Source organism: Vicia villosa, linkage group LG3 (genome assembly GCF_029867415.1).
Source record: "Vicia villosa cultivar HV-30 ecotype Madison, WI linkage group LG3, Vvil1.0, whole genome shotgun sequence".
NCBI lineage: Eukaryota > Viridiplantae > Streptophyta > Magnoliopsida > Fabales > Fabaceae > Vicia > Vicia villosa.
The window spans coordinates 88,098,119-88,170,207 of NC_081182.1; the positions used below are offsets into that span (position 1 = coordinate 88,098,119).

General features: G+C 35.3%; 2 protein-coding genes across 2 annotated transcripts; one reads left to right on the top strand and one right to left on the bottom strand.

The window, feature by feature from the left end:
• Positions 1-25,617: 25,617 nt before the first annotated feature.
• LOC131658485 (uncharacterized mitochondrial protein AtMg00820-like) lies at positions 25,618-26,346 on the bottom strand. The gene is made up of 2 exons (XM_058927773.1): positions 26,059-26,346; positions 25,618-25,677 (listed from the first exon to the last, which is right to left on the bottom strand). The coding sequence occupies exons 1-2, from the start codon at positions 26,344-26,346 to the stop codon at positions 25,618-25,620; spliced, it is 348 nt and encodes a 115-aa protein (XP_058783756.1).
• A 15,740-nt stretch (positions 26,347-42,086) lies between these two features.
• On the top strand, positions 42,087-43,405 carry LOC131656292 (uncharacterized protein At5g39865-like). Its single transcript, XM_058926034.1, has one exon. The coding sequence runs from the start codon at positions 42,426-42,428 to the stop codon at positions 43,128-43,130; it is 705 nt and encodes a 234-aa protein (XP_058782017.1). The 5' UTR covers positions 42,087-42,425; the 3' UTR covers positions 43,131-43,405.
• Positions 43,406-72,089: the final 28,684 nt, after the last annotated feature.

Here is a 72,089-nt window from a genome sequence, read left to right on the forward strand (position 1 = left end):
AAGAATCCACCAATCGCCCTTGTTGAGCAGTGGAATTACCAAACTCTATTGGTGAAGGGAAGGATTAAAGGATTGCGAATGTGTATTTATTGGATATTCCTCGCAAAAGCGTCTACAACTGCATCTTAGGGAGATATTTCCTTGTAGTATTAGATGTGGTGGCTTCTATGTTCCTCCTGAAGATGAAGTATCACAACGACTCCGAGGAAACATGCATCATTCCTGATGATCTATGTATACCTCGTATGATACAAGAAACAAAACTAAAGAACTCTCGTCTGATACCGCAGACATCTCCGACAAGAAAATAAAGAAGACTCATTTGTCATCCATCACCGCTATCAATAGAAAATGAAGTCTTACAAGATAATACAACATGAGATTCAATCCATAGAAATGCACCTTTGGAGTTAGATTCGACAAATTCTCGGGCTTCGATCTGATGGAGAGAGGCATAAAGGCAACCCCGGACAAATGCAAAATGGTCATCAAGATGGAAGCATCAACCATGAAAAAAGAGGTAATGAAGTTGAACGACTTCTTCACAGCCTTGAACAAATTCATTTCTAGGATAGCTCAACATGAACTTCCATTTTACAATTTTCTAAAGAAATAAGCACGTTTTGACTGGAACTCATCATACAAACAAGCGTCTGTGTCGCTAAAAACGACCATATCAACCCCACTGGTTCTATTTATACCTATCGCAAGGGATATTATGTTCCTCTACTTGGGTGTCTCCACTGAAGCAGTTAGTGTCATCCTCATCCTTAGAAACGGGCCCTGAGTAGAGCATGATATACTATGTATATAAAGCATTGGTTGGGAAAAAAGACGTTATCCAAATATAAAGAAGTCGTCATTGGCATTTTTGAATGCCTATAGAAACCTATGATGTTACTTCTAACGCACCCCATCATCATTCGGAGATATCTACCTCTTAGACAAGTCCTTCACATGTCAGATTCGACAGTATGGCTAAATAAATGGTCTATCTAGATGTCTGAATGTGATTTCTCCTTCAATCCTAGAAAAGCGCTAAATGCCAAAGTGTTATCGGACATCATAACAGAGATTACCCGAATAACATTAGAATCAGCTGGTACATGGATCGTGTTCATAGACGGGTCATCCAACAATAAAGGAAGCGGTGTCACCCTCATATTAGAAAATAAAACCGGTCTAGTAATCGAGATATTCTTGCGCATCAAGTTCTCTAATACCATCAACTGTGACAAGTACAAAGCCTTCATTGTTAGTCTCACACTAACAGTGGAGATGGGGAGAAACATGTCAAGTTTGTGGATGTATGTGCATGCAGGTATAAAGTTGACAATCCCATAAAAGATCCTCTCTGATGTGTTGATGATGACAATGCCAACAATTGTCATGAAGTCAGTGGAAATAGCTTTTAACTCTCTGATGATGGTGACCTAACTAGAGAAATATCTCAAGCCTCATCAAGAAAAGAGACTCAATATTAAAGTGGTTATATGCTCGAGGTATCTGGAAAAGAATCTTAGAAGCCTCACAGTAATGAAAGAGAGGAAGTGTGAAAACTCGTCAAGTCGTTTGTGTCTGAGTGACCAGAGTTGTGTAAAAGTAAGGAAGTAGTTCCTAAGTTCTTAGAGTCGTCAAAATGTGCTAACCCATATGGGCAGGTCCGCCAAGCCCATAAAATCATAGGGCTTAGACCTTAAAATTAGAGCCCATATTTTTTAGGGCTTTCTTAGCCCAACCTTAAAAAACCAGCTATTCATTAGGACTAGCCAGTAAGGGCCATGGGTAACCCGTTAGGCCTGGATAACTATAAATTTTAAAAAATTATCTTAATTATGTTGTCTCACTCTAAAACAACACACAAATTTTTATCACCTCACTAAATTTTATCTCTTTTAAATATTATATATTAATATAATCAAATTAGTACTTCATGTTTTCTGTTTTATTTAACAATTTTCTCATATTCAATTAGTTTCTCTTACGTTAAATATTTGAGTATTATTTTATACAATTTCAATATGTATTTCAAAAACATATTAAAAAAAATTAATATAGTACTTAAAAATATACTATATTAAAATAGTATAATTTTTTTTTATTGTATTAATAATAAATATTATGGGGTATTTATTATAATTTTTTTATAAAAAATAGTAATAAAAAATCTCGTTTAGGGTTGGGTAGCTCGAAGCCCGTACAAGACCTGACACAGGTAGTAATATTTGAGCTCATATTACAATAGGGCTTTTTTAGTCCGACCCTAAAAATCTCGGGACCGTTAAGGGCGGGAAGCCCGTTTTGGAAACTCTAGTTATGAGGCAAATCACATGGGCGCAACACACACACACACACTTAAAACTTGTTTTCTAACCTTTTTACACCTTAAAAATGTTTTTCGATCCTGAACTAGTTGATTAGGATACTGCCAGTCTGCTATTTTAAGCACTTGTGAACTAACCAATCGATTGAGACCTTAAGTCAATCGATTGTAAGACTTTTTTGAACTACCCAATCGATTAGAAGATTTTTTCAACCATCAAATCGATTTGGTACTTATTCCAACCAATTGGAAGAGGACCAAACGATTAGGATAAAGTCTTAATGATTCGAAATAATTCCTTATCCAAACATTAAAAAATGGGCCAAGATATTTGATTATTTAGGTCACTCAATTAATTGGAACCTCATATCAATCAATTGGGACATTAAAATTACCCATGTATAGTTTCCTTTTATTTTTATTTTTTCATCTTCTATATAAAGAAGGGTCGCCTCCTCTTCATTTCACATCACTTTCCAGAGTTTTACATTTTCTTTGAAATTTATCTCTCTATTTTGCCTCTCTCTCTCTCTCTCTCTCTCTCTCTCTAAATATGTCATTGTTATTTAAGTTGCCTTAGTGCTTTTGAATGAAATTTTACTTGTGAGAAAATTTTTGTAAGTGGTCATGTTGGTAATTTAATTTCTGAGAGTGTGATACTCTTTAGAGACTGAGTTTGATTTGTGAGATAAACCAATCACAAAATCTCTGGTTTAAGAGAGGATTCAACCATCTCCTTGATTTTGTTTTAAACTCCTGGCTTTAGGGCTCAGGGACCTTATTGAGGGGGTGTTTTCGAGTCTGATTTAGGGCTTCAGGATTGTTCCGTTTGCTCGGTGTTTCTGCTTTCTTTCCGTTTGCTAGGTGTTTTCTGCTTTCTTTTTGTTCTTTCTGTGTCTGGGTTGTGTAGCGATTTCGATGGAGTGGGTAAGGAGCAAGGGTTGGAAGGGTTTTAGGCATGTCGCTCCTCGCTGGGACGTCTTTCCTTTTGGGGGGCGGAGGGTAGTCGGGGAGGAGGCTTCAAGGTGCTGTTCGATTTACTTCTCGGAATTCCCGGATAGGGTGAACGCAAGAGATATCTTCGGTTTGTTCGGCTGCATTGGGGAGGTTTTCGAAGTGGTGATTCCGCCGAAAAGGAACAAGGTCGGAAAAAGGTTTGGTTTTGCTAGGTTCAAAGGGGTGGAAGATGTCAGGCTCCTGGCTGTCAAGTTGGATAATGTGGAGATAGACGGGGCGAAGATTCATGCCAACCCTCCGAGGTTCGGGAGGAATTCCAGAAGCGATGGAGCTAGAGTAGAAGTTAATCGGAATCCGGCTGGGGTCTGTTTGGACGGCATAGTTCGTAATCCACAGAAGAGAGACGCGGTAATTGGTTCCAGGACTTTTGCAGAGGTTTTAAGTGATAAGGTTGTTTCGAAAGGGGTAGTGGAGTCGGAAAGTCCCATTGAGTTTGCATCTTCTCTGGAGGATTTGGCTAGATTTGCTAAGGCTTACGTCGGGAAGGTCGTGAATCCTGGTATGTCTTATAATATTCAAACCTGTTTCGAAACTGAGGGTTATTTTTCCATTAAAGTCACCCCGTTGGGCGCCAACTTGTGCCTTTTGGAAGATGTGGAGGAGGGAGAGATTGATAATTTGATTAGAGAAGGGGAGAGCTGGTGGAAACAGTGGTTTTCCGAGATTAGGAAGTGGGGGAAGGATGTTGTCGACGAAGAACGGGTTACGTAGTTAAGAGTGTTTGGTATTCCTTGCCATGTCTGGGGCTTCCGTTTCTTTGAATTTCTGGCCAACAGGGTGGGGACTTACATTTGCTCTGACGATAACACGTTAAAAGCCGTGAATTTGGATGTAGCGAGGTTTATGCTCAGAACTCATTGTGCGAAAGTTTTGAACGAGGAGCTGAACATTCTTATTGATGGCATTCCTTTCGTGATCAAAATCATGGAAGATCTACAAGGGTCTCTCAGAATTAACTTACACAATCCTGGATTGGTCCCAGCCGTCGTGGATTCTTCCGGTTCTGACTCAGAGGAGGAGTGGAATTGTTTTGGAAGTGAAGAATGCGACGGGGGCCTGTCTGCGAAATCTTTCTCAGGGTCGGTGGCGGTTGAGGAATTGGATGATGTCGGCAAGGCTCTGTTTGCCCAACCTGTAGGCGATGTTTTTGTGGATTTGCAGAAAGTTACCGTGGAGCCTGGGTCACTCTGTGATGCTCCTTCCTCTGCTGCAGCGGAAGATATAAAGCCTGTCTCTGGCAGTTTCGATGAGGCAGTGGGGATTGCTCTTAAATCTAAGATAGGCAGTACCGTGCAGCATGTCGGCTCTCGTGCGGAGGCTTGTAACTCTGTTTCGACAGGATCTAAGGTAAGTTGTTCCTTAGATACTCTTTTTAAACAGGATAACATTGGAATAGGGCAAGGGGAGGTGAGTTGCAAATCAAAGGAGGACACCACAATGGTGAAAACTAAATGTAGGCGTCTGATTGATCTCGTCGGACCAATTGCTGTGAAAAAGAAGAGAGTTAAAAAGAGAAGCCTGGGTTTTATTCTGGTTGGTGAACCAGTGTTAGAGGGGAATGGAAATGAGGATTTAGAGACAAAAGAGGGCAGAAGCAGTGACTCTTTTAAGAATGCCGAAGAGGAGTTTTCAGCAGGGGCTGTGTTGTGTAGTGATCCTATATCAGATGGAGATATGGTAAATTGCAACTATAGGTTCTGGGAGAATGTTGACTCTAATATTGGCTCTAAAACTTGGCTGGCAATTTCCAACCTTGGGGTGGTTAGTAAGGATAATGCTATAGATTATCAAAAGAAGTTTGAAGAGATGGAGAAGATCGACAAAGCTAGAATGGTAAGTAAGAAGGTGGTTAAGAATGTGTTGTTATGATTGTAGGCACTTTAAATATTAGAGGAGGGGGTAGCTTGCTGAAGCGCAAAAGAATAAGTAGTATAATAAAAAGTGGCAAGGCTGAAATTTTTTTAATTCAAGAATCAAAGCTGGAAGTGGTGGACAGTAGGTTGGTGAGTTCTTTGTGGCAGAAGGAGGATATTAGCTGGTCCTTTTCCGGATCCAGTGGCAGCAAGGGCGGTATTATCACTTTGTGGAAGGGTGGAATTTTTGATGAAATTTTGAGTTTCAAAGGTGACGGTTTTTTGGGAGTAAAGTTGAGAGGTAGGGGTACAGAATTTTATGTCGTCAACGTCTATTCTCCTTGCAATTTTGAACAGAAAAGGAGTATGTGGAATGAGATTTTGAAAATGAGATCAAAATTTTCGGATGCGGACTGGATCCTTGCCGGGGATTTTAATGCTGTAGCTAAATTAAATGAGAGGAAAGGAGTTTCTATGTGCAATAGGGGTTCGGAAATTGCCGGTTTCAACGACTTTTTGGTTGCTTTGAATCTTGTCGACGTACCTTGCAAAGGCAAAAATTACTCTTGGTACAGCGGGAATGGTAAGGCTTGTAGTAGGCTCGATCGCTTCCTGGTGTCTGAAGATTTGGTGTCGGAATGGGGGATTGTGGGTCAGTTTATCGCTAATAGGGATGTGTCGGATCATTGCCCTGTGTGGATTGTGGTGGATAAGGAAAATTGGGGTCCGAAGCCATTCGTTTTCAACAACGGCTGGTTCGATAATAAGCAGTTTTTACCTTTCGTGGAGGCGGTGTGGACTTCATTGGAAGTTAGTGGGAGAGGTGATTACATTCTGAAGGAAAAACTGAGGATGCTGAGGGAGAAGATAAGGAAGTGGAATGTGGAGGTTTACGGTAAAATAGATTTGGAAATAAAGGAGGGGGTTGACTTGATTAATAAAGAAGACGGTTTCTTGGAGAATTGCAGTGCCGACCAATCCGAGGAAGCGGTTAGGAGGAGGAGTGAGGCGACTTGTCGTTTTTGGACAAATTCTAGGATTAAAGAGAATCTTCTTTTCCAAAAATCTAGGTTGAAGTGGGATAATGAAGGGGACAACAACAGTAGATATTTTCATAGTGTGATGAAGGAGAGAAGGAGACGGAATTACATCGGTTCGCTAGCTTCGGAAGGGGGTGTGCTTAAAGAGGTGGGGGAGGTTAAAGAGGAGGTTCGGAGGCATTTCTCTTCCAAATTCGAAGAACGCGAGTTTGATAGACCTATCTTGGATGGAATATCCTTTGCTAGCTTGGAGGGGCCTAAATCCGAGGGATTGGAGGCGCTTTTTACGGAGGAAGAGGTTAAAGAAGCGGTGTGGAGTTGTGAAGGTTCTAAAAGTCCCGGGCCGGATGGTTTCAACTTTTTCTTTATAAGGAAATGTTGGTATTTCTTGAAGCATGATTTCATGAGATTTTTCAACGACTTCCATAGATACTCTTCTTTGTCGAAATCTATTACCTCTTCCTTTTTGACTCTTATTCCGAAGAAAGATAATCCGTTGGGCCTCGACGATTATAGACCGATTTGTTTGGTTGGTTGCCTTTATAAATGCTTGGCTAAACTCTTATCATCTAGGCTTAAATTGGTGCTTCAAGACTTAGTTTCGGAGTGCCAATCGGCCTTCGTTCCGGGTAGGCAAATGCTTGATGGCGTTGTGGTGGCAAATGAATTGGTGGATTATGCGGTTAAGGAGAAGAAAGATTGTATTCTTTTCAAAGTAGATTTTGAGAAAGCCTACGACAAAGTAAGTTGGGATTTTTTGAGATACATGATGAGGAGATATGGTTTTGGAAATTTGTGGATGAAGTGGATGGAGGCGATGGTGTTCAATAGCCATATGTCCGTTTTAGTGAATGGAAGTCCCACAAAGGAGTTTGTGGTCACCCGTGGGCTAAGACAAGGTGACCCGTTGTCACCTTTTTTGTTTGTCTTGGTAGCGGAAGGCTTGGCGGGGCTGGTTAGAAGAGCTTCTTTGGTTGGGAATTTTAGAGGGATGAACATCAATGGTTTGTGTAGAGTGGATCTTCTTCAATACGCGGACGACACTATTTTAGTGGGAGATGGAAGTTGGCAACATATATGGGCTTTGAAGGTGGTTTTAAGAGGTTTTGAAATTGCTTCCGGATTAGGTGTTAATTATCATAAAAGTAGCTTGATCGGTATAAATTCAAATCCTCATTTTTTGGGGGCCGCGGCCAACTTCCTTGCTTGCAAAGTTGAGAATTGCAACTTCACCTTTCTTGGCATTCCGATTGGTGGCAACCCAAGACGCATTTCTTTTTGGAAGCCGGTGGTTTCTAAATTAGAGAGGAGGCTTATGTGTTGGAGTGGTAGATTTCTTAGTTTGGGTGGTAGAATAACTTTGTTAAAGTCGGTTTTGTCTAGCTTACACATTCTCTTCATGTCTTTTTATAGGGCTCCGGTGCAAGTGTGCAAAGCTATTACTAGAATCCAAAGTAGTTTTTTGTGGAAGGGGGTAGAGGAGAGGAAGAAAATTCATTGGGCTAGTTGGGGTTTGGTTTGCCTCCCCAAGGAGAAAGGAGGCCTTGGTTTGAAATTAGTGGAAGAGTTCAACGTTTCCTTGTTGTCTAAATGGAAATGGAGGTTCTTCAAAGGTGGAGAAGCGCAATGGATTAATACGTTAAGAGCTAGATATGGGCACAATAATATTTTGCTTGGTTTTTCTGGTTCTTCTTGCAGGTTAGCATCTTATTGGTGGAAAGACATCATGGGATTGGAAAAGAGGCACATCAAGGGAGAATTTATCGATAGGTGCAACTTTAAGCTTGGGAAGGGAAGTTCCATTTTGTTTTGGCACTTTAATTGGTTGGGGGATTTTAATTTAAAGACGGTTTTTCCGGATTTGTTTTCTCTCTCGGATACCAAAAATGAGGTGGTGGAGAGTATGGGTGTGTGGGAAGGGGGGTCTTGGAGGTGGGGTAATTTTGGCTTCGGAGATGGTGTTTGCCCATTGCTTTTGCCTCGCTTAGAAGCGCTTAGGGAGCGGCTGGTTTATATAGTCCCGGACCGCGTGGTGGCGGACGAAGTGAGGTGGAGTCCTTCCGAAGATGGGATTTTTTCGGTAAGTTCTTGTTATGCCTATTTTTCGGAAAATCTCCTTTCTTCTATTTTTGTCCCGGATAGAGAAAAGGCTTTGGGGATGGTTTGGAAAGTTTTAATCCCTTTTAGATTTAAAGCTTTTGCTTGGAGAATGTTAATAGATAGACTTCCCACTAAAGCTAATCTTTTTGTTAGAGGTGTTATCTCTTCTCCTTCGGATCTTCTTTGTGTTTATTGTAAAGATAGAGAGGAAAGTTTGGTACACCTCCTTTTTTCTTGCGATATTGCTAAATTAGTTTGGAGCTCCATTCTTGGGTGGTTGGAGGTGGATTTAATCTTGCCATCTTTAGTGTGGGAGAATTTTCTATCGGCCTTTGCTTGTTTTAGAAGGAAGAAAGTGAGGAAAGGTATGGAAGGTTTGGTTTGGATAGCGGTTTGTTGGGGGTTGTGGAGTATGCGGAATAATATAATTTTTGGAACCGATGGTTGGAGTGTTTCGGATATCGTTTGGAGGATTAAAGTGTTGATTTGGAGATGGTCTTTTCATGGCGACATTACATATGGCAATTGTAATTTTTATGTTTTTTGCAAAGATCCTTTGCATCACTTAAGATAATTGGCAATTGTTGTGTAATATCGCGTGTTTTCGGTTAGATACCGTTTTTTGTAAGAGGGATTGAGTACCCCTAGTACTCCCTTTTAATTATATTCCTTGCTTACAAAAAAAAAAATCTCTGGTTTAGAACCATGAAATGAGAATTGAGTTTCAAATTTTTGTAACCATGAAATGGAAATTTCCCAATTTAAAATCAAATTGATTTCAATTCATCTCTTCATAACGACGCACAAGAGATCAATACAAATATAACTTTTTTAGGAAATACAAAAAAGTCACTCAGAAATACTACATCTTCTATCATATAAGAAAAAAATAGAAAACATAGCCCACCAAAAAGTACCTAGAGCACTAAATACCTCAAATGAAAAGAACATCTAAGAGAAAAACTCATATCTGATGACATCAAATTTATACTAGCCCTTAAGTAACATATTATATTTCCTATATTCAACTTTATACTTCTACAGAAAATTGTAAAGCTATCTAGATCTTTAAGTTTGGGTGTAAGCTTTCTCTGAAGGATTGCACTACACTCTTCTAATAGGGTCACATTTTCATCTTCAAGCGACTTCCTTTTTCTAGTCAAAAAATATTTCACGAATTTGGAATAAACAAGCATTTGTTCCAATTCTTCATCAAAAGGAATGTTGATTTGCAACTTTGTAAACATCTCCATAAATTTTCTAAATTGCCCATCTTTTTATTTTTTATTTTTCAAGTGAGGATAGAAATTTTAACATAGTGTGAAAATTCTTTCCCATCCTCTTTTATTTTTTCTTACTCATTAAAAATCTTCACCCCACTCTTTTTTATTCTCCTTTTTTATTGTTTTTCTTTTTCATCTTCTCCTTCATTTGTAATTTCAAACTGATTTTCAACTTCTCGTTTAATGCTCTCTTCAATCACTCTATTAGAAACCTTTCTTTTAGTTATCCTAGGATTTAAATTTGTAGTACTTTCCTATTTATCAATTCAATCACCTTGTAACTTTCATTCTTTAGATTACTTGTCTTGACAATAAAGATAACATTTTTACAAAATTACCCTTAATTACTATTGGTCGTTATATATTGACATGACTTGAAAAGAATATAGATAAGGGGTAAAGTTGGTAAAAGTTTGTTAACGTTGTATTGGAAAAGTAAAGAGACTATTATTTTGAGACAATTTTTTATGGCTAAAAAGACACATATTTGGATAGGCTAATGAGAGAACTTCCTCCACCAATGGCAACAAAGCAACCTTAGGAGACTCAACCTATAGAGCTGGAGCAGTACGTTTCCCAACAACATACCCACGTATGGATTAGGTTACATGGTTTTGGAAGAGACATGTCTTATAAATTCTTAAGTCACTTGCCCATCATGGAACCCTCCCTTAGAGAATATGTGTATGACTACTACTAGCAAAAATCTCATCCTAACACTTTTGAGCGCTTTGAATCAAGGAAGAACATTCAAGAATGCTTTGTAAGGCTGGGGGAATTGCTTGTTTAGAGTGAAAGGAAATTAGTTGTATAGTTTGATCAAGGAGAGATGGCCATAAAGACAAGTTTCATACAAATAATTATCATAACTAGATGTGATTCGAACATCTCACTAGGGATTCTATTTTCTCTCTTTTAGTTTGGTTTTATTTAGTTTTGAATTTATGTTAGTTAGTTTTTAGAATTTGTTTTTATTTTATATTGGTGTTGATGAAGAATAATCATAATACCAAATTTGTAACGATTTCAATAATCGAGTAATGAAAGTGTTTGGATTATGAAATGTCTTTGGTCTTAACCATTTTTTTCTTTACACTGCTAATGATAAACATAAGTGGATTTAGAAATAAATCAAGTACCTAAAATGTAAAGTTTGAACGTTTAAGATTCATGGAAGTTCAAAATGACTAAGGGAGGAATAACAACTAAAGAAGGTACTATAGCTAAAAAAAAATCAATTTTTATATGCCTAAACAAGTAAGATTTGAGTCAAATGATCATTGTTAACTATTTTGTCTAATTATTAGTGTATTCATGCTTGGATGAAATTTTCTAGAACTGATTAATTTATCTACAATTAATTGTCTTATTATATGCATATTGAGGTGTATTTTCTTGAAGCTTAGAGCCCCTTTAGGATTATCCAGTTGATTCCTGATAAATGTATTTGTTGCTAACTGTAATACGGTGAACTGACTTTAAAGAAAAATGTCGCGGTAAGCAAGAGTCGCCACCGACTTTTATTTTATCCAATTTAATAGAAAGGCAAAAAGAACAGAAAAGACCTTTGAAAGATTTTGAGTTCGGGGGGTAGGTTATACAAAGGGAAGGTGTAAGCACCCTTTATATCCATGGTTATCCATGGACTCTTAATTGCTCGGCTCACTTTGTTTTAAAAAATGTTTGATGTGTAGTGTGTGAATAGTAAAAACTTTGTTAAGGACTTTAGCTTGTAAATAAGCATAGCCTCGTTTTGAAAGTATTTGAAAAAAGAGTGTGAGAAAAAGATTTTTTTAATTTAAATCAGAGCAAGCAATTAGTAGCAACTATCCTAATTTTAAGATTTCTGTTCTTTAAGCTTTTCGGTTTGAAAGGGCTATCCATACCGTAAGAGGATAGGCAGTCCTTTCATTGGATGTTGAAGGGTCATCGAGATATCGTTCGCCATAAGACTGTCCCTGCCATAAAGAGGGCAGGTAGTCTAAGGGAAGGATATAATAGTCATTCTTAGGCAGCAGGCGAGGATACCTTGGCAATGGGGATAAATCATCATTTTACCGAGGCAACTTTGAGGGACAAATTTGATGATGAATGAACTGAGGGCAACATTTGCTTTAGGTATCCTCGGAATCGAGGGACTTGACTATTCTGTAATAAACAACAAGATAAGGCAACAAGGCAGCAAATTATAAGGCAACAGGCAACAAGAGGGGTTACCATTAAAGGTGTGTGTGTGCCACAATCAGGTGATTAAATTCAGATATATTATCTTATAAGGTTTAGTGATTCTAAGTTCAATTCAAGGCTTGCACTCCCAAAGATTACTAACCACGCAGTTAATAGTATGGCAAACAAATAAAAGGCAGAAATTAAAATCCTACGCTATTACAATAAACACCTGCGGGGAAGGGGAAGCAAAGATAGAAAAATAAAGGCAAAAACATAAGAGGCAAACCAAATGCCGATGCCTCGAGCCTTCGTCAAATTCCTGATTAACCCTTTTTGATCTGGTGTGGCGCGTGGCTGAAGGATCTTGGGTAACCCTGAAAATTAAGCATGAAGAAGAGAAATGGTTAGTGCATTAAAGATCGACAACCCTGATTCATAGGGATAAATCAGGGTTAGAAACCATAAGATTAAATAATTTAAAAAAAACTAATAATTTAAATAATACCAAAGGTTAAAGAAAAAGTCGAGAGTTCGAATCAATATATCAATTAAATAATTATTGGATGGAATCCTAATTATTTAATTGATAAAAATTTATTTGAAAATTATATTGAATTTTAAATGAAAAACAACAATTATTAATAAAATTGTAAAAAATAGAACTTTCAATAAAAAAAATAAACAATTATAAAACTATTATAAAAAAACTAAATTATTGAATAAATAAAAATAAATAAATAATTAGAATAAAAAAGGTAAAATGAAAATAGATAAAAAAAACATTTATGTAATTAAAATAAATAAAAAAAATTAGAAAAAAAAACTTAGCTGGGATCATTTGCGATGCACTTGAGAAGTCTATGGTAGACCTGCAACTTGAAGCGCGTTAGATCTCAGACAAGGGAGATCGTGTGGCTGGGATTGAGAGTGTATGGCACGTGCACGGAACAAGAGCGCACCGGATCCCTTCAGCATCTTCCAAAACACGCGCCCTTTTTGTTTTTGAACCGGCCAATTGGAACGCGCCACCTAGTCATCTTCTTCCCCAAAAATTATATAACATATCTTTTATAGCGCTTGTTGTAACCACGCTGTAAAAAGCCCCACTTTTCACACCTGCAAAAATCAAAGAGTGCTCAAAACGAAACGAAAATTCTTCGCGACCATCCAAACACGATCGTCCAGAGGTCACGAATCCAATGGTACCTGTATTGAGACCTAATTCGCCCTAAATCAATTGGCCCTAATTCTAGAGCTTACGAACCCTAACATGGAGAATGGTCGTATACGCAAGCAATCGTCAAATTAAATATCTAGAAACAATCTAAACATCATTGCAAACATATATATGTGATCAAAACATGATGAGAATGCATCAATCATTATAACCGAAATACAAAAACTAGATGCAAACCGTGGCTTATTGGTGATGGTTCTGGGCGTGCACGAACCTGAGGAATATCTGGAGAGCTTCAGAGATGCTTGAGGAAGGTGTTTGAGCACTTAGATCCCCTTGAATTGGCCTGCAACTCTAAAACCGAAATTGAATTTTCTTGAACTTTTTAAAACTTGCTAGGGTTCTTCGAGGCCAGAAAATCGTGAATTAGGGGTCTGTACTTGTTGTGTTTATATAATAGATGATATTAGGTTAACAAACTTTGATAAAATCTTCTTGAATCCTTGATTGCCAATTTGCAAAATTTGATTGAAAATATGATTTTCAATCTTTCTAAATTTGCCAAATTCCAATATTTTTCAATCAATCTTGGGGAGCACGAAATTATATGGAATATGGGGGTAAATGATGATTGGATTTGATTCAAGTTAATCCCTTAAACCATATCTTTGATTTTCTCTTAATTTACTTGATTTTAATCATTTTTTAAATGAATAAAAATTCATAATAAATTAAATAAATCAAAAAATTTCGTGGTCCTTGAATATTGAGTCTTGGATATCATGAGGATGAAGATTGGGCCAAGAAAGATTGGGTCTCTTTGCAAAAAAAATCATTTTGAAGCCTTTTACTTCACATTTTTCCCTTTAAAATTGTCCAACTTTGACAAGGCATATCTCCCTCAATTTTTAAGATATGGAGGAGTTCTAGGACTTTTTGGAAACTTCAAGATGTCCTCTACAAGCCACTCTGGAAGCTTTTTTTCAATTGAAGATTTTATCTTGATGATATGGGCTTTGACAAAAAACTGCTTTTGGTTGACTTTCAAAAAGGACCTATAATGTTTTGATCCATATCTCTCAAATGAAGCATTTTTAGACTTGGCATATGAGAGACAAATTTGTAAAGAATTCAATTTCCTTCAAATTGAGCTTTGGATGGAAAATTTCTGATGTTCCATGAGAAAGTTATGACTGGTCAAAGTTTTCAGTTGACTTTTAGTCCAAAAAACCCTAATTTAGAAACTTTGAATTTTGTTGATTTTTGAACTTTCCTTGATGAATCATGATCAATCCTTGATCAAATGATGAATGATACTTCAAAATATGGATGTTGACCAAACATCAGGAATTTTGACTGTACTTTGACCACAGTTGACTTTTAGGTCAATCTAGTCGACTGTTGACTTTCTGAGCAATTGACTGGGCAATCCTTGGAATTGAAGCTTGTACTTTTCCATAGAGATAGTCTGAAGCATCATAAGTCATATGAGATCCATTGGAGACTTTGATTCATTGATTTTCTTCAGAGAATTCAAAACCCTAGTTCATTGAGCCATTGTTTAGGAGAGTGAGCCCTTGAGTCTTGAACCTTGGTATGAGTTTGAAGAGTGAAATGAGATGGGAAATTTTTGGGGTATGACACTAACCCTTTTGTGCCTTAAAACCGTTTCTTTGTTAAACCAAAATAAATTCTATCATTTATAAAGCATTTCTTGTAATAGTCTATTTCATTGAAGTTAGGTAGTTCATAAGAACACAATAATTGTATGTGTAGTATGACTGTATGTTTGAGGTTGCTATAGAATAACAATCTTCTAAGTTTGGGGTGGTGGTCCTAACAACATACACAATAAAAAGAGTATGTTAAAAATATGATGAAAATAGGTATCCAAATAAAAAAATTTTAAAAAAATTTAAAAATGGATACCAAATAAATATAAAGTCTCAATCTGCTTAAATTTTGTTAGTAAAATGTTGACGTAGAAAAAAAGAAAAATAGAAAAAGTAGATGAATGAGAGAATGTAGTGCCTAACTTCAATAAATTTGCCCACTTAGCCTAAATTTATCCTACCTTAACCCAAGACATGTTACAACCTTTAAGACCTCGAAAATATGTATGTAATAATGATTTAATACACTATTTAAAATTTTTTCATGCCTATGGTAAAATTATCTTTGCATGTTGATTGAGTGAACATTGTCATTTGAGAAAAATTGATGAGAAGAGAGACAAATTGAATTGATGTGACACAAGAATAAAATCTTTTAGTTATCCTTTCCAAGGTAAGAGAATGAAAATTGATATTAAATAGGATCTTGAAAGTACTTTGGTTACTAGCGTCAACATCAAAATTATCATCAAAGTAGGCAAAAATCCAACTTTTCTTAAATACCAGTTTTAAGCATTTTCCCTGAGGACAATGATAGGTTCAAGTTTGGGATTACAACGACAATTTGTTACACTATATTTTTAATACTTAAATATCTTAATTTAAGGAGTTTTTACTATTAATGCATTTTCGTTTTGTAAATTTTAATAAAGAATCAGAAGCTTCATTAAAATTATCAAACCATGTTAAAATCATCCTAAAACATAAAAATTTCATAGTATTTTCCCATAAAAGTTATGATGAGTTAAAAACATAAAATATGAAGAACAAAAGGGAATCAGAGAAAAGCACATAAAACATGTAATATTGGCACACACCAAGTCAAAAATGACATTGTCGAACTTCGTAAAGCCATTGTGGAACTCAACAGGCTCAACGATGTGATCCAAAATTTCTGCCTAAGTTGCAAAAACAAATAAATCATCAAATTGTGACGCGCCTACGAGACACAGTGGCGCGATCAAGACCAAGAAGGGGAAACTAGTACTCTCATTAGCATAACAACGCTATCTCAACTTTCTATTGGACTGAGACTTCACCCACAAGAGGGAGGGGGTGAATTGTGTGGTTTGGAAAAAAACTTGGTTTTGACAGTTTTTGGGCAAATTAACTTAAATCATAGTTTTAAAATCATTTTTCAGATATTAAGCAGCGGAAAATAAATAGCATAAAGTAAAAGATAAGGGAATAAAGTAGACACATAGAATTATAGAGGTTTGGCCAAAACTAAATGACCTACTCCTCTCTCCAAGACTTGGTCTTGCGAGTTTCTAATAATACTTGAGAACTTTTAGTAGAAAAGACTTATGAACCCCCTTATACAAGGAAATGGTGGTTGATCTTCAACCAAATATTACAAGACAATGGATATCGACATTTGCATCTTTTCTCCAATAGGTTGTTGAGGATGAAGTGGCCATTCTCTTTTCCCAACTACGGATTGAAGCAGTTAGTCTCCTTTCCACAAACATAGATTGGGTAGCAGTTGTTAGTCTTCAGTTCCAAATATCTGAGCTCAATTTTAGTTTAAAAGGATAACCAAATAACCTCTGAGATTTTAATTGGGTTGATCTGAAGCCTATGAAGATTTTTAATATCGACTAATCTTCAAGTAATATTGATTTTACCGGCTAACCAATAACCAAGAGAATATTAACAAACTAGATAATATTTAACCTATATAGGAACTAATCAAACAATCGTCAACCAAAGCTTTTATCGGGTTTAACTTCGAACCATATATTTTATCCCTAAATGCACTGCATTCAACCAAGGTGTATAAACAACATTTCCTTGGTAAACTTTACAATTATACGCTTCCAGAATTACATTGATATCCTTACTCACAAATAACTTTCTCACAAAAGGATTTATCTATAACATATAGTGCGATAAAGTTAAATAAAACTTTAGAGAGAGAGAGAGAGAGAGTGAGAGAGGAAGTGTCAAACACGTTTCTGGATGATTTAAAATGAGAAACGAGGCTTCTATGCATTGGCAAGAGGAATGCCCTTAACGGAATTCTCATTTTATTATTTTAAAATTTGTTTAATCGATTCCACTACTCTTAAGTCATTTGGCACAACTTAAAAAAAATTTGAAATTTTTTTCTCTTGGTCAAGGTATTTGTAAAAGATTTTAGAGTATGCGTGCTTATTGCCATATAATTGTACAAAAGAGCCTATTTATTTTACAAAAGGCAACTCACTAACTAACTTAGGAGATTAACTTTTTCTACAAGCCCTTTGTCAGATATTATCTTTTGTGTTGATACTGCTTGAGATCTTTTGAGGCTTTAGATAGAGCACTTTGTTTGCCATCTTAAATTCATCAAATCCATATATACCTTGAGTTTGTGTCCTTAACTGCTTAAGCGCTATGCTTAACTTATCATCATTTATCTTTACAATTGACTTTATGATTGTCCTTATAGATGCCTTTACAATTATCATTGTAGTTGTTATCATCAAAAGACGATGCCTTAGTTAAATATATATTACATGCAAAACAAGGTTCCACATTCTCCACGTTTTTGATGATGACAACACATCTCTAAGGGGAGGTGGTAAAAGAATATATATATATATATATATATATATATATATATATATATATATATATATATATATATATATATATATATATATACATATATGTGTGTGTTTGTGTGTGTGTGTGTGTGTATGTGTAGGAGTGATAACACTCCCCTTGAGTTAGATAGAAAATATACTCCTTGAGAGTATACTTCTTCCCCTTTGTCAACATCAAAAAGACGGGTAAAAATGCAATTGTGAGAAAGTAAATACGCAAGCATGTGAAATTTGATATTTTTTAAAGATATGAAAAACAAAGGTACTATATACATTTAGGAAAGAAAAACATCACTCTTATTATTAATGGGAAATTCAAAGTATATAACAAAAATGCAAGGAAGGAAATGTAAGTACAAAAAAAGGAAGTGAAAACATTCAACAACACTTAGTTTATTTCATCATCATCTTTGCTAGAGGCTAATGGAGAGATGAGGTTTTTCCTTGTCATTTTCTCGATGAGTATGTTGATCTTTTCATTTATTTTTCTTTGCTCCTCAAGGATGTTATTGTTGGAGCTTGATAGAGGAATGTTTCTTCTTTCCCTTCTTCTTGGTTGTTGGGGAACAAATTCTCCTTACTCAATAGCATATCCTATTTTAATTATTACAGATTTTCCCATCTTTACATGTTTAAAGATATGTTATTATTCAACAAAGGGATAGGCGGTGTAGTGGAGAATTTTGGTTATGATATCATCATAGGGCAAGATGTTGTTCTTTCTTTTGCTATCTAGCATGTGATGAAGAACTACATCTACCTATTTTTTTGGAGATTTGGTTTTCTAAAAACCAAACAACATGGATGTCTGTCTTTGCGAGGGTGTTGTAGATTCCTTTTTTTCTGAAATAATATTCGGCTTGTGGTACAGTGGATTAATCTAACATTTGGTTGAATGAATCCAACATTGTAGGGAGTACAAGTGGTTGAGGTATCAATGAGGAGTGTGACGACAAGAGTATCAAAGTTAAATTCATTACCTTCAAGATCTTGATCATAATCTTATTCTATGAAGGGTATGCTACAAATTCCAGCAAAGACTGAGAGAGAGAGAGAGAGAGAGAGAGAGAGAGAGAGAGTAATGGGATGCTTTTTGACTTCTGAGTTGATGATCTCGTTTGTGTAGGCGAGATTTTCATAAAACATCCTGACTAGATTGAGATATCTTTCCTTGGTTTTTTCAAGAACAAAATTTCGTAATCCAACAATGTTAAATGCTTCCATGAAGAAGCAATCTTTGAAGAGACCCTCATCTAGATAGTGGGAGGTGAAAAGTTCTCTATCTAAGTAGTAGAGGTTATAGTTGGTTTCTTGGGCTTGGTATGAGAATTCTTCAGAGAAGTATGAGGATGAAGGTTGGGAGGAACAGGTTCTTTTTAGAGCCATTTGGATGATGATAATTTGAGAGCAAATAGTATTTTTATGCAAGCAAATAGTAAGAAAATGATGGAATGAAAAGAAATGAGAATGTACATCTTTTTATAACTTCTGTTTAATCGATTGATCTAATTGGTTAGGAACGGTCAAATTTGTGATTTTTCTGTTGCAAGTGTTCGTTACCATATTTATTTTTCTACTATCTGTTGTAGGAGACTCCAATGTTTAAATTTTATAATTTCCAAGTGATCTAATCGATTAGATCAAAATGCTAATTGATTAGATATGACTATTTCATCATTTCTTCATTTTTGTTGGGCCTTATGTTGAATTTTTCATCTTTATGCACCCTTAGCTATGAAACTTGACACAAAGGCTTATTTCATGGGTTAGAGATTTTTTTTTAAATGATCCAAAAAATTAAAATAGATAGAATAATTATTTTAAGGGTTTAATTTGATTTTCCTTATCATTTCAACCTTAAAATAAATTTACCTCTTAATCAAGAAATAATTCTTGATTAGTATTTCCCAAACTGGAAGAACACCTTACAGTGTATTCTTCTCTTCACATTGTTGGATGCGAGAGTCGGTAAACTAGTGAATGAATAAGCCCATTACATGAGTATTATTCAAATTATCATTAATCTTGAGATTACTTTCAAATATATTGCTTTGATCATAACAGTTGACATGCATCATCATCGTTCATCCTCGAGATCGGAGACTTCAAACTCTATATACTTCTAGAGCATATAGATGCTTTGCACAACTTCTTCTAAATTACCATTTAGACTTCAAGATACAAAGCATTCCTACAAAAACAAATAGGGTTCCACCTTTGATGCTCATAATATCTTCGTGGACCTCGATGCATTAGTTACAAATGATCTAAGGTGATTATCTTTACATCTTTTTAAAGTGGAAATATTTCTAGTGTGAGTATTGGAAACTTCCATTTTTTTAGATCTCTATTTTATGATCTCAAGATTTCATCTTCCTCATTGGATGGCTTTGATTAATGTAGGAATCTAAGCATGTTGTAGTTGGTACCACTTTGCTCCAAAACAACTTGAAACTCGACTATAGGATAGTAGAAAAAAATTAATTGACTAAGAAGTTAATAAATCACTTACTAGAGAACCAATCAGAATTTTTCTGATTTTTTAATCACTATTAAGTGTACTACCTTAAAATATCAAGGTAACTTGAGAGACTTCCCCTTTCGAGGAGACGACAAGCCATAGTCGATTTTCCTTCTCTACGAATCATTTGATATGAGAGTTAGTTAAACTAAACGACTGATAAATTCATTACAAATTTATCATCTTACCCTTTTAATAGGTTTCGTGATTGCATAGTGATACCATCAATGTGAAAACCTTGATCACATATACTTCCATGTTGTATAAATATCTACATTAAAATTCCGAATGATATAGTCCTTATTGGTCCATCATTTTTTAGTTGGAGATTGATTCTCTTGAGTTTTCTTCATTTGGACTTTTGACATTTTTCTTTTCCTTGATTGTCATCTTCAAATGATGCTTTCTACGGGATACCTACAAAAGTAGTAACCTCTATTCATTCCTTTGTGCATATTCTATCTTCTTCATTTGAAGATGATTCTTTCACGATTCTCCCCGAGGTTGATGTTTTTTTCCTCTAATTTGTTCTAATGTTAAAGAACCTTATCTATCTTCTTTGTTTTTCTTTTGAAGAAGATCTAGGATTCTTTGTCTAATTGTTCAATGATTCAGTATGATCTTTCCAAGGATTAAACTGGGTTTGTATGATAGGATCAAGACAAGGATCATGATTCTTCGGTTTGGATTTGTTCATCTTTAAGTGTCAACTTTTTCATCTTCTCTATGATCTCCTTCTTTCTTGATTTTTCTTGAAATTCATGAAGACTTCCATCTATAGATTTAAGAGTTGGATTAATTTTTCAATTCTTAATTATTAGATATTTATTAGTAAAGCGATTCTTTAATAAAGTTTCCTATATGAATCGATCTAGGAAAACATTTAAAGCTAACTTCTATTTCTTCTTCGCCTCGTGTGTTCATCTTTTCTTGTCGAATATTTTGAAGAACCTACATATATCCTTTATAGAGCATCCCACATTTCCTTGACAATTTTATAATGATGGATAGTAAAGAGTTCATTGTCATTCAAAATACATTATTAAAGTTCTTAGTTAAAAGATCTATGTTTACTTTTTCAGTCCAAAAGGAAAAGGGTTTTTCGGTCCAAAAGGAAAAGGGGTTTTCCAGACCACACAATATTTAATTTTAATTTGCCAAAAATAAAAGTTGTTATTTTTAAAAAGGTGGTGGAGAGTTAAAAATAGAACTTGTGTAGGAAGTCATCTTCCTCATGAGACAATTAGTCCTTTAAACAGGAGTCATACTCTAATGCCACTTGTTGGACTTGAGACTTTACACACAAGAAGAGAGATGAATTACATGATTTGGAAAAAAATGCGGGTTAGAAATTTTTTTTGGCAAATTAAATTTAATCAGAGTTTTAAAATCATTTTCAGATATTAAGTTGCGGAAAATAAATCGCATAAAGTAGAAGATAAGGGAAGAAGGAGGACACAGAGAAATATAGAGGTTTAGTAAAAAAATAAAGGACATAGTCCTCTCCCCAAGACTTGGTCTTGAGAGTTTCCAATAATACTTGAGAGCTTTTGATAGGAAAGGCTCACAAACCCCCTTATACAAGGAAATGGTGGTTGATCTTCAACAAAATATCACAAGAAAATGCATATGGGTGTTTATGTCTTTTCTCCAATAAATTACAGAGAGTGAAGTGGCCATTCTCCCCTCCCAACTACGGAATGAAGTTGTTAGTCTTCTTTCCATGAACACATACTTTTTAGCGGTTAGGCTTAAATTTCCAAATATCTGAGCTAAATTTTGGTTTAACAGGATAACCAAATAACCTTTGAGATTTTAACCGGGCTGATCTCAAACCTAGAAAGATTTTTAATATCGGCTAATCTTTAACCAATCTTGGTTTTATCGGCTAACTAAGAACCAAGGGAAGATTATCAAACTAAATAATCTTCAACATATATAGGAACTGATCACACAATCCCCATCCAAAGCTTTTATCGAGTTTAGCTCCGAACCACATATTTTATCCCTAAATGGATTGTATTCAACCAAGGTGTATAAAAAAAATTTCTTGGTAAATTTTACAATTCTACCCTTCTAGAATTATATTGATATCCTCACTCACAACAAAATTTTCTTACAAAAGGATTTGGCTATAACATTTAGTGAGAGAAAGTTAAATAAAACTTTAGAGAGAGAGAGAGAAGGAAGTGTCAAAACACGTTTCTAGATTATTTGATATGAGAAATGAGGCCTTTATTTATAGGCCAAGGGAATGCCCAAAACAGAATTCTCGTTTAATTATTTTAACCTTTGTCTAATCAATTGGCACTTTGGCCTAATCGATTATATCATAAAAAATAGTCGTTGTTGTTCATTCAAAAAGGAAAAGAGATTTTTCTAGTTGTTTCACATCATTGAGACACTATCTAAATAGCTTGGAACTTAATTTTGAATTGATCTAATCGATTAGCATAATGCCCTAATCGATTAAATTGATAAAATGTTTCTCTTTAGCTATTTCCACTACTCCTAAGTCATATGGTACAACTTAAAGACACTTTTGGAAATGTTTTCTTTTGGTTAAGGTATTTGAAAAACGTTTTAGTGATTTTATGCTTATAGCCATATACTGTTACAGAAAAGCCCTTTGCTTTTACAAAAGGTCGCTCACTTACAAACTTAGGAGATTAACTCCTTCTACAAGCCCTTTGCCAGATATTATCTTCTGTATTGACACTATTTGAGATCTCTAGAGGCTTTAGATAGAGCACTTTGTTTGCCATCTTAAATTCATCAAAACCATATACCTTGAGTTTATATCCTTATCCGTTTAAGTTTTATGCTTAACTTATCATCAATTATCTTTATGGTTAACTTTGTGATTGTCTTTATTGATGCCTTTACATTTGTCATTGTAGTTGTAATCATCAAAAGGCGATGACTTGGTTAAAGATATATTACCTGCAAAACAAGGATCCACACTTTCTGCCAAGATATAGAAGCAATTTAAATGATCAATCACAACACGACTAGGTCATGGTGTAACACAATTACGTGATATCATAATTATATATATATATATATATATATATATATATATATAAATAGAAAAATGTGTTTAGTCATTAGAGGGACATTTTTAGAGAGTCTAAGGTATTTTTCTTTTCCAGGAGGTGAAACAAAGGATTTAGCTTGTTTTTTTTTTGGCTTTATACCACCGGTTTAGTCCGGTTCGGGGGCGAGTTCTGGCATCAAGTGGTTCCATCCCCCTCCCGATCGCAGTTGTGGGGGATCGAACCGTGGTTCTCCCTACCAAGTCCAGCGCCAATCACCACTGGACCAACTAACGATTGGTTATTTAGCTTGTTTTTAATCATTGTAAGTATTTATTATTACTTTTCAATTGTTAAAACCTTGAATCCATTGAGGATGAATGGTTATTCTCTTTAGATTAGGGTCCTTATAGATGATTCTACCTTAAACATGTGATCTATGTAGTTCTCTATTCCCTTTAGAAATTGCTAAAATGCAGTTGCTATGATTTAAAGGTGTGTCCCCTCAATACAATTTCCCCTCAATTTCCAACTCAACTAGGGGAATATGTAGTATTTTTTAAAAAATAAAATGTGTTACGCCTTTGATTTATACCTCTATTGTTTGTTAACTGGGGTGAAAGATTTGTCATATAATGTATTATTTGTATTAATTCCTTGTGATTGAATACTCCCAATATATGGAGGATAACAAGGGTTATAATTTCATGTTTTGTACAAGGTTGTAACTAAAATAGAGTTGTTATAAAATCAATCATGAAAATTCTCACATATATGGGTAGGTGACTCAAACGAAAAACTTAATCATTTTTTAATCATATTTGTAAGCTGTTAGTTGGCATTTTCTATTTACAATTACATACACAAACCAACCAATCACACTATGCACACCTTCCAATATTGTTACTCACTATGTACTCTAAATTCATAAGTAGAATCACATTGTCCTTATATGAGGTTAATACAATCCTTGTAGATATGATAATGTAACTTTTCACATTATAATATTTTTTTTACAATTACTAAGACAACTATGTTTAGTCCAACAATTTATCTTTCTCAACGTATTAATCTTTCAGAGTGACATTGAGAATAAGTTCTACACCATGTCACTATTTTTAATCAATGTGTCTGTATCGAGTTTCCTCCTCATTGAATTAGGACATATTTACTCCATTCAATACACGCACTTTTGATTTTTGATCCAATTATTATTTTAGTTATACCTATTTTCTAAAATAAACTTTCAAAATTCCAATCCAATACTGTTGTTAATAATTAATCATATTTATGTTGGAACAATAGGTAATTCTAGAATGAAGAAAATAGAGAGATATGAAGACGATTATATCACGAAAGAGGAAGTATTTTTATCATCCTATATGTTTTACATCATCACATGTCTATTTATAGACAAAAATTTACATCATGCGGTATGCGACGCTCTCGAATACTTGCTGGCACATTTCAACAACTATTTGATCTATTCAACAAAGTCGAGTACAACTAACTCTTACTCAACTAACTAACAAATTCTACTACGTCAAATACTGTTAAATTCGACTTTGACGAATATAGACTTTCCTACTTAAACAACGAATTATAGCTTCTAACGCACCACTTAATTCAGGTTTTCCAGGCTTCTTATCTCAATTATTCTCTTCAACTCATCATACTAATTTCTTTTCAAGGGATGATGAGTATATCAATTAGTTACCATTATGACTTACAATTCTCAAGTTCAAATCTTCCTTTATTTACTTGATCCCTAAGGAAATGATACTTTCTCTATATGTGTTTACTCCTACCATGACACACAAGATGGTTTTCCAGGTCATTAGCTGACTTGTTATCTAAAAAAAACTTCTTCTTCCTAAGTTCCATGATCTTGAGCTCTTCGAGTAAAATCTCTATCCATAATGCTTGGCATGCTTCATGAGAAGAAGCTACATACTAAGCTTTACATGAGGATAATGCCACAACACTTTGCTTTCTTGAGCTCTAAGAGACCAGATCACCTCCAATCATGAATAGATAGCGTGTAATACTCTTATTCTCATCATGATCTCCACTAAAATATGAATTAGTGTAGCCATGTACCTCTGCACTTGTGTTGGTGTTCTTCTGCCTTGGCATCAGCACACCATGATCAATTGTGCCCTTTATGTATCTTAGCACTTTCTTGACTGTAGTTAGAAGACTTTTTTTGAAGTTTCTCCATGAATATGCTCAACAACCAAACACTTTGGAAAATGTCTGGCATGGTGTTGCATAGATACCTTAAGACTTTGTTTGCGAGTTTGGAGTGAAGGGGAGGGGAAGGCTTCCGAAAACAAATTTAAAAAAATATAGAAAAATATTTGATATTTTTTGAAAAAAATAATTCTGTATACAATGATAAACGAGTATTTATCATTACTATATTTTAAATTTTCATAATAATATAACAACATAAAATATATTTGTAAAATTTATGTAAGCCCTCCAAAATCCTCATTCAATAAAAATTGAGTTCCCTTAAATTAGGGGGTTTTTGGTGTTATGAATAAAAGTAAATCCTCTAAAACCCTCCCAACCAAAATCATTCAATTCTTTCCACTCAATTGTTCCCTTTTTTCAAAGTCCTCCCTTCCCTTCCCTTGCATACTCTTTCACTTGTGTATTTAAACTCCATCCCTAGAAATATGAAAAATTTATCAGGTCAGACATTTCAAATTCCTACATCAGTTCAGTCTTGACCCTTTTTATCGCTACCTCATCTGCACCTGTGATCAGCAAGTCATCCACATACAAACATAGAATGACTTGACTGTGCCTGCTTGCATTGTAGACATACAATCCATGCTCTGAGATGAATTTAGTGAATCATACCTTGATCAAGAAACCATCTATTCTTTTGTTCCAAGCTCTAGAAGATTGATTCAAGCCATACAATACTTTTCTTAACACGCACACTTTCATTTCTTGCCCTTTGATCTCAAAACCGGGTTGGCTGACATAAACCTCTTTGTCCAATGGTCCATTAAGTAATAATGATTTTACATCCAATTAATTTACCTTAAATATTCTTCTTACTATAGTAGCTACAACAATTCTAATGATCTCTAATCTTGCAATAGGTGCATGGACTTCATCGAAGTTAATGTCAGGTTTTTGTAGAAAGCCTCTTGCCACTAGCCAAGCTTTGTACTTAGCAATATCACTATTTGGCCTAAGTTTGAACTTGTAGACCCACTTCATATGAATTAGCTTCTTACTTGATCTTTCCACTAGCTCCCAGGTCTTGTTCTTCTCAATTGCCCTGAGTTCTTCTTGCATGGCTGCCAACCACTTTGAATCATTCATGGCCTAATCCAAATTAATTGGTTCTGATTCAACCATCATCATCACTTATTCTATAAGGTCACCACATGCATCAATTACTTGATATGGAAATCTATCATATCCAGCTAGCCTTGTTGACTCCATTCTTATTCTAATGGATCTTATAACATTCTGCTCAAGTGGTTCTTCATTTTGCTGGTCTGCTTCAAGCACATTTGTGATTGTCTTTTGCTCATTTTGAATTGACCCTTTAGTCCAATTCCATAGTTTGATTTCATACAACAGAACATCCTTATTGATCATAATTTTATCATTATTTGGTGAATATAACTTGTATGCACCAGTTGAATGATAGCCTATGAGCACCATGGCCTGACTTCGATCATCTAGCTTCCTCCTTAATTTCTCAGGTACATGCTTGAAGCACGTTGATCCAAATACTCTAAGATGACTAACAAGGTGTTATGTGCACTATTTTCTTGGTTGTACATATGTTAAGTAAGTATACTGCTGTCGAAATTGCTTCTCCTTAAAATCTCTTTGGCATTTCTTTAGCTTTCAACATACTCCTGACCATGTTTAATATACTTCTATTTTTCCTCTTATATATATTCCATTATGTTGTGGTGTATAAGGTGTAATGACCTCATGCTATATACCTTCCTCATTGCAAAATCTTGCAAATTCCATAGAGGTGTATTCACCTCCACCATTAGTTCTCGGTCTCTTTAACTTGCATTCACTTTGTTTTTCAACCTGAAATTTAAACTTCTTGAATTGTGTGAATACCTCACTCTTCCTTTCAATAAGATAAATTCACATGTATATGGTGAAATCATCTATGAAAGTTAGGAAATAACAGTTACCTCCATTAAAATTTGACTTAAAAAGGTCCACACACATTATAGTGAACCTGTTCTAGATTTTTTGTTGACTTTATGGGCAGGCCATGCTTGTATACTTTCCTTGCCTGTGTTGCTTTACAATACTTCTCACATACCTGACTTGGTTCCTTGACTTGAGGTAAGCATTGCACCATCTTCTTCGGGATAAACAAACAGACTTTTGAAATTTAGGTGTTCATACCTATGATGCCCAAGCCAGTCTTTATCTCCATTAACAATCAAATTCATACATTGATGATCAACCATGTTGATCTCTATTTTGAAGGTCTTATTGTATGCTATTGGTGCTTTCAACATCATACTTCCTTCGCCATCATACACTTTCATCTATTTCACTTTCAACTTCATGTTATACCCTTTTGCAAGTAATTAACCTATGCTTATCAAATTGCTTGTCATAGAGGGTACATACAACACATCAGTAATATTGGCCTTCTGACCATCCCTTTTAAACTCATCCAAGTTTCCTTTTCCACCTAATGTGAAACGCATGCCATCTGAAAACCGGGTGACTTTCTTAACCTATTCATCTAACTTGGTGAACCAGTTCTTATTCCCAATCATGTGGTTGTTGCATCCTAAGTTCAGATACCAAACGTTGTTTTGTTCATCATTTGATTGAGTATTGGCCATGAGTAGCACATTATCAGAGTCAATTTCTCCACCATGTGCATATTTAACTTCTTCATTATCTTTTACTCTTGATTCCTTCTTTCACCGACAATCTCATGCATAGTGATCCAATCCTTGACAGGTAGCATTGCACCTCCTTCATGTCAACTTTCTTTCTTGCATACTTATTGATCACGTCTTTCTTGGTGGAATCATTATAATTCTTTGAGTCCTTACTTGAATTCTCATCATTAATAAGATTCTTTCTGTGCTTCGGCTTTTTTTTCTAGACTTCTTGGTGAATCTTGCTTGCAATGCCTGTTCAACGGCCTTCTCACTCTTTGAGTTCCTCTGCTTCAACCTCATCTCAAGAGCTTCTAATGAAGCTTGAAGTTCTTCTAACTTCATCTCAAATAGGTTCTTGGACTCTTTGATAGGCACTGCAATATAACAAAAGCTCGCAGTCAAAGATCTCAACACTTTCTCAATCTTCTGCAAATCATTGATTAATTTACCACACACCTTCATTTGGTTGGGGAGTAACATTAATCTTGAGAAGGAATCAGCAACTGATTCATCTTCTTTCATTTGTATTATCTCAAACTTCTTTCTCAGCATTTGCAACTTCATCCTCTTCATTTTCACATCACCACGATAAAATTCTTCAACTTATCCCAAGCCCCCTTAGCCGATTCTTCTTCTATTATCTTCTCAAAGATATTTGGATCCACCCATTGGTGAATCAAGAATAAAGCCTTTTCATTTTTCTTCATTTGTTCCTTGTGCGCAGCTTTCTGGACATTACTTGCATTCGCCTCTAATGGTGAGACTCCTTTTTGCACGATTTCACCAACATCTTGAAATCTCAAGATGACCTTCATTTGCGCGATCCATCTCTCATAGTTTTCACATTTGAAAACCAGTAGATTTGCTTGAAATTGATTCGAAGTTGTGCTTCCATATTTGCCATTGCTAAGCAACTGAATCAAACTGGGCTTCTTGATACCAATTTGTTGGAATAATATGTTATGAGAGAGAGAGAGAGAGAGAGAGAGAGAGAGAGAGAGAGATGATTGTATTATGAAAGAGTAAGTATTTTTATTAACCTATATGTTTTACTTCGTCACATGTTTATTTATAGACAAATTTTACTCTTCATTTACATCATGCACTATTTATCGAATACTTGTTGACGTATTTCGACAACTACATATTGTATTCGACTTCAGTTAACTGTCAAATTCTACTCTATCAAATAATGTTAAATTCGACTCTATCGAATACAAATTTACCTACGGAAACCATGAATTATAACTTCGAATAATTTATGACCTCTTACAAAATTACCCAACAACTTTATTTTTTTAATAACTAAATGGATGATTGATTTTATTTAAGTCCTCCTACCTTTTGCCACCTCTTATTTATCCTCTCCTCAAACTACAAGTTATAAACAAAAGTTGAAATTATTATAATAAAAACGACATGTCAGTGCAGTCGTAATTGATGTTGGTTGTGCTGCCAATGTCTGCTGGTAGAGAGGATTGTGCAAGCAAGTATTAATCTGTGCAGCCAATTAATTGAGCAGTGGGCTTTTTAGCTTCAAAGCATTACACTCTCAAGTCACTCTCCATTATTGATAAACTATCCTTTGTAGCATATTTCACTTCATTCTGCCGTAAATTTTAAAATTTGTTATGCATTTCCTTTTCATTTTATTGAGTGGTATCTTCTTAATCTTTATATCGTTCTCTAAATCTAGTTGCAATAACAACAGCATTGTTCTTTTACGTTTTAAAATATAAGTAATTAAATTCAATCTTATACAGCAACACTGTTCTATTACGTTTTGTATTGTTATTAATCAGATTACTTCATAAATATAGTTTCAAAGAGTTTAAATAGTTTTTTTATTAATGTAATTACTTTATAGATATTTTTATTCAAATAATTCATTAAAACAATACAAAAAGTGCAAAATTACATCACCAATAGCACTAAAAAGTGCAAAATTACATCACCAATAGCACTAACAAATATAATAATAATTTAAAGGGTTAATACTACTTTACTCCCTGCCATATAGGCGAGATTCGGTTTACCCCCTCTAAAAAAAACTTATTGGACAAACCTTGCAAAATAAAGATTCCATCAAATTTGACCCTGATCAATTTTTTTGGCCAAGATTCTTAGAATCTTGCCTACATGTTATTTTTGGTAGTGCTGACTGTACAACACATATGCAATGTGGCACAGTCAGCACTGCCACGTGGAATTTAAATTTTTTTTTTAAATTTTTTATTGATTTTTTTAAATTTTTTTTGTTGATTTTTTTTTAATTTTTTTTGTTATTATTTTTTTAAAAAAAATTAATATTTTTTTTACGTTTTTAAAACATATTTTTCCAATTTTTAAAATTTAATATTTTTTTTAATTATTATTTAAAATTTATTTTTATTATATATAAATTCGCAGGTATTTTTAAATCCGTAGGTAAATCCGCAGGTATTGTCAAATTCGCAGGTAAATCCGCATGTATTTTTAAAGGTAATTCCGTAGGTAATTTTAAATTCGTAGGTGAATCCGCAAGTAAATCCGCAGGTATTGTCAAATCCGTAGGTAAATTCGCAGGTATTTTTAAATCCGCAGGTATTGTCAAATTCGTAGGTAAATCCGCAGGTAAACTCGCAGGTATTGTCAAATTCGCAGGTATTTTTAAAGGTAAATCCCCAGGTATTGTCAAATTTGTAGGTAAATCCGCAGGTATTTTTAAATCCGTAGGTAAATCTGCGGGTATTGTCGAATTCGTATGTAAATCCGCAGGTACTGTCAAATATTTTTTAAAAACGTAAAAAAAATATTAAATTTTTTCTTTAAAAAAAAAATCAACAAAAAAAATTAAAAAAAATCAATAAAAAAATTTAAAAAAAAATCAATATAAAAAAAATTCCACGTGGCAGTGCTGACTGTGCCACATTGCTTATGTGCTGTACAGTCAGCACTACCAAAAATGTCATGTAGGCAAGATTCTAAGAATCTTGGTCAAAAAAATTGATCAGGGTCAAATTTGATGGAATCTTTATTTTGCAAGGTTTGTCCAATAATTTTTTTTAGAGGGGGTAAACCGAATCTCGCCTATATGACGGGGTAAAGTAGTATTAATCCTAATTTAGAATTTCGTGATTTATCATCTAAAACTTTAAAATGTATCAACTAGATTACCAAAAATAAGGTTTTTATGGTCAATCAAAATAATTAAATTAAATGAATTTTTTAAATTTCCCTCTAATATGTTAAATGTCGTAGAAAATTTTAAAATGTAATATAATTTATAAAAGAAAATGTAAAATAAAGAATATTTTTTAATATTTAGGCTCAATGGGTTAATTCGCTCTATCTCGTTACTATTCAATTTCTTTAGCGAATTAGAGATGCAGGGGGTATAGTAAAATGTTTTGAGGGTGTGCATTAGTTGGGAGAGGGGGTATAGTTTCTGAGAGGTAAATACAGAGGATAAATTCATCTTGAGTTTTCACCAGCTTTTGACCTTTCTATAACTAATATGTGATTTAAGAAAATAGATTAGGATCTTATCACATATAAGAGTGAGGTGACATGTTCTTAGATAAAAAAAATTTCTTATTAGAAAGTCAGATAGGAATTTGCTTAGATTGTAAAGTTATTTTAGAAGAAAGCTTAACTATCTAACATAGAGTATTTGTTATGAATGTAAGAATTGAGAGCACCTAATATAAAATGGTGGCATTTAAAGGGTGAAAAATAAGGAAATTTCCCACACAAGATCTTTGATTAGGGGTTTAGAGAACCACTAAGAAATGCAAATGATATGTGGAATAAAATGACCTAAGAGATTAGAAAAGTAGGTAAAGAGACGATGGGAGAATCAAAAGGTTTTGGGTCAAGGGGTAAAGAATTGTGGTGGTGGAATGAAAGTGTTCAGATTAAAGTTATAATAAAAAAGATTGTTTTCAAGATTGGTTTAGGTGCAAAAAAGTCGAAACTTGGGTATAAGAAAGCTAAGAACGATATCAAGAAGGCGGTGAGAGAAGAAAGAACCCAATTTTTTGATGAATTATACCAATTTTTAGGAACAAAATAGAGAGAAAAACTGTATACATGCTTCCTAAGGGAAGAGAAAGAAAGACAAACACTACTACAAAAAATGCATAACACCTCGAACGCGAACTGAGTTTAACCTAGGCCTAAAGAAGCGAGGTAACGAAGGGCGTCATGAAAATTTTCCACATAACACCTCGTGATTTAAAAACTAAGGGATAAAGTTATATGCACATGGGTTCGAACCCCAGCAACATCACTTTATTATTTTCAAAACTAGCGTATCTAATATCTCGATTTATTTAGACAACCGAGGGGTAAGATTATTTATTTTTTTTTTCAAAAATTGCTACATTGTTTACCTAGAATATTACATTGTTTGCATGGAATATTAAAATAAAAATCGAACTCCCTAGGGATCTAGATAAAAATCAAACTACCTGAAAATCTAGATTTTAGATCTTCGAATTATTGAATCTTGGGGAAGATCAAATGTTAGGTGCAAGATTATTCTCTACGGATCTTACATGCATTTGTTTTGATGAAAAAAAGGGTAAGATAATTAAAATCAATATTCAAACCTTTAACCAAGATGATTTTCTGCTCTTGTAATCTATCATAAAGAACTTTTCCAAACGTCTTTAGGTTTCAAGTGCTTCATATTTCATTTAGGTTAGAAATGTTAATATTCATCATGCTTTTATATTGGATGTCGCTTAGGTTTCACGCGGATCACTAATAGAAGTGTCTTGAGTATTGATACTCGTAAAATGGACAACACAAATTTGTTTAAGGACAGTGATCAATATTTTCAATTATCACGCCAAAATTACTCCCTCTATTTTTGACAAAAACCAAGTAAAAGGTACAAAAGTTTTTTTTTTTAGCATTACATTATTTACACAGAATATTAAATTACATTATCACAACAAATGCAACATTATCATAGTAGCTAGTATTCTTGGAGAACAATACATTTCACTCTAATCCATATCTTGTAGGAAAAGAATGTGCATATCTTTTGTGTGCATTCTTTTGACGTTCATAGTTTGACTGCATAAAACTTGTAAGGGTTAAGTATGTTTTTCGTCCCTATAAATATTTCAAATTTCATTTTTAGTCCCTATTAAAAAAATGACATATTTTGGTCCCCATAAAATTATGATGCATGTAGTTTTAGTCCCTACTGTTAAACCAATGTGTATTTTTGAATGATTATTTTACAGACATGTTTAAAACGTTATAAAAAGTTACTCGAAAAAAAAAGAAACTCAAAATTTGATTTCTAAGTCGAGATTTGCATTAGTTTTATCATTATCTTTTGAAATTTAAAAAATTTATCTTTAATTCTTCTCATTATAAAAAATTCTATAATTTGGTAAAGAAATATTTTATAATATTCTAAACACGTATGAAAAAAATTATTCAAAAATTTAAAATTTTAAGGGTAATTAAACACTTTTCAAAATTTTAAAAAATAGTAAGAACTAAAACTGCATGCATAAAAATTTTATAGAGACTAAAATATGTAATTTTTTTAATAGGGACTAAAAATAAAATTTGATATATTTATTGGAATAAAAAATATACTTAACCCAACTTTTAATAAGCTATTCAAAGGTTGATTTTCCTTCTTTATTTAACTTGAAGCAAGAATGACTTTCTGCACTTGCAATCTATCATTGAGAACTTTTCCAAGATTTTTAAGTTCCAAAATCCTAAACCCCAAACCCTAAATCCTAAATTAAAAAAATATCTTCTTCAAGGATAGAAGAACATTAAAGATTTTTTCTTTCTTACAATCCATCTTAAAGAATGATGCGTACTAGTTTGGACGATAACATATAAGTTAGGATTAGGGTGCAATCTGTTTAACAAGTGCTTTTATATATAGTAAAATCCGATTATGTTATCCCTCGGTTTTTATGGAAACTAAAGGAATAAATCATTTGGTATTCACTTATAAACAAATAAAAGCCTAAACTGCATTAGCTGGAATTCGAAGCGTGTCCTAATTTGTTTGTCCCTCGATTTTATAAAAATTGAGGGAATATTTTGTTTTTATTTTTTTAAAAATAAAACATGGTGCGCCTTGGCATTAATACCTCGATTTTTTCTGGCTAAGGTAAACGTTTCGTCATAAAAAGCGTTATTTGTAGTAGTGAAGAGATTTATATCAACTGAAGTGTGTTAAAGATGAAGAAGACAAAATTATGGTTCAGGAAATGGATATTAAGAATAAGTGGAAGAAGTATTTTTACAATTTATTTGATGAAGGATATGATATCTCACCTAAATCTAACATAGTTGACGATAGAGAAGAGGATCAAACTATAATTACTACCATCGGATTCAAAAACCAGAGGTAAATGAAGTTTTGAAAATGATGAGTAACAGTAAGGCGGTTGGATAAATTGCAGTCATGATATCTTCTGGTATCATCTTTTAGTTTTGATGTTTTTTCCAATTTTCATGTATATGTTATTTGATTGTTCGTGTGTTTAAATTGTATTCTGTTTGCTTCGGCTATGTCATGTTGTACCCTTAATCCCTCAATTCAATAAATTAGAATGTTGGTCCATGATATTGTGTGTTCTTTTTTAGGCTAACAATTTGGTTTTTGTCTTTTCATCAAGTGTTACTTGAATCACAAGTTAGAACACTTGTATCAAGGTGTTAAGTTGTTTGATTCGAATTATGTACATTATGCTACTAGAATCAAGAAATTTGTGAAAATTGGATTTTGGTTTTGTGTGATTTGATTTGAATCACAAGATTAACTTGACTCGAATCATAGATTTTCATGAAAGCTAGAAATATGCTCTAGCCAATTTGATTCGAAATAGAGGGTTAACTTAACTCAAATCACAAGACATTATGACTCAAATCAAGGTTTGCACTTAACTTAAGTCATGAGTTTGAATAGTGATTTGAATCATAGCTTCAAACATCCAAATTCCCACCTTATATTTAAATAATTGTTTCTTTGATCCAAGAAAAATGAATCTCTCATTATGAACTTTTTCATAATGGAATAAAGATGAAACCATTAGACAAAAAAATGTCAATTTGTATTTTCTTCTCTAGTGTGTCTATTATTAGCACTTTTGTATCTTTCTCTTGTTTAAAGAACAACTTCCTGAATGTAAATTCATGCAAAAATTACATCTCATTTTTGTTACACTTTGTTGTGTGCAATTTGTTGTTTGAGAGAAACCAGAGAAAGTGAGTTGATCAATCTTGTAATAATTCATCTTCGGTCAAGCTCATAATAACCATCAAGATTCAAGACCCATTCTATCCACAAACTTGAGAGAACCTTTTTGTGTGCTCTTCATTCACCAACATATAATTCCTTGTTGATATCTTGTGAATTAGAGAATGTGTGTGTCTCTGTGTGTATGTGTGCGAGAGAGAGAGAGAGAGAGAGAGAGAGAGAGAGAGAGAGAGAGAAAGAGAAAGAGAAAGAGAGATTTTTTTTGGCATTGTTCATCATCTTCAACCTTAGTCCCTACCCAATGTTGTGGACCTTCACCTCTAAAGATTGAGTGTTTGAGGGAGACTAGCGGTACATTAAGGTATCTAATGTTTGTGTGAAGTTTTTTGTTCATAATAGGTGCATGAATCATTTACTGAATGTGGGTTGGATGTTGTGTTATCTATCAAGAGAAGCGTTTCACTATACTCCATGGAATACTTTGACGAAGTCGAGTACGAATTGTTAGTAAGACAGTTAAGAGTTGTCCAACTTTGATGAAGTTGTGTAAATACTGTTTGTAGACAAAGTTATGAGTTATCCAATTAAACACTTAGTGAATGGCTATTGCTCAGAAAAGAAATTAGTGGGATCAAGGTGGATCTTCAGACACGAAGACTTGGAGAAGTTTATTGTGGATAACAAGCTTATTAGATCAAGATCATTGAGGATCTTGTTTTTGTTAGCAGTTTGAGTATCTGCATCAATAGAGGAAATTATTGGGTGATATTTCATTATAATCAAAAAGCTTGTATCAAACTTATGAAATAGTGGAAGATCATGATTATTTCCCGATGATTTTAACACCATTAAAGAGTGGAGTAGGCAATGCGAGAAAGAATGTCGAACCACTATATATATATATATATATTGTGAGATATTGGATCGAACTCTAGTATGGTCGAAGAGTAGCTTCTTGGTTCGACAGGATTAAGCATGAGTCGAAGGTTGTTCACATGCTTGTGTCGAAGATGCTAGGGTTGTTAGCATGTTAAATTAGGTTTTAGTATTTAAACCCTAATTTGTTAAGTTAGCTTGTTTATTAAGTTGACTTGTGCAATGGGCCTTGTGGAAAAAGCCCATTAGTTAGTATGTTAGGTTTTATTATAAATAGCATACTAGTCTCTCATCATTGCTAAGCTGCAAATCCTAATTTGGGGTGAGAGAGGTTATTTTTTATTCTTGTAAACTTGTAATCTTGTTTTAAGAGAAAGTAAAAGAATAGTAGTTATAACCAATCTTGTGTTCCTCTTCTTCCTTGTCCTTTATTCATCCCTTATTTTATACTTTGTTCGTGGCATTGAATTCACAACATATATATATATATATATATATATATATATATATATATATATATATATATATATATATATATATATATATATATATATATATATATATATATATATATATCCGTGTGTACCTTTTCTTTCTTCTCTTATATCCTTTAATTTTCTGCATTTATTACTATGCCTATTACAACATAGCATCATTTTTATGGCATTTAGATTATATTTTACTTGTAGCAATTTAAATGTGTAAGCTTAGGTCTGTGATGCATCAAACCTATTGGATCATCATCAATCCAATTATGTTTTGAATGAATTTCTATGTAAAGTTTTTAAACCGTTTTGTTTAAAACAACTTTAGTTATCTTATAATTTATTTGCATTAGAAAGAATCATGCCTTTATTGATATCTTGTAGTATTCTTATTGGATTAACTCATTGAAAAACTTCAAAGCTCTCTTCGTGTTGTATTTTGCTTCTGCATATTTTAAAATCTTTGATTTTGTTTTATAGGACCAAATATATTTTTGAAATTATCTTTCTGGGGATAAGTCTATTCACACCCCCCCTTTTATGCCTTTTGTGTCCATATTCTCCCCAACAGTTGGACCAAACAAGATACCCATTAAAGTATGTAGATTTCTTAGATATAGAGGCACTGAGTGGCTCACCAAACAATTTAACGGAATTATAAGGTCAAAGCAAATGTCAGATAAATGGAGAAGAAGCACTTTAGTTCTAATCTAGGAAAGCAATGGGAATATACAAAGTTGTGCGAATTATAGGGGATTAAGAATGATTGAACGAAGATTAAGAAAATATACTCAAGTTAATAAGAATCTATTTGGTTTCATCCCTGGAAGGTCGACCATGGAAGCAATCATTCTACTATGTCAAATGGAGCAATTAGTTTTACACTTAATTTTTATTGACTTGAAGAAGGCATATGATAGTGTGACTCAAGATATTTTGTGAAAAATAGTAGAGAAGAAATGAGTTAGAATTATATATATTCAAGCTATGCAAGATATGTATGAAGAGGTACCATTCAAACATAAGGTGGAGAAGCAGACAATTTTCATATTACAATAAGTTTGCATTAAGCTTCAACTCTAAAACATGCCTTTTTACACTAATATTGGATGTACTCACGGAAGACATCCAAGAGCTAGCATAAAAATGTATGCTTTTTGAAGTTTTTGCAGATGATATAGTCATACTTGGAGATTTAAAATATGATTTAAATGAGAGGTTGAAGACTTGGATACGAGCTTAAAAAATATATGACTTTCGCCAAAGCAAAAGTAAGACAAAATATATAAAATGTAAGTTGAGTAAAAGGAAAAGTGTTTCTAATATAGAGTGAAAGTTGGATACTATATCATCCCATAAGTCCCGCGCTTTAAATATCTTTGTTACACATAATACAAAACAATGGAGAAAGATAAGGAGATGTAAACCATATAACTCAAATTGAGTTGCTCAAATGGACGAGGGCTTCACAAATTTTATGTGACACAAAGGTACAACTCAAGCTGAAGGAATTATGAACTGCAGTAAGACCTGCAAAGTTGAATGAGACATAATGTTGGGTGGTTGAGAATCAATATGAGAATAAAGTAAATGTTGCATAGATAAGGATGTTACATTGACTGTGTGGTAAAATTAGTCATGATAGGATTAAAAATGACAATATTATAGAGTGTTGGGGGTAACACCTATAGTAGAAAGATATGAAAAATAGACTTAGGTGATTTGCATATGTAGATAGAAGACTTGTAAATTATATGGTAAGAAGAATATACCAGATGAAGCAAAATCAAACAACTAGATATAGATGAAGACCTAGAAAAACAATAAAAAACTATTAAAAAAGATTTTTAGATTGACGATTTGAATAAAAGTATAATTTTAGATAGAACATTATACAATAATAACTAAGCCTTATCCCACTAGGTGGGATCGTCTACATGGATCAACTCTCGCCATAATGTTCTATCAAGGACCATGCTTATATCCAAATCATTAATCTCAAGATCTTTCTTAATAACTTCTCTTATAATCTTTATAGGTCTTCCTCTTCCAAGAGTTGTTTCTCTTTTCTCCATCTAGTTTACTCTTCTCATTACATAATCTGCAGGTCTTCTTTCTACATGCCCAAACCACCTAAGACTATTTTCCACCATATTCTCTTCTATAGGAGCTACCCCGACACTCTCTCTAACAATTTCATTTCTAATTTTATCCTGTCGAGTCTTACCACACTTCCACCACAACATTCTCATTTATGCTATACTTACTTTATTCTTGTGTTGATTCTTAACCTCCCAACATTCTATCTTGTATAAAATCATAGGACTTACTGCAATTGGATAAAACTTTTCATTCAGCTTTAGCGTTACCTTTGCATTACATAAATAACCTGATGCCTTTCTCATTTTCAACAATTCAACTTGAATTTGATGGTTTACATCTCCTTCAATTTCTCCATCATTTTGTATTACAGACTCAAGATAATTAAACCATGTAACTTGAGGGATAATATGGTCTTCAAATTTCATCTCCAGGTTAGAAATGCTTCTTCTTTTGTTGAGCTTACATTCCATATAATCCATCTTACTTCTTCTTAGGTGAAAATTATGTGTTTCTAAAGCTCGTCTCCAAGTTTTCAACCTATCATTTGATTCCTCGTTCGAATCTCCAAGGAGGACTATATAATTTGTAAAAAGAATGCATCTCAGTGCTAGCTCATGGATGTGTTCCGTTTGAGTACATCCAAAATTAAGGTAAGAATATAGAGGCTTAGGGGTTAACCCTTGATGCAAACTAATTGTAATGAGAAAATCGTCTGTCTCACCACCCTGAGCCTGAACACTAGTCGATACCCCTTTATACATATCTAGAATAAATTGAATATATGCAATTCTAACCCCTTTCTTCTTTAGGGATTTCCACAAAGTCTCTCTAGGTACTCTATCATACGCCTTCTCCAAGTCAATAAAAGTTAAGTGCAAGTCTTGTTGGTCCATCCAATACTGCTCCATCACACACAATAATAGATAAATTGCTTCCATGGTCGACCTTTCAGTCATAAAACCAAATTGATTCTTGATGACTTGAGTCTCTTTTCTTAATCTTTGTTCAGTCACTCTTTCCCATAACTTCATGGTATGACTCATAAACCTAATCCCCCTATAATTTGCACAATTTTGTATATCCCAATTGTTCTTATAGATTGGAACTAAAATTCTTCTTCTCCATTCACTCAACATGTGATTTGACTTTATAATTTTATTAAAGACTTTGGTGAGCCACTCAATACATCTATCTCTAATAATTTTCCACACTTCAATAGAAATGTTGTTTGGCCCAACCGTCTTACTACTACTCATTATTTTAAGTGCTTCCTTTACCTCATGTTTTTGATTTCGACAATAGTAATTATAGTTTCGATCCTCTTCTCTAATGTCGAGTGTGCTAGAGTCCGGTTAGATATCATATCCTTCATTAAATAAGTCAGGAATAAGTTTTCCACATATCCTTTATATCTTTTTCATGAACTAAGAATTTTCCTTCTTCATCCTTAACACACTTCACTTGATCCAAATCTCTAGTCTTTCTTTCTCTTTCCTTAGCAAGCCTATATATATTTATATTTTTCTCCCTCATTGGTTCCTAGAGGCTGGTATAACCTGTCAAAAGCTTTGGTTCTTGCTTCACTCACTGCCTTCTTGGTCCCATTCTTAACTTTTTTGTACTTTTCTCAAATTTCATAATTTTTACAGACCAATCTTTAAAGTATTCCTTTTTTACTTTAACTTTACTATGGACACTTTCATTCCACCACCATGATTCTTTATCCCTAGGTCCAAAACCTCTTGATTCACCCAATGTCTCTTTAGCCACTTTTCTAGTCTCTTAGACCATCTTGTTCCACATATCATTTGCACTTCCTTGTGGTTGTCCAAACCCTCCCTCGAATATCTTGGTTGGAAAATTCCTTATTTTTCTCTTTGCTCTACCTTTAATTCTTACATCCATAAACAAAAATATGTGTTAGGTAGTCAAGCTCTCTCCCGGAATAACTTTATAGTCCAAAAAATCTTTATATCAAACTTCCCTAATAAAAAATCTATTTGACAACATGTCACCACACTTTTATATATGATAAGATGTTCATCTCTTTTCCTAAACTATGTACTTGCTATAGTAATATCCAAAGCCGAAGAAAACTCCAAGATAGAATCACCCTTTACATTCACCTCTCATAGGAAAAACCCCATGCACACTCTCAAAACCTCTTGCGTCGCTACCTACAAGTCCATTGAGACCCTATCCTAAGAAAAGATACTCTCCTTGGTGTATATCCTGAAGTAAACCGAAATCCTCCCAAAATTTTACCTTAAGGTGCTATGCTAACCCAACATGAGATGCGTACGCACTAATAATATTAAAGGTGTCTTGTTCCACTACAAATTTCAAGGCTATAATTTGTTCTCCTACGCTTTTCACGTCCACATTATCCTTCTTCCTCTCCTTATCCACAATAATCCTGATCCCATTTCTTGATCTAATTTTTCCGGTGTACCAAAGCTTAAATCTTGAGTTGTCTAATTCTTTCGCTTTTTCACCTGTCCACTTAGTTTCTTATAGGCACATAAAATTGATCTTTCTCCTAACCATAACGTCCACTATTTTCATAGATTTTCCAATGACCGTGTCTATATTCCATGATCCAAAGCGAATTCTCCTCTGATGAACTAACTTCTTTACCCACATCCGTTCACGAAAATATGGGAACCCTTACTTATTTTTCACTACTTCTGGGTGGCGATGCATCGACCCATGCTCTTTTGACAATGTACTCGAGCCATACAACGCGTTGTTTCCAGACAACGACCTAACATTTATATTATTTTATAGTTAATCCATATCATAGAAATTCAATAAAATTTTATGTTGTCTGTCGAGTGCTTAACACAATCCTCTTCCTTTATCTAAGTTTAAGACCGACTATATATAACAAATTTATTCTAGATAGAATTCTAGATACACATTAAAAAGGAGTAAAATTTAATTGTTGTTGTTGTTTTGTGAGACGAAGGATAGAGAAAAAATAATAACATCGAAAAATAATGAATACACCATAGTGTAACACAATAAATAAATAAATAAATGAATACAAGTTCCTTTTTTAATTTCAAATAATTAATCTCTATATTTTAAATAAAATATTAGAGCGATAGATAAAGTAATGACTGTTTCAGTAAAATTTTAAAATAATAAATAATTTGAATGGTATGTCTCCTGATAGAGTGTAATTCATGAACTCTCTTAACAGATGAATTTGAGTTGCATAATAAGAAAAATTATATATTAAGAAAATTTATATATAAAAATGGAAGAATATTATTTTATCAAACGATTCTTATTAACTATTACTAGTATAGTCACCTTACTATTAATGTAAATATATTAAATTAAAAATTGCTAAATAAAGAAAATAATTAAAAATTCCTAATTAAAGAAAATAATTAAAAATTCCTAATGTAGTTTCTTCTCGTTCATCATTTCACCCTCCTAAACCCTAATAATAGCAAGATAAACCAACCCCTCAACCACCTTAACCACCCTCACAATTACTTTCTCTCTCTCTCTCAAAAATTTCAACCCATTTCCACATATTTTCATCTTTCCCTCCCTCACCCTTTTTTCTCTTCACCACTCTCACTCACACACACTATCAAACAAAAAATTCAAAATTACTCATTTATGGATCTCATTCCCCTATCACCAAAATTCAAACTTTAAACAACCATTTTCCACCCTTTATCCCAAATAAACAAAACAAAACCCAAAACCAAACCCACACTTTTCCTCTAAAATTTCTCACATTTCCTCAAAATTCTAAATCTCCCCAAAAAAAATACAAACTTTGTTCAACCCTAATTCCCACCTTCAATGTGGCCACCATGGAACAAATCAACTTCCTCTTCCTTCTCATGTTCCTCCTTCAAAGACATTCAAACCCTTCTCAAAGAAGAACCCATCACCACAAAACCTAAACCCTCTATATTCCACCGAGTCACACTCGCTAACAAGCTCCTCCGAGCCTGGTCAACTCAACCCAAACTCACCTATATCCCATCCCCACTCCCACACGAAGACCCACGCGCCGCGCAACCGAATCCTCCTGCTTTAACCCCCATTTCACAGCAGCGCGTGGTAATCTACTTCACCAGCCTGCGCGTGGTCCGAACAACATACGAGGATTGCAAATCAGTGCGTTCCATCCTGCGCGGTTTCAAAATCGCATTAGACGAGCGTGACGTTTCAATGGACTCGGGTTTCCTCTCGGAGCTCCGTCGGGTCACGGGTCGCAAACCCGGGTTATCACTGCCACGTGTATTTATCAACGAGCGATACATTGGTGGGGCCGAGGAAGTGAGATGGCTGCACGAGAATGGCGAGCTCAAGAAGCTTCTGGAAGGATTGCCCGTAGCTGATTCGTATCTCCACGCTTGCCACGTGTGCGGTGATCATAGGTTTTTGCTTTGTGGGGAATGTTCTGGTGCGCGCAAGGTGTACGCGGAGAAAGGTGGGTTCAAGACTTGTACGGCTTGTAATGAGAGTGGTCTAATCAGGTGCACCTCTTGTTCTTGTTGACCACGTGCACCTACTTTTTTTTATTTTCATGATGTTAATTTGTAGGACCTGAACAATAATTAAAATAAAAAGGACAAAATTGTAGGGCAGTGAAATGAAAATATTGATATACTTTTGTTGGGTTGTATTGTGCTTTGTAATTTGTTGGTATGTAGGAAAATGTGAAGGCCCATAAGGTAGAGATAGATGCATGCAATAGGAGTTTTCTGCCTCTATATTGGTATTGTTAACTACTTTAGTCTTTTTACTTGATGACACTTTTTTGTTGTTGTTGATATTATAAGCATTCACGCTGTCAAGTTGTTACTAACCGTCTGATCTTGATCGCATAATTTATAACAAATAGATTTGATTTTCTCATAATTACTAGTTTAAAATTAAAACCGTCTGATTAAAATTGGACGGTCAGATACGACTATATGTGTAAATGAAGAGTGATTTGATGGTCGAAAATTAGGGTTTATTTTTTCCCTTCTTATATTATTAGCGATCCATATTTATTATAAACAATGTATATAAAGTTAGGGTAATGAAATGAATTAGAGAGTTACCAAACTTACCATTGTATTTAATAGAGTAATTCTTTGATTCATTCATTGCCAATGGATTTTACTTGTATTCAAGTAATGTAACTAACTAAATGCACCCTTAATGGCAATGCAACATTAACTGCAATCTTTCGTGCATGAAATAATTAAATAAATATTAATTGTGTATATTCCTCATAAAATTATTGACCACTGTTTATCTCTAATCTATTTTCCTTTACACTTTTGTTCTTCAAATTGCTTATAGAATGAAGAAAATAAATGTTACAAAGCATTTTTTTTTCTCTAAACGAATCTAACACGGACAGGTAGTATCACTCGCAAAGATCTTCATATACATAAGGCATTGGATTCTTGGGGCCTTCTTCTTAGAACCGCAATCAGTGGCTCAAGAAATATTGGGATTTTTATATATAAAACTTAAATTTTGGTCATATGATTGGTCATAGTGTAGTTAATACTAAGAACTTGTATTAAATGAGTTGTTATAGTTTAACTCTTATAAGAACTTGTAAATAGGTTTAGTAATCAAGTTTACATGCAACTCTTCTTTCTTCCTTTGAATGCACTTATTGTAGGTTTCTCTTTTTCAAATTTTGAACATCTTAATTTCAAGTATTCAGACTCTTTCTTTGCACTCCTTATAGATGTTCCACTTCTTGTTGTCAGTGCTTTCCTTCTTCCTTCTTGTAGTCTTTGGATAATCTAAAATATCTCTTTTGGAAGTTTTTCTGGTTTCTTTCTTTCTTGTCTGATAAATGATTTATTCTCTTTGAAAGTAATGACAACAATGTTTTCAAAACCGGACCGGAGAATGAACCGGTAATTAGGAATGACAATGGACAGAGTTTCGGTAGGGTACTATACTATCCGTCTCCATACCTACATTTTGAAAAAATTCTTGTCCCTGTGCCCATCCCATACCTCTGTGGACATCAACATTTGTACTTGTATCTATAATCTATGAGTACCTAAGTATCCATACTTATACCCGTTTATCCGTATTTCTAATAAAAATTATCGATCAATTGTAATCTATCATGTTATTTTAAGTTTTTAACAACATTTTAAAAAATTCAAGAATGTTATTGTTGAGTTAAGAAATAAACAAACTTTTTTTATTAAAATGCGTATAAGTTTAATGATGTACTTTATTAATTGATAATAATACATGTATATATAATAAAAATACAAAATATATAAATGTATATTGTGCGGGTATGAGACAGGGTGAGTACTAAGGTACCCGTACCTGCGGCCATACCTGTTTATTTTCGTGGGTAATTGTTCGTGGCCATGTTTAAATAAAGAAAATAAGGGAAGTAAAACATAATAAAAATTAACTTTAATTTTTTGAACTGTCTGGTTCAGCGAAATTGGTCTCGATTTGTGGTTATTTCGATTTTTTTGCAGTTGAAGCAGTTTTATCCCAATTTTATAGACCTAGTAATTTGTTGGTCTAAATCGAACTGAATTAGACTACGGTTCAAAGTTAAATCTGATCAACTGATCGATTAAATCTTATTTTTAAAACATTGAATGAAAGTTTATTGGATTAATACATTCATTGTAAATTCTACTCAATTTGCAATATGTTATTTAAGCTCTTTTCTATAAAAAAAACATATCTATCTTGTCATCAAATATGATCATACTATACAATTTCTTAATAAAAAATAAAAAAAATACTTATAAAATTTGAAAATATATTTTTGAACGCATCTTATATATAATTTATATACAACAATCAAATATGATCATACTATACAATTTCTTAATTAAAAAAAAAATACTTATAAAATTTGAAAATATATTTTTTAACGCATCTTATATATAATTTATATACAACAAATTCACGTGTAAGTGAGTCATATTTTTATTTTATCAACAAAAAAAAAATCTAAAATACGAAAGTATACTTTCTAAGATATGTATTCATTTTCTCTTGTTCCATTACTTTCATTGAATTTATTTTACTACAATTGTTTTACATAAAATTATTTTTGTTTTATTACAAAATGTTATTAAATTTTAATTAAAATTAATACAATAAATGTTGAACGAAAAATTATGTAGTAATATTAGTCATACTTCTTCTATTGATTTGGAATTCAGGCGTTTTGTATTAAATTAAATGCTTCTTTATTTTTTTTTGACAATAAGAAACTTAGTTCATATCATTAATAAGAAAATATTCAATACAAGGAGGTACTATATGGAATAAACTACGCCTAGTCCAAGAATCGGCCGCCTTTGCTATAGCATGAGCAACCGCATTTGCTTGACGCTTAACAAACTTCACCTCAAAGTTAGGGAAATTAAACAGCAACTTATGAATAGAAGAAATTATACAACTAAATTCCGAGATACCAATGTTGGTACTATAGATAGCTTGAACCGTTCTTTGAGAATCACTTTCAAAAGTGACATTCTGCAGCTGCATCTCGATGGCATGTTGAATAGCCTCTTTAAGAGCCAAAGCCTCCGCTTCGAGAATCGGATATTTGCCAAAGTCCCAGGCTGCACCTGCAAACAGAAAACTCCCCGAATGATCTCTCATGCACCAACCCCTATTAGTGGTACCCCTGCTGATATTAAAACCCGCATCCACATTACATTTGAGACTACCCTCCACCGGCGGATTCCACCTCGTATTTGTTTGACTATTATCTTCACTAGTACCCTGACGTTGTGCCATAAACCACTCATTCCAACTACAAAAACCATTTAAACCCAGTTTAGAATAATCTTCACTTTCATTATTCCAAATCACGTTGTTCCGATTTCTCCACATAATATCAATCATAACCGCAACTCTTCCCGCAATCAAACTATCCTCCTTACTACAAATATCAAAAACTAAAGATTTCACATCATGAAAAGTTTGTAGACGATGATCAATAATATGGGACAAACCTGTAACTTGCCAGCACCGAATAGTAACATTGCAACCAAAGAACACATGCCACGAATCCTCCAAAGAATGCTCACAAAACGGGCAATTAGTTGAACAAGAGACATAGTGTTGTCGCAACCTTACTCTAGTCGGAAGACAATCACGACAAATCCTCCAAAGCAAATGTTTAGATTTAGGAGGTGCCTTGATACGCCAAAGACTGCACCACTCACCTTCTACCCTACCTAACTCCGATCTCAAATACTCCTTTCTCCACAATCGATACCCCGACCGGACACTATAACATCCATTTTGTTCCGCTTTCCAATTCCACTTATCTTCAGTAACATCCTCAAATAAAGGTACTTGAAGAATGTCATATGCAGCTACATGATCAAACACCTCTCTTATTATTAGTGCATTCCAGAATTTCCCTTGCGGTGACAAGAGATCACTAACAGTCATATCATACGCACCTTGTGTTTGAGGACCATAAATCCGCCCTTCTCTTCTCCCCCGAATCCAAGGTGAACCCATCACCGGAATGTTCATACCATTACCAATACTCCACCTGCACCCAATACATAAGATTTTCCGAGCTTGCCAAATACTACACCAAACAAAACTTGGATTATTACCCAGATTAGCATCAAAGAAAGAAGTGCGAGGGAAGTACCTTGCCTTAAATATTCGGGAGACTAACGATTGAGGTGTAGTTAAAAGATGCCAACCCCTCTTTGCCACCATAGCCATATTGAAGGCCTTAAGATCCCGGAAACCGAGCCCTCCTTCGTTCTTAGAACCTGTAAGCTTATCCCATGCCAACCACCGAATACCATTCATATTACTACCACCTCCCCACCAGAAAGAATTAAGCATCTTCTCGATATCATTCACAATTCCATCGGGGATAAGAAACAGACCCATGATATAAGAAGGGATGGATTGAAGCACTGATTTTATCATCACCTCCTTACCTGCTTTAGATATTGGCCTACTCCTCCAAGAATTAATCTTCTTCCAAACTCTATCCTTCACATATCCAAAGGTAGCTTTCTTACTACGCCCTATTAGTGACGGCAGTCCCAGATAGGTACCAGTTCCCATGACATGTCTCACCCCCATAATACTCGCCAAGTCTTCTTGGGCAGGTCGACTAATATTCCTGCTAAAAAACAGAAAAGGTATAACAGATGGAAGAAAATATGCAGGAGAATATATCCACAAGAATCACTTCATTATAGTAAAGACTAGTACAACGAAGAATCTATGGAATTTGAGAATGATTACTCAATAGTTCTTGGAATGAACAATACAACTTATTGCAACAGAAAAGAAAGAGAATTCATTCACAAGGAATGCCACTAGAGGAAGAGAGATAGAGTCACTTGCTGCCTTCCTTTCTCACTCATCGTCCTTGCTATATATATGTTGTCAAACATAATATTTTATGTTAGGGATTTTCACCCTATTGCCCTCCTTGGTTCCACAATGTTAGGATCGTTTGCCATCTGTCCCTGATTGTTTCTAATTTGTCCTTTTCCTCCAACAGTATTATTGTGCCAGCTCATAACATTACTCCCCTCATTGACAAGGACCTTGTCCTCAAGGTTAGGATACAGAACCTTGAATTCATTCCAGTTTTCACAAGTGACTTGTGTTGGCAAAGTATCCGACTGGACTTGAACCTGCTGAATTGGTTGGCCATTTTGAATGACAGTGCAACGATTAACAATAACTTGAGGCAAAATCAATGGTCCTTGTTCAGTAGTAGTCAAAGGAAGGGGTAACAATTGTGTAGGGTGGTCACCTTTGCATAAATTTAATGCAGACACATGGAAAACTGGGTGGATTTTCGCCGTAGTGGGAAGCATCAGCCTGTAAGCAACTTGGCCAATGCGTTCCATGATAGGATATGGGCCAAAGTAACACACACTGAGTTTCTGGTTGCGCCTAAGAGCTATCGAGTGTTGACGGTAAGGTTGCAACTTGAGTAGCACCATGTCACCCACCTTAAATTCAACAAATCTTCGTTTATTATCAGCAAATTTCTTCATAATTTGTTGAGCTCGCATTAAATTAGCCTTCAGAGCAACTAAGGTATCATCTCGCTCCGTCAACAGCTGTTGTAACAACGGTGGATCACCATTGTTAACTTCATAGCGAATAAGGCCCGGGGGATCTCGTCCATAAACCACTTTGAATGGTGTCATGCCAATACTTGTGTGGAAGGAAGTATTGTATGAGAACTCTGCCCAAGGCAGTAATTTGGACCAAGCACGAGGAGAATGGCTAGTGAAGCAACAAAGATAAAGTTCTAAACATTTGTTTACAGCTTCAGATTGGCCATCGGTTTGAGGGTGGTATGTCGTGCTCATAGCCAATGTTGTGCCACTTAGTTTGAATAATTGTTGCCAAAATTGGCTTGTGAACACAAGATCTCGGTCTGATACAATTGTCTTAGGAAACCCATGAAGTTTAACAATTGTGTGAAGAAAAACTTTTGCTACTTTGTAACTGTTATAGTCAGCCTTGAGAGGAATGAAGTGGCTATATTTGGATAAACGATCTACAACCACTAGAATAACAGTGTAAGAATTGGATGGCAGCAGTCCCATAATGAAATCCATCAACAAGTCTTCCCAAATTTGTTGTGGAATAGGCAGAGGTTGGAGTAATTCAGCAGGTAAGGTTGTCAAGTGTTTGGCTTGTTGACAAACTAAACACTGTGAGACAAACTCCTTGATATCCTTGGTCATAGTGGCCCAGAAAATTGAGTCGTGATGCAAGCTTTAGTGTGTGTAACTCCAACATGTCCTCCCAAGGTTGAAGAATGAAACTCAGTGAGAATGAGTTTGATCAATTCAGGCTGTTGAGGAATAACCAATCGATTCTTCGAGAATAACATATCATGCTTGACTTGATAGTGAGACGTAGAACATATACCCAACAAGCATTGGTTTCTAACCTCTGCCAACACAGGATCCTTCTTTACAGGTGAATGAATCATGGAAATAAGCTGAGGTGTGTGTAATGATAAGCCTAAATAGAATGAGCGCTAGAGACTATCAGCTACAATATTATCCACTCCAGGTTTATACTCGATGGTGAAATCATATCCCAAAAATTTGTGAAGCCAATGTTGTTGTTCGGGAGTTTGAATCGGCTGATCAGTGAGGGATTTGAGGCTGCGTTGATCAGTCTTGATAACAAACTTATGACCGATCAAATAATGGCAAAATTTTGCCAAAGCTTCTGTAATAGCGTAGAGTTCGCGGACATACGCATATTGATTTTGCATTCGAGGGCACAACTTTTTTGAAAAGTAAGGAATGGGATGACGTGCTTGACTGAGAACCGCACCGATACCGGACCGGAAGCATCAGTCTCAAGGGTAAAAGGCAATCGAAAATCTGGTAACCACAAAATTAGGGCTTGTGTGATGGCATGTTTGAGTTTGTCGAAAGCTTCAGTAGCTGCTGGAGTCCAATGGAAAACATCTTTTTTTAGCTCGATGAGGGGTGATTCCATGGAAGAATAATTGTGAATAAAACGTCGATAATAACCAGACAATTCTAAGAACGCTCGAAGCTATTTGAGAGAAGAGGGAACTTTCCATTCCATGACAGCTTGAATCTTAGATTTATCCATTTCAACACCTTGATTTGAGATGGTATGGCCTAGATAATCCACTGAAGTAAGGCCAAAGCAACATTTGGAAAGCTTGGCAAATAGCTCATGTTGTTCTAGCAACCTTAAAACAAGCTCTAGGTGTTCAAGGTGTGTAGACCAAGAGGGGTTGTACACCAGTTTGTCATTAAAGAAGACTAAGAGGAACTTGCATAATTGGTCTCGAAAAACAGAATTCATAAGACTTTGGAACGAAGCTGGTGCATTGGATAACCCGAACGGCATGACAAGCCACTCATACAACCCTTAATGTGTGCGAAAAGCAGTCTTATGACGATCCTCCGGATTAACTAAGATTTGATGGTAGCCTGCTCTCAAGTCTAATTTAGAAAAATAAGCACCTCCAAATAGTTCGTCCAACAACTCATCAACCGTCGGTATTGGAAAGCTATCTTTGACTGTAATCGCATTTAATGCATGATAATCAGTGCAAAATCTCCAGGATCCATCTTTCTTTCCAACCAGCAAAATCGGGGATGAGAACGGGGTAGTACTAGGTTGAACAATACCTTGTTGTAACATCTCAAAAACCATTCGTTCAATTTCTGTTTTATGACTATGTGGATATCGATATGGTTTGACCTTAACTGGATTACTACTATCAGTAAGAGGGATGGAATGATCTTGTAACCTTGGTGGAGGTAAACGATTAGGTTCCTCAAACACCTTCCAATAATTGCGGAGCAAGGCAGCTAAATCTTTCGGTAAATTATCAAGTGTAGCTACTGATGATGATGGTGCTAGAGAGTGGAATTGCAGAGTATATGATAAATCAAAAGAATATGTGTTATGGAGACAACGAATATGATGAAATCGAGACTGACCCTGTGCCATGAATTGATCTCCTCAAAGAGTGATGAATTTGTTGTTGAGGTAGAATTTAATCAATAACGCATCATAGTCCGCAATGTGAGGACCGAGAGTCTTAAGCCATGGTGCTCCTATGACCAAATCATCACTAGTAATAGGAAGCAAATACACCGGAAGGTGAAGATTGTGACCCTGTATCGTGACTGGTAAGTCCTGAATCAATCCCGAAGTCGTCAGTATGCTACCATTTCCTACAAGAACTTGAAATTGCAGAGCTTGTTGAATTGGAAATTTCAAACACTGAGCTATGCGTGGTTGGAAAAAGTTATTGAAACTACCACTATCAAGGAGAATATGGACTTGTATTCCTTGAATTCGCCCTTGAAAACAAAGTGTGCCTGCACTTTGCACTCCATTGAGGGCATTAAATGAGAGATGGTGCTCTGTTTCAAGTATCTGAAGTAAAGAATCACCATCTGGCGGCTCTGTCTCTTGCTCTGGTGAATCAGAATCATCAACTTGAAGAAGGAGGCAATGTTTGTTTGGACAATGATGGTTAGGTGTAAACTTGTCATCACAATAGAAGCATTGACCCTTGTCACGTCTGAGTTGAATCTCAGCGGCGATGATGCTACGAATGGGATGAGGTTTGGGAAGTGGTGTTTGGGTTTGGGGTCGGGTTGGTGGAGTGGGTAAAATGGCGTTGGTGGGTCGGGTTAGAGAGTATGGGCTAGGATGGTAAATGGGCTTTGTGGTTTATGGGTATGATTTTGTGAAGGGGTTGTATTTTTATGCAAATAATTTGGCTAAGGAAAGGGCGTGAGAGAAAGGGGTAGGGTTTTGGGCTATGACATCACGACAGATTTTAGGCTTAAGCCCACTAACGAAACAATCCAAGATTGCATCAGGGGATAGGCCATGAGAGCGATTCGCAAGGGATATGAAGGTGGAGTAGTATTCACTGATTGTGGAGGTCTGGGTTAATTTGAAAAGGGTGGGTCGTGGAGATTCGTATGGAGAAGGGCCATATTCCGATTCCAGAGCACGTGTGAAGGCACCCCAAGATCGGAAGGGGTTTTTACGAGTAATCATTTGATACCAAGGTACGACATCTTTGTCCAGATGCACCGCTGCAATAGTAAGGCGTTGATTGTCCGGTGTAGAGTAATAATCAAAAAACTGTTCAACCTTAAAGATCCAGTTCAATACCTCAGTACCGTCGAATCTGGGAAAATCAAGCTTCATGTTGCGTATATGAAATGGCGGCTGTCGTGGGGTTCCGTCTGAGTTCCCGCTACCATTCAAGGCTGAAGAGAGTTGTAAAGAGCCCAGTTGTGCTTCAACACGTTTGAAACGCACCATATCATTGTGTCGGTGTTGAATGTAGTCGTTATGTCGTGCGTTGGCATCTTCCATCATTTTCTGCATCGTGTTGTTGAGGCCATTGATGGCAACTTCCAAACCTTTCATTCGTGTATTTTCCGCCATGGTAAGTTGATGAAAGCACCAAATGTAAGGTGTTCTACTGTGTAACAAAAAAGATATAACAGATGGAAGAAAATATGCAGGAGAATATATCCACAAGAATCACTTCATTACAGTAAAGGCTAGTACAAAGAAGAATCTATGGAATTTGAGAATGATTACTCAATAGTTCTTGGAATGAATAATACGACTTATTGAAACAGAAAAGAAAGAGAATTCATTCACAAGGAATGCCACTAAAGGAAGAGAGATAGAGTCACTTGCTGCCTGCCTTTCTCACTCCTTGTCCTTGCTATATATATGCTGTCAAACATAATTTTTTTTGTTAGGAATATTCACCCTATTGCCCCTCCTTGGCTCCACAATGTTAGGATCGTTTGCCATTTGTCCCTGATTATTTCTAATTTGTCCTTTTCCTCAAACAGTATTATTGTTCCAGCTCATAATAGTTTTCTATTTTAAGATGATTTTATTTTTTCATTTAATCTGAATGTTTAATTCCAAAAACTTGAACTTCCTCTTCCATAGTTGATCAGAAATCTGAAATCCATACTTCACAGGTTCTGTTCCATTAATCTTCATCCAACTTCATGATTGATACATAGTTTTCCCCTTTCATGCTTTCGTTTGACCGAAATATCCATAAAATTTTCAAACTTCCTCTAACTTTGTGACTTATACCTCGTCTTCATCTTTCATAGTTTCGTTTGACCGAAATTCCTACAAGTTTACAAAAAATTTCTTACCCATAAACAACTTCATCAGATATATCTATGTTTTTAACCAAGTAACTGATCTTTGGAATAAACAACAATGACACTTACACTGTTTCAGAGTCTCTCTCGTCTAAATTAGGGAAGACATATCCTTGACGATCATATAGGTATCACCATGGTAAAATTATTTTATTTTAATTTATTTTTTAGTTTCATTTTTATTTTATTTTGACCAAACATATCTGTGTGTTTGGCAACTTAGTTGGTCACCGAAATTTTAAGTGTGTATGTATTGAAAGTATTTTTGGGTAAATATTTTCTAATATATCGTATCCACAGAGACTGAGTAATATTGCTGCCGTTCTATAGTTAAATTATAATGAGTCATGAAAAGTATTGATTTGATTATGTGATCTCGAATTGCAATTAACAAAATAAGATTTAAATGAATAAAAGCTTAAAGATTGAATAACAATGGTGAATGAATATGTTGAGTTTTAGAGTTCATCAACCTATTCATATGCAATAGTCAATTAATCCACATGTGAACATTATCTAAGTTATTATCTTCATTCATCCTCAAAACTGATATTATGTCTAATGATCAATCTAGAACCACCTCTACCAATATGATATTCGATCTCTCAGAATAACTATAAGGATAAAGGGAATGAACAACGATGATTTATGAAAACATCTTCAAAACCTCATCTCTGAGTATTAATCAACAAGTCAATGTAAAAACCTAGGGCGAAAGTATAAACCCTATCTCTCGATTGATAGTTCAACAATGATATAAAATAAAAGCAAGGTTTTTCATTGATAATAAAACTTAAACAATTGTTCACAGGAATTAATCAAAGTAATTGCATCTTAATAGGTTAACTACTACCTTAAACTCAACACAATGGGGTTTAGCTCTCCATAGCCATGAAGAACACACAAGATTTCATGGAAGGATTCATCTTCATCAAGGGAATGTCTTCAATTGATGTTGAATTCTCCGTCGGAAGTTGTTTTCTGCTCTAGAATAGGATTGCTCTCTGAAATTCGTTCACCAAGGATCTCCCTCTATTGAGGATTAAGGCTTCTATTTATAACAATTTATCCTTGTAACGCTGTAAATGCAAGCTTCTCAAGCATAGTGTGTTTTGATGAAGACAATATGGACATCAAGCTTTTATAAAGGATGTGCAAAAAGAATTTCAAGTATCAAGCAAAAATACATCTCTTCAAAGTCTTGAAGAAATTGTGAAGATTCAAGAATCAAGCTAAAGTGTCAAAGGTATAAACAATACTCACTTTGACATATAATTGTTCACAAATATATTTCCATGCATATCATAAACATACTACAAAGTGTCATCCTTCAAAAGTTCATTTAAAACCTTTTTCTAAGTTGAAAATCAAAATAAAGGTTTTAGGAACCGGGTTGTCCCTATGGGGGAACCGGTTCCCAGCATTCTCAGTTTTCAGCATTCTGTGTTTTACTATGGGGAACCGGGTTGTCCCTAGGCAGGAACCGGTTCCTCAGTTCAAAATTTGAATTTTTCTGCTGTAACGTTCAGCAGGAACCGGGTTGTCCCAGGCAGGAACCGGTTCCTACTGAACCAGTGTGTTTTTTCATTGCATGATCTTATTCAAACGAATCCATTTTCTTACCACTTGATCATTGCATTGTTTCATGGAAAAAATAACCATTCAAAGAGGTGTTTGACACATTATAAATACTACATATTTCAAAATCATTATTCACCTTCTTCATTAACAATTCATACTCATAAATTTCATTATTTTCAAGTGTCCACAAACCAGAATTTTTATATGAAACTTTCTACACACATTTTCATAGAGAATTCATTTAAAGTTTCATGCATACATTATTGTGAACACTTATATTCATTTTGAGAATTGTTTATTTGAAGAAGAAGATCAATCCAAGATTGATAGTGCTATACAAACTTCATCTAAATCTCTTGTAAAAATTCAAAGAAAATTATCTCCTTACTATCCAGGATTGTTGGAAGTAAGTGGTGTGTTTGAAGAGGATTGTTCTTCATTCACATTAGTGTTGATTGATCTTAAAGGTGTTAAGAACCTTTGATCACCCTATAGGTTAGATAGTAGGCATAGGCTTGTACAATAATTCTAACCATAGTGAAATCTCTTTCGTGTTTGAAAGGGGACTGGAGTACTCTCGGATTGTGAGGGGAACCAGTATATATCGTTGCGTTCTTTACTTTTCCGCACTTTATTGCATTCATCACCATTACCAAAGAAAAGAAAAGAACCTTACAAAAACCTTCAAACACTTAACCAAAAATTATTAGAAGTATTCTCATAAAACCGATTAAATTTTTGAAAACCTAATTCACCCCCCTCTTAGGCGCAATCTTATACTTACATTTGGTATCAGAGCAAGTTATAGATAACTTGTTCCTAAAGATCCAGAATGGCTTCCGCAAATCAAAGACCAGTTTTCAAAGATGGTGGTTCTAACAACAAGCCTCCATTGTTTTGTGGTGAATATTTTGACTTTTGGAAAATCCAAATGAAGGCTCATCTAGAAGCACAAGGAGAAGAAGTTTGGGAGGCTGTCCTACAAGGTCCTCATGTTCCTACAACGGTCGTTAATGGTGTTGGATCGGAGAAACCTAAAGCGTCATGGGATGATAATGATAGAAAAAGGGTTCTTGCTGACAAAAAGGCGATCAGTCTTCTTCATGGTGCTCTTAGTATGGATGAATTCTTCCGAATATCAACATGTACAACATCAAAGGAAATTTGGGATACTCTTGTAGAAACTCATGAAGGTACCGCTGAAGTTAAAAGATCAAGGTTGAATACTTTAAGCCAAGAGTACGAACTGTTTAGAATGAAGCCCGGAGAAACTATTCTCGATTTGCAAAAACGATTCGTACATCTGACAAATCACTTGAAGGCACTTGGTAAGACTCTTACTACCGAAGAACTTAATCTTAAAGTGCTCAGATCTTTGACAAGGGAGTGGCAACCAAAAGTGACGGCGATATCCGAAAAGAAGAATTTATCAAAACTTACTTCCGCAACACTATTTGGAAAACTTCAAGAATATGAGACAGAACTTGGAAGATTGGAAAAGCATGAGAACTTAGAGAAGAAATCCAAAGGCATTGCATTAAAAGTAGATTCAATAGAAAGCAAAATGAAAGATGCATCGGATGAAGATGAAAACTTCTTGCTTCTTGTAAAAAGGCTAGGCAAATTTTTTGGTAATAAAAATAATATTGATAATACTAACTATGTCAAAAGAAAGAAATTCTCAAAGCATAAAGATAAAGAAGCATCCACTTCATCACAAGAAGTTACATGCTATGAATGTGGGAAACAAGGACACATAAAGCCGGAATGTCCAAAGCTTTCGAAGAAGAATGTATTCAAAGGCAAAAGGGAGTTCAAAAATAAAAAGGCCTACATAGCATGGGAAGATAATGAAGTAAGTTCCTCATCGGACTCCGATAGTGACGAAAGTGCAAACCTAGCACTAATGGCATCACACCACTCCGACGATGAAGAAGGCGAGGTTAGTTATGATGATTCTCTTTTTGATAATGGTGCACAAGGTGCAATAGAAGAATTATTAAAAGAATGCAAAATTCTCTATAAAACTATCTCATCTCAAAAGAAAATAATATCATCATTAGAAGAGAAGGTTAAGATAATTGAAGTAGAACATAAAGGTGACAAAGAAAAAATGATTAGTGTTCAAGAAGATAATGTTGCATGCAAGAATTGTGAATCACTTTCCTTCCAAATTGTCCAATTAAAACGTGTTTTAGAAAGATATGAAAAAGGGCAAATTGGATTGGAAAATGTTCTTAGCACACAAAGATACTCCAATGATAAGAGCGGACTTGGTTTCTCTAAATTCGATAAACCAACACCCAACAAGACTATCTTTGTCAAGGCTAGTAACCAACCAATTCAAGAGAAAGTGATCAAGCCTAAAGTAATGCAACATTATCCTAAAAGGAAGAACTTTGTTAAGAAGAAATCTTATCCTCCTAGATATAGAAGTAACTTTGAACCTACTTGTTTTTATTGTGGTATTATTGGTCACACACCCAATGCTTGTTATGTAAGGAACTTTAGTGTTCCTAGTGGACATTATGTATGGGTGAAGAAAGGAATTAACTATGATGGACCCAAAGCCATTTGGGTACCTAACAAAACTTAATTTGTTTTGTAGGTATGCTTGAAGACCACTTCAAACCTATGGTATCTAGATAGTGGTTGTTCAAAGCATATGACGGGTGACTTAAACCAATTTTCAGATCTAAAGTTAAAGGCCAAGGGTTTTGTCACTTATGGAGACAACAATAAGGGAAGAATTCTTGGCAAAGGCAAAGTTGGTGCACCACCTTTCACATCAATTGAAGATGTTCTTTATGTTGAAGGACTAAAGCATAATCTTCTAAGCATTAGCCAACTTTGTGACAAAGGCTTCAAGATCAAATTCACTAAGGAAAATGCTTGATCATCGATGAAGTCACCAATGAGGTAAAACTCAAAGGTACAAGAATTAATAACATTTTTATGATTTCTTTAAATGATTTATCTTTGAAAGTAAAATGTCTTTTGGTAAACAATAATGAATCATGGTTATGGCATAAAAGAGCAGCCCATATTCATATGGATCATTTAAATAAATTAACCAAACATGATCTTGTTATTGGCCTACCTAAGATAAAGTTTGTCAAAGATAAATTATGTGATGCATGTCAAAAGGGAAAGCAAACCAAATCATCTTTCAAACCAAAGAATGTGGTGACTACAACAAGACCACTTCAATTGTTGCATATGGATTTATTTGGTCCATCAAGGACAAGAAGCTTCGGAGGTAATGTATACGCTTTAGTTATTGTTGATGATTATTCTAGATATTCTTGGACTTTGTTTCTTGTGCAGAAAAGTGATGCTTTTAGAGCCTTTAAGAAGTATGCAAAACAAATCCAAAATGAAAAATCATTAAAGATTGTATCCATAAGAAGTGATCATGGTGGAGAATTTCAAAATGCATCGTTTGAAGAATTTTGTGAAGAACATGGTATCTCTCATAATTTTTCAGCACCAAGAACTCCACAACAAAATGGAGTAGTTGAAAGGAAAAATAGGTTTCTAGTGGAACTTGCAAGAACAATGCTTAGTGATGCAAATCTTCCTAAATATTTTTGGGCGGATGCGGTTAGTACGGCATGTTATGTTGGAAATCGAGTAATCATTAGACCTATCTTAAAGAAGACTCCATATGAACTCTTCAAAGGAAGAAAGCCAAACATTGCTCACTTTCACATTTTTGGATGCAAGTGCTTTGTTCTCAACAATGACAAAGACAATCTTGGTAAGTTTGATGAGAAATCCGACGAAGGTATATTTCTTGGTTATTCTCTTTCTAGTAAAGCATATAGAATTTATAATAAAAGAACTTTAACTATTGAAGAATCCATGCATGTATCTTTTGATGAGACTAACACCTCCAAAGAGGAAATAGTTGTTTGTGATGATGATGATCCTTTAGATTTACCCCCGGAAGAACCTTCAAATGATACAATTAAGAAGGCACCGGAAGAACTTTCAAATGATATAATTGTGAAGGCACCGGAAGTACAACAAGAAAGTGTTCAACAAGAAAGTGTACAACAAGAATCAAACACCAATGATCTACCAAAAGAATGGAGAACTCATAGAGATCATCCTATTGATAAAGTTATTGGTGATATTAGTCAAGGAGTTGCAACAAGATTAAATCTCAAAGATGCTTGCTTACACATGGCTTTTGTTTCTCAAATTGAACCTTCCAAAGTTGATGAAGCCTTAGGAGACGATCAATGGATAAATGCAATGCAAGAAGAATTAAATCAATTCGAGAGAAATCAAGTTTGGGAGCTTGTTCCTAGACCAAGTAACAAACACATCATAGGTACTCGATGGGTGTTTAAGAACAAACTTGATGAGAATGGTATAATTGTTCGAAACAAAGCAAGATTGGTGGCCCAAGGTTACAATCAAGAAGAAGGAATCGACTTTGAAGAAACATTTGCTCCGGTTGCAAGGTTAGAAGCTATTCGTCTTTTACTTGCTTATGCTTGTTCATTAAATTTTCAGCTTTATCAAATGGACATCAAGAGCGCATTCTTGAATGGCTACATCAATGAAGAAGTCTATGTCAAACAACCCCCGGGATTTGAAGACTTCAAGAATCCTTCACATGTCTTTAAGTTGAGAAAGGCTCTTTATGGATTAAAGCAAGCACCTAGAGCATGGTATGATAGACTTAGCAATTTTTTGTGTGAAAAGGGTTTCGAAAAGGGTAAGGTTGATAAAACTTTGTTCATTAAGAAAATCAAGAGTAACACTTTATTGGTTCAAGTCTATGTTGATGATATCATTTTTGGATCGACTAACAAAGAAATGTGTGAGGAATTCTCATTGATGATGCAAGGAGAATTCGAGATGTCTATGATGGGAAAGATGAACTACTTTCTTGGACTACAAATTAAGCAACTCAAAGATGGAATCTTTATCAATCAATCCAAATATTGTAAAGAACTATTAAAGAAGTTTGATATGGACAATTGTAAAGCAATGAATACTCCAATGGGCTCCGGTACATATGTTGATCAAGATGAATCCGGTACTCCAATTGATATTACCAAGTATCGAGGTATGATTGGTTCTTTATTGTATTTGACGGCAAGCCGTCCTGACATAATGTTTAGTGTTTGTCTTTGTGCTTGCTTTCAAGCAAATCCAAAGGAATCACATCTTATGGCGGTTAAAAGGATCATGAAGTATCTCAAAGGAACAACCAACGTTGGCTTATGGTATCCTAAAGGTAGTGTTTGCAATTTAATTGGTTATTCTGACGCGGATTATGCAGGATGTAAAACTGATCGTAAAAGCACAAGTGGTACTTGTCACATTCTTGGAAATGCATTAGTATCATGGGCTTGTAAAAAGCAAGCATGTGTTGCTCTTAGTACGGCCGAAGCAGAATACATAGCAGCGGGTAGTTGTTGTGCACAAATTCTTTGGCTTAAGCAACAACTTCGTGACTACGGACTTGATCTCGGATGTATTTCTCTTCGATGCGACAATACAAGTGCTATAAATATTACAAAGAATCCGGTCATGCATTCAAGAACCAAACACATAGACATTCGACATCATTTTCTTCGCGATCATGTGCTTAAAGGAGATGTTGAAGTCACTTTTGTAGATACTCATAATCAACTTGCGGATATCTTCACCAAGCCTCTCCCAAAAGAATCGTTTTACAAAATTCGACGAGAGCTTGGAATTTTAGACGAAGGTGATGTTTAAAATTTATTCGTCATTTTCACACATCAAAGGTACACGTTTCTAAAATTTTATAAGTTAAAAGTACCTTATAAATGTTCATTCATTATGACTTGGTAAATATGTATGATATGTATGCTTTATGTTATACCCCAAAATTTGCCCACATATTTTTCAAGAAAACTCCAATCTGAAAATTAAGGGTCTCATATAATCATGGATTTTTATTTCAACAAATATCCTGACATATGAAATACTTAGTTTTCAGAATTTTTCTTATACAGTAATTTGGCTTGCAGTTGAATTTATTCTTACGCAAACACCAAATACTGTTTATTACTTCACACATGCTATTTATTTATTTACAGATAAATGGTACTGACACAATTGGTACAGAGTTAAAATCTTTTTGCAGGCGCAGAATCAGGAAACTCAGACTGTACTGGTAACAAGTAGATTATTATTATCTTTTGTTTCCCACTAATTTTTGTACTATATTCCATTATTTGCAAAAATCTTTTCAAATCTCTTTTTCAAAAATCAAATCTCTCCTTTTTCCAACACTATCATACACTTTCTTTCAAATCTTACTTCCACTCAAATTTTCCTTTTGTACGGAATCACATCATTCCCCAACGTCTCTTTCCTTCTTTCCATTCTATAAATACCTCTCATTTTCTTTCATAAAATCTCACATCAAATTCCAACTCATCTTTCAAATTCCTATCTCATATCTATTTTCTCTTCTTCCCTAACAAGAATGGCAAAGTAGATAGAGACACTGTTTCTTACAGTCATCACCATTGCTACGGTGATCATGACTTTTTTCTGCCTGCATAGTCCTGAGGAGTGTGGACCTGCAATGGTTATGCTCCCAATCATCTACATGTTATTGTTCATAGCATGGGTCATCAATCGTCATTCTTAAAATTTGCCGTATTTCTTATTTCTTAAATGTACCGTTTATTCGTCGTACTGTTCAATATAGTATGTGATATTTGTACTGTCGGTATTAAATGTTGTACTATTTGTCATAATATTGCTTAATTACTAAGATAATATTTTGTGTGTTTTCTGCCAGTCAAATATTCCTATTTCTGTGCATTAAATGATTTTCAGGGTTATTATCGGTAATTTTGCCCGCATACCGTAAATATTAGTTATTTATTATGTCTGTGTTTTTCTAAAAAGTCATGTAAATAAACTTTCATTTTTCACATAAAACAAAAACAAAAAACAACAAAAAAGAAAATTAACTTTGACTGTTGATTTTTCACTCTAACTGCTATATCAATACCTGAACAGTCAGTTGACAGCCAAACTGCTGGCAGTACAATTCACAGTGTTTTGTATCATCAATCAAATCAATCTTTCACAATTCAAATTTCCAAGATTTTTGTGTTAGAAGTCTTCTGAATATCACGCGATTAGCAGAGACTCAACACTGCACAAAAATCAGGTACGCTTAACTGTCTCCTACACAAACAGTCCCTAATCAGGGTTTTTCTTGTTTTTACAGGAGCAACAAGTTTTTGAGAGCTCAAATGGATTTCATACACATCCATATATCTCAAAGTACCATCATACAAATTTTCAAACTTCAATTCACTCAGACGCACCGTCAGCAGCTCAAACAGTCAACAGACGACCCGTTTGACCAAAAAAGTCAACAGATAGTCAAAAATGAAATTTTTTGTCAAAGTCCATATTTTGTCAAAGGATTCATTATTTGATCATTGGATGATCATAATTCATCAAGGAAAGATCAAAAATCAACAAAACCCTAAGATTCAAAATTAGGGTTTTTGCCTGAAAAGTCAACTCAACTTTGACTGATCATAACTCTCTCATCCTTCATCCAAAAAATTCAAACCAAAGCTTGTTTTGAAGGAAATTCAATTATCTTTCAAATGCCATTGATCCCATGGTCATTGGATTCACCATTTGAAAAATATGATCAAAGACATTACAGGTCATTTTCAAAGTCAACAAAAAGACACTTTTTTCAGAAGGACACACAAGGAGCTTCAAAAATCATTTTGACATGAGACCAAAGACATTGGTTAGAGGACTCTTTGAGGTTTCTAAAAAGTGAAAGATCTCCTTCATATGACAAAAATTGAAGGATTTACACCTTGTTGAAGTTGGCTAAATTTTGGGAAAATACATAAAATCAACATTGCTCAAAAATGTATTTTTTCCAAATGGGGCCAAGTTTTCAGCATTCAAACATCATTTCCATGTTACTATGGGCCTCCCACGACCAAGACTAAGCCCATATCATTTTTATCCATTTTTGGCATGATTTTATCTTACTTTAAGATTAAAATTAAAAGGAAAATGCATGGATAATGGTAGCTTAACTTCCAAGCATGACTCACCTCAAAGAATCTTCATCTTTCTGCAGAGAATTGAAGGACAAGGCAGGTGCATTGAAGGCAAGATGACTTGGTCAAGAATTCAAGCTTTTTTATATTAAAAAATGCAAAGATTCAACAAAGGCAACTAAGGCACATCTTAGCTTCATTTCTAAGCACACATAGCTTATAAATAAGCTATCATAGTTCAGCAAACAAAGAGAGACGAGTTCAGAAGCATCCCTAAGCATATAGCATACTTGTAACCACTTGTAATTTTCAAAGAAACTTGAAATTCGAATTTTAAGTTTCAGTCCATTTCAATATAAAATAAACATTCAAACATCATCTCTGAGCTACACTGAATCAATTCCAATCATTTCCAACTCATAAACTTCACTGAATCGAGCTATATAAAGCCACGGTTTGTTCAAACTAAAACCAACTTATATCTCATAACTCACGCACATTTAACAAGATGTAGATGCATAATTGTGTTTGGTTTGAAGCTCTGGTCGTTTCTGGAGCTTCAATTGGATTTTAATGGATGTTTGTAGCATATACCATTTTAGGGTTTACTTAGCTCAAAATTAGGGTTCTTCATTAGGGCCAAAATTAAAACAAATTAATGGCAGGGTTACATTCAGTGGAACAAGACGAATCCAATGGTACCATCGCGCCTGATTTCTATGCTTGTTTGACCCTATTCGTTATTTTGCAGATTTAGGGTTCACTTACAATAGCGCTTTTTTACAAAAGCGCTGTAAAAGGCCTTGTCTGAAGGTTGAAGACGATGAGGTGTCTCCACCTCATTGGACAGTCAGCGCGCGTACTTTTTTTTAAATTCTCTCTGATTCTGTGCCTTGCAGGTCTAGCTTCTACCACGTGCCTCAATTTCTGGACCCTCTGATTTCATTTAATGAATCATCCAATGATCCAGATCACGCATGCACACCATGCTCCCTCACAAATTACCACACAGGATCAGTATCCTTTTATTTTCTATTTTAATTTCTATTTTATTTTAATTTCTTTGTTAAATTAATTAAAAATAGTTTTAAAAATCCAAAAAATACACAAAAAATATTTTTAGACTTCTAAAATAATATATTATTTTCTGAAATAAGAATATTTTATTTTTCTTCAAAATTTCAATATTTTGCATAATTAATTAGTATATATTTATATATTTGCTTTTCAATTATTCTAACCAATCAAAAAATCCTAAAAAATTTGTTCTTTATATTAAATATTGTTTATATATTATAAACTAATTTTGTAATTATTTTGAATAATTTTCTTTTTAAGTTTTAATTATTTGTATAATTATTTGCATAATTATGTTTTAATTAACTTAAATCAATTTCAAATCAATTTCCAAAAATTCCAAAAAAATTAGTTTTGTTTTAAAATTAATTGACAAATATTTTGTACATATTTTAAACTTAATTTCTAGGTTTAAGTCAATTTTCATCTTTTTCTTCATTTTAATTTAATTAATCATGCATTAATTATAATTAAAATAAATCATAAAAAATCCAAAAACATGCCTTTTATTTTTCTTGCAATTTAAAATTCCTAGATAAATGTATAGGATGTCAAATTCATGTAAATAGGCTAGTTTACATTTCCCGCACAATCGATGTAATAGCGTAGATTTACTTTCCGCACTTTACATTTCCGCATTTTAAATTCCAGCACAATATAAACTGCGTGTATGTCAAAGATAAAATTGAACCGTTAGATCACTAACTTCAAAGATAAATATCTGAATCCAATCACAATCACACTTGCACCTCTTCAGGTAATCCCTTTCTCATTCTTTTCAAAATCAAAGTCAAAATTCCACTGTTTTGAGTACAAAATCGAACCTTGCTTTTATATCCGGTGAAAGGATAGATTTTTAAAGGAAATAGGATAAAGACCTTACAACTCAGGGTAGACCTCCTAGTTTGCTTGCTCAAAATCAAAACAAAACAAAATTCTCATACACTGTTGATTTTTCAAAACTTTCAAAAAAGACAATACTTTGTATACATCCAAACACGGGTTATTACAAAGTTAACGTTCTTTTCAAAACATCTTTCGAAAGATAAACAAGCATTTTGTATACATCCACACACGGATCATTACAAAATTCAATTTACAAAAGTATTTGAAACCACATATGAGCAATTTCAGAGCAATTGAAAAGTGATCGAAAAACAAGTGAGCTAAGCAAACTTAAGAGCCCATGGATAACCATGGATACAAAGGGTGCTAACACCTTCCCTTTGTATAACCTACCCCCTTACCCAGAATTTCTTAAAGGTCTTTTTTCTGTGTCTTTTATAAACCTTTCCTTAATTGGATAAAATAAAAGGTCGGTGGCGACTCTGTGATATTTTCAAAAATGCGAAAGCATTAAGCGACAAAAAAGAGTCAGTTCACGTATCTCTACAGATCAGAGGTATGGCCCGGTATTAAGAAAAAATCGGAGGTCCACAGAACTGGCTCATATGTGAAAATGATCCAGTCAAGTTTCAACTCTGCTATTGCCAATCTGTCTTCGAGCATCTCATCCCTCACTTGTTGGAAGAAAGTGATTAGACTGATCGGTGTCTTTGAGGTGTTGAATCTTGATGGTGAGTAGGCAGCTGAACGGAACACAGTTGTATGCTTCATTCCCTAACTTTTGCCTAGGCCGCCCTTTCAGGTTTTCAGCCTACCGGGATAGTATTTGTTTAGTCTCTAATTTTTGCCTGGACCGCCCTTTCGGGTTTTCAATCCACCGAGACGCTCATTTTTGCCTAAGTTGCCCTTTCAGGTTTTCAACTTAGCGAGCTGTTTTTTTTTTTTTTCTTTTTAAGAGAAGTATTTTTTGACTATGTCAGCATTCACAGGGTGTGGGAAATCCTCGCCATCCATGGTGGTAAGCAACATGGCGCCGCCGGAGAATATTTTCTTGATTATGAATGGTCCCTCGTAGGTGGGAGTCCATTTGCCTCTGGGATCACCTTGTGGTAAGATGATGCGTTTGACAACCAAGCCACCAGTTTGGTATGCTTGACTTTTGACTTTTTTGTTGAAGGCTTTGATCATACGCTTTTGGTATAGCTGACCATGACAAATAGCTGCGAGCCTTTTCTCATCAATCAAGTTTATCTGGTCCAACCGTGTTTGAATCCAATCGTCTTCGTCTAGATTGGCTTCTTTCATAATCCTTAGGGAAGGAATCTGAATTTCAATTGGGAGAACTGCCTCCATGCCATAGACTAAGGAGAATGGAGTTGCCCCTGTCGAAGTACGCGCAGATGTGCGATAACCATGAAGAGAAAAAGGTAACATCTCATGCCAGTCTTTGTAGGTTACTGTCATTTTTTGTATGATTTTCTTGATGTTCTTGTTGGCAGCTTCCACCGCGTCGTTCATCTTTGGTCGATATGGAGAAGAATTATGATGTTTGATCTTGAACTGTGTGCAAAGTTCAGTAATCATTCTGTTGTTTAGATTTGTGCCATTGTCCGTGATAATCCGTTCAGGGATGCCGTACCGACAAATGAGATTGTATTTGATGAACCGGGCCACCACATTTTTGGTGACAGAAGCAAATGAAGCTGCTTCTACCCACTTTGTGAAGTAGTCAATAGCGACCAGGATAAAGCGATGTCCATTAGAGGCAGTAGGTTTGATTTCTCCAATCATATCAATACCCCACATTGCAAAAGGCCAAGGAGCCGTCAGGACGCTTAATGGAACTGGAGGTACATGTACTTTGTCAGCGTATATCTGGCATTTGTGACATGTTCGGGAGTGATGATGGCAGTCTGTTTCCATGGTAGACCAGTAATAACCTGCTCTAAGGATGTTTTTAGCCATTGTATGTCCACTGGAATGAGTACCGAAGGTACCATTGTGTATTTCTTCCATGATCTGTTCTGCTTCCTTCTTGTTTACACAGCGAAGTAAAGTCGAGTCATGGTTGCGTTTGTATAGGGTTCCATTGCTTAGAAAGAATTTGGCAGCAAATCTCCTTAGAAACTTTCTGTCATTAATGGATGCCCCTTCAGGGTACTCCTGAGCTTCGAGATATCTTTTTACCTCATGGAACCATGGTTTTTCCTCGGTGTTGGATTTTGCAATCATGTCGTCGACATACACCTCTATTTCTTGATGAATCATATCATGAAATAGCGCTACCATTGCACGTTGATAGGTGGCTCCGGCGTTTTTCAGACCAAAGGGCATTACTTTGTAACAAAAGGTTCCCCAGGGTGTTGTGAAGGTTGTTTTTTCCATGTCTTCGGGTGCCATCTTGATTTGATTGTACCCTGAGAATCCGTCCATAAAGGAGAATACCTTGCATTGTGCGGTATTGTCAACCAGTACATCGATGTGTGGTAGAGGGAAATCATCTTTGGGGCTTGCCCGGTTCAGATCTCTGTAGTCCACGCACATTCTGACTTTCCCATCTTTTTTAGGTACAGGGACGATGTTAGCTATCCAAGGAGGATAACTTACAACTTTTAGGAATCCGGCATTGAATTGTTTTTCAACCTCGTCTTTGATCTTTTTTGACATATCAGGCCTACTCCTTCGTAGTTTCTGTTTGACTGGAATGCTACCTTCTTTGATTGGTAGGCGATGAACTACAATGTCCGTGTCAAGGCCTGGCATATCCTCATAGGACCAGGCGAATATCTCGACGTAGTCTCGCAGCATTTGAATCAGTCTTTGCTTGACGCTGTGTTCTAAATCAGCCCCTATTTTGACTTCTTTCTTTTCTTCGTTGCTGCCCAAGTTGATGACCTCAATTGGCTCCTCATGAGGCTGTATGGCCTTGTTTTTTTGTTCTAGCAGCCTTGCAAGTTCTCTTGGCACTTCACAATCTTCCTCACTTTCGTCCTCAGTTTGGTAGATCGGATTTTCAAAGTCATGACGGGCAATAGCAGAATCGTTGTTGACTGGATCCAGAGTGTATGTGAATCTGCAAGTTAATTATGTGAGTATGTGTGAAGAAAAACATAGCTATTTGAAAGCGAAGAAAGAAGGAAAAAGGATCACAAAATTTAAATATGCAAGCGTCCCATGATTTTATTGAATGCACATGATCATGATATGATAAGCCCTTGTAGAAGGACCGGTGTGCTAAGGCACACGGCTTTTCAAGCTCATGGTTCGATTGTTCAGGAACCACTTTTATCTTTGCACATTATACACAAAGAAAACAGGAAATGGCATTTACTCCTGGTCAAAGGAGATCACATCCTCAGCTTTCCAGTTGTTCAATCCACTGTTGTGAGCAGGGGGTACCCAGCTGTTCCAGTTGCAGTTGTCTTTTTCATCTCCCACAGCATTGATTTCATTAGTGGGAAAATGAGCTGCTGATCCTTCGGGATAAGGGATATACTCTGCTGGATACGAGAGCCCAGGCTGAGATATCTCTGTTGGCTGAGCGAGATGCTCGATAAGGCCGTCCCATGCAGTCGGGATGATGTTTTGAATAGAGACTTGTGCATCTTGGTGAGGAGTGTATGCTGACAGAAAGCAACCCTCGTTATTTGGTATTTCCCTGGCTTTTTCAAGAGCGAAATTGTCATCGTAATGTTCATCCCATCCAGTTGGGACAATGTCCTCCATGGCAATTTGTGAGCTCGGAGGAGCGGAATATTTCACCATATAGTCATATTTGTCGCTGGGTTCTCCTAGCGTGTCCCATACTTCTTTGGGTGGATTTTGATATTGCTCAGTGGCGGGACTTGTGAAAATTTGATCATTTCCAACTTCATCACCCCATCCAGTCGGGGTAAGGTCCTCCATAGCAATATAAGAATTCTGAGGTTCGGCATACTGATAGTTATACCCGCCGTTTGGTTCTCCCACAGCATCCCACATTCCCATGGAAATGGGTGGAATTTCATCTGGATATGGCTGAATGATATGGTTCAAGAACACTCCTTCATCTTCAATAGCGTTTACTTCTTGGCTGACGAAGTGTGACATTAATCCTTCAGAACGAGGACTTTGATCATTCTTTTGATCTTCACTATTATAGCCCAGACCTAGTTTGTCAGACTTGTAGGGTATATCGGGAAGCTGTCCCCATACTGTGCAATCACCCTGTTCAATCATGGCTTTGGCATCTTTGAGAGAAGCCATAGTTGTAGTTGGAGTAGCAGGAATATGCTTGGTGGTAGAGACATCTGGAGAGACCACCTCAAATGATTGGCATGGAGTTTCGATGAATTCGTCCTCCAACTCGACATATTTGGAATTGCTTAGGTGACTAACCACATATTCCTCTTCGCCATAGACTGTGACAATCTTTCCTTTTACTGGATATTTTAACTTCTGATGCAGGGTAGAAGTTACAGCGTTTGCCCCATGTATCCAAGGGCGTCCAAGTAAACAGGAGTAGGCTGGGTGAATTTCCATTACGTAAAAGATAGAATCGAAGATTTGAGAACCCACTCTGATTGGGAGATTCACTTTTCCGTATACCGTTCTGGTTGACCCGTCAAAGGCTCTTACCACAACATCGCTTGGTTGTAACACAATTCCTTCGAAGTCAAGCTTTTCTAGTACTGTTTTCGGTAACACGTTCAGAGAAGAACCGTTATCTACTAGCACATGAGATAGAGTGGTGCCATTACATTCAATGGAGATATGTAAGGCTTTGTTGTGATTTTTTCCAGCAGGGGTTAGATCCACATCGGAGAAACCGAGACCATTGCTCACGGTTAGATTGGCAACACAATTCTCAAATTGGTCGACTGAGATCTCTTGAGGCACATGCGCAGCTTTCAGGAACTTCATCAGAGCTTTGGCATGAGCTTCTGAATATTTTAGCAGAGATAGCATTGAGATTTTTGAAGCAGTGTGCCCCAGTTGCTCAACAATATTGTAATCACTCTTGCAGATGATTTTCAATATTTCCTCCATTTCTTGCTTTGATGGATCCTCAGCAGTGATCTCCACCGGGGTTTGAATTTTTTCAAGTTGTGGCTCTTTGCCTCGAGCGTTGACATTTTGATTAGGAATTGGGACTCGGACTGGACCAGCAGCAACATTTGGAGAAATTTCTGGTGAAAAGATTCTTCCACTTCTCGTGATCTTGCTGGTACCCACAATATTACCCACAGTTGGAGTAGTTAACTTTGCGGCCTCTTCAGTCGAGGTACCCTGCTTAACTCCATGAATGTAAACATTAGTGTCATATCCCCATGGGACAGCTTTGTCTGAGGAGTATGGAAATGGAGTTGGACTAGCAATGACTACTGATGCCAGTTTGAGTGTAGCAGAAATTTTGAATGGAGCCTTGGCAGAGATTTTGAATGGTAAGCTGGAGATCACTGAGACATCCTCTATTCTTATCCCGTTTGCAAAGACTTCGCACAGTACGTCCATAGAAGGGAGCCTCTCAAACATAATGATACGGCGATCCATCCATTTTTGAATTCCCATCCTCAGATTTTCACAACCATTGGGCAGGCAGGAGCAGCAAAAGCAGTCGGGGTCACACCCTGGAAAGTAACCAGCTCGGATTAGCTTTCCTTTGACTTCGCAGAGTGGAGTTGATAATTCGTTCACATCATAGATGTAAACAGTGTCCAGGATAGCGTTGACAGTTTTGTCATGCTTTGGCATAGGTGCTGTGATGACATTTGGAGTTTCTGGAGGATCGAACTCAATTTCACCAGCATCTATCATATCTTGTATTTTATTTTTCAAGGCCCAGCAGTGATCTGCGTCATGCCCTGGACAGTTTGAGTGATAGGCACATGTCGCATCAGGGTGATAATTCGGAGAGGAAGTGTTGACATTCCTTGGAGGACCTCTTAAGGTGATCAGATCTGCTTTTAGCAAGTGCTGCAATGCCTGAGAAATTGGCATGTTGATTTTGGTAAAATTTCTTCTTGGTGCATCTGGTCGATGCGTATATTTTGGCTGTTGATCTTTTTGAGGTGCAGATGCGGAGATCAGAACTGCCCCTACAGATTGATGCTGCTCACTTTTGCGACTTTTCTGAATTTGAGTTGCATTGACCTCATTTCTCCCACTGATGGGCCTTTTTGTAGTACCAGAGGTGGAACCTATTTGAATTTTTCCATTTTGAATGCCACTTTCGACACGTTCTCCGATCAGTATCAGGTCAGTGAAACCTGTTGATGAACTTCCCAGCAAATGGCTATAGAAAGGGCCAGTTAAAGTGCCCATGAACATGTCAACTAGTTCGCGATCAGATAAGGGTGGTTGAACCCTTCCAGCCATATCTCTCCATTTTTGTGCATATCCTTTGAAACTTTCTTTTGGTCCCATAGACATGCCCCTTAGTTGAGTACGGGTTGGCGCAAGATCAGCATTGTATTGGTACTGTTTGTAAAAAGCAGCAGCTAATTCTTCCCAAGTATGAACCTTGGTATTTTCCAGCTGGTAGTACCATTCGAGTTGTGTACCCGACAGACTTTCTTGGAAGAAGTGAATCCACAATTTGTTATCCGTTGTATGAGGTTGTATCTTCCTCACATAGGATCTCAGATGTAGTTTCGGGCAAGAAACTCCATCATATTTTGCAAAGACAGGAACTTTGAATTTTGGAGGGATAACAACATCCGAGATGAGCCCCAGATCATTGAAATCTAAGCCAGGTATTTTTTGTATCTCCATAGCTTTCATACGGTCTTCCAGCTGTTGGTATTTTTCATTATCCGGTTCGTCCCCAGAATGATCATTTTCTTCATTTGAAGAGAGAGAGGGTTTAGCAGAACCCTGGTTGCTTTGATTGTCTTCTTGTTCATCATCACCGACTGTTTCAGGGATCGGTGGCTTTGTGAACTTTTTGACTGGAATTTTGATCTTTCTTCTCAGGTGACTCACACCTACAGATCCTTTGGGCTTCTTTTTCTTCTTGATTATCAGGGCTTTCAGTTCTTGCTGCCCCTTTGCCAGTTCCAGAATTGCCACTTGAACTTGGGCATTCTGTGCTTCGAGATTCTTGATGCTCATTTCAGATTCCATCTCTTCTGACTGAAATAAACAGCGAGAAGATGAGAAATCCGTCATGTGAACCTGTTATGCCATGTGTATGACTGGATGCCATGTGTATGTATGAAATGTATATGCAATGTATATGAATGCAA

What these genes read in the sequence shown, in the direction of transcription:
- LOC131658485 (XM_058927773.1), bottom strand. Translation starts at nt 26,346, where the DNA reads ATGAATGATTCAAAGTGGTTGGCAGCCATGCAAGAAGAACTCAGGGCA. An exon ending in TAGTAAGAAGAATATTTAAG is followed by an intron (nt 25,678 to 26,058) that starts GTAAATTAATTG and finishes TCATATTTCTAG; the next exon opens with GGATGGAGTTTAAATACACA.
- LOC131656292 (XM_058926034.1), top strand. Translation starts at nt 42,426, where the DNA reads ATGTGGCCACCATGGAACAAATCAACTTCCTCTTCCTTCTCATGTTCC.